General features: G+C 33.5%; 2 protein-coding genes and 1 long non-coding RNA gene across 3 annotated transcripts; 1 reads left to right on the top strand and 2 right to left on the bottom strand.

The window, feature by feature from the left end:
* The first annotated feature begins 30223 nt into the window (after positions 1–30223).
* MEF14 (Phosphoglycerate mutase family protein) lies at positions 30224–35672 on the top strand. The gene is made up of 2 exons (XM_028068975.2): positions 30224–31019; positions 34672–35672. The coding sequence occupies exons 1-2, from the start codon at positions 30444–30446 to the stop codon at positions 35380–35382; spliced, it is 1287 nt and encodes a 428-aa protein (XP_027924776.1). The 5' UTR covers positions 30224–30443; the 3' UTR covers positions 35383–35672.
* Positions 35673–39846: 4174 nt separating this feature from the next.
* Positions 39847–40995, bottom strand: LOC146887033 (uncharacterized). Its single transcript, XR_014994517.1, has 2 exons — positions 40716–40995; positions 39847–40314 (listed from the first exon to the last, which is right to left on the bottom strand). It is a non-coding gene; the product is annotated as an uncharacterized LOC146887033 (long non-coding RNA).
* A 3816-nt stretch (positions 40996–44811) lies between these two features.
* On the bottom strand, positions 44812–59169 carry LOC114180629 (uncharacterized). Its single transcript, XM_028066931.2, has 2 exons — positions 59006–59169; positions 44812–46762 (listed from the first exon to the last, which is right to left on the bottom strand). The coding sequence occupies exons 1-2, from the start codon at positions 59167–59169 to the stop codon at positions 45343–45345; spliced, it is 1584 nt and encodes a 527-aa protein (XP_027922732.2). The 3' UTR covers positions 44812–45342.
* Positions 59170–72089: the final 12920 nt, after the last annotated feature.

Here is a 72089-nt window from a genome sequence, read left to right as displayed (position 1 = left end):
CGGATATTACGGATTTTAAATAATAAAATAAAAAGATAATAAATATACCTCATTTATTTCAGTTTATTTCCCAAAAATGCGGGAAATTTAAAACCTTATTACATTGTAAATAACCGTAAATCCATGCTTGTAAAAATTCATATAAAATATCCATATGCGATAAAGGTTACAATTTATTCAAAAACATAGTAAAATCATTAAAACTCTTATAAATCTTTGTTCCAGACTAGCCCTGCTCTGGCTCTAGGCCTCACTAGATCCACCTGCAACATCATATGCTCCTGTGTATCACGTACACGATCATCGCCAAACACAAGCAGATAGGGTGAGCTAACAATTAAAACAATATATAAAAAAACATATATACATACAAACACACCAAAGGAATTACATTCTTTGATTCCATATCACATCGTTACCCCCATGTCATCCATGATCTACGTATTAAGATGAATATCTCAAGATGTCTTGCTGCCACACCTACAAGCCACAACTTGTAGAGCACGTGTGGGCAACCAGCTACAGATCATACTCCGTAATGCCAGGTGGAGTTTCCAATACGAACATAGTTCGTAATGTCCCAAGACTACCAAACTCGTCAGCCACCTACTGAGGAGGGCAATCTATTTGGACCCATCCGTACGCGCCATAACACGCACACTCACATTGACAACACTCTCCAAGCCGAGCCACAACTTAAGGGTTCCTCGTGTTCATCTGCCATCCCGAGCCACAACTCAAGAGATGTCATTTTGAGCCACAACTCAAGGAATGCCACGTGTTTAACCTCTATCTCGAGCCACAACTCAAGGGATACGTTCCGAGCCACAACTCAAGGGATACGTTCTGAGCCACAACTCAAGGAACACCAGCAAGCCGACCTTCGAGATTTCACCAAAGCCTTGTAGACCACACACATCTAAAGCAAGCAAAACACAACTTCTGCCTCTACACTATCACCTAACACTGCTATTGAGTCACCAGGCGAAATGTGCTTCCAGATCGCCTGGCAGGGGACACATGCCGCTAGGCGCCAAGCGCCTCTAATGCCATTATTCCTGTAGTTATCGCCTTGCGGAACAACCCTTGCCGCCAGACTCCACGCGTTTTAGGGCTCTTCTAATTTCATAGCTATCGCTTGGCGGTTCATACCTCACCGCCAAGCGGTACAACAGTACGAGATTACTTGTTTAAAAGAATGGTGCAACATCTTTTCCCACTTCCTAACCTTTTCCCCCTCAACTTAGCTCGCTAAGTTCAGTACTCCAATCATGCATTACAACCTATAATTCACCTTCACCTTGCCACGGCCTAGTTATGAACTATGACCTAATCTAAGATACCACAAAAGGTTCAATTAAATACAGTCCAAGCCGATTACAACCATTAAATCTAAATTACTAAGTATTAACTTGTTAGTTATTAATATCAGGTCATGTACTATGACCTTTGCCCCATATCCCTTAATCCCACTTTAAACTTAAGCAACATCTCCAAATGACTAATACCACATTAGGTTATGCAACATTTATTTCCAGTTCTGATTCAACCAACCTCTTATATACCTTCTTTGCATCCCTTTGTCTCCAAACCAAATCAACCCTAAGTTAAATTCCAAGACCTTAATTCATTCATTAGTTAGTTTTATCATTACCTATTCGAAGGTATCATCAAATCCCTTCTCCATGTTCTATTCTGGACTGAAACAGAACCCAATTCCTCACTGCACCCCACAATCAGGCAGTTCTCAAAATTTTGCGATGGCGTTGGCGGCACAAAGCCAGCCGCCAGCCCGTGCAACCAATTATGGAAAACCATAATTTCCCCCTGCACCTACGAAAGCTCTAACCTTTCCATTTCATACCAGTCTATCAATTTTTCACCCAATGCACTTCTATCATACGTCTATGAGTACTCTTAATATCTTATGCGTCCAATACACATAATTATACTACTTTTGCTCACGTAATTTCCCTTAAAACCAAAGATTTCCAAATTTCCAAACCCTAAAACTATGTTCATGCAATTTCATCCAATTTAACCTCTAATAACACGTAATTCAACAATGTAACACGTCTAATCATTCACAAATAGTTAGGACTTCCTTTTCCCCCGATCAGAATCATCCTAGAAACCCCAAAACACCAAAATCGAGTCACCTTAACTCGTATTGCCTAGCGGGAGTTCATCACCGCTAGGCACATCATTCAAAAACCTAGAAACTGGGTTGCAGGCATGCGTCGCCTGGCGACCATGGTCATGTTTCCAAGCGGTTCCTCTTCAGGAACCCAAAAAACACTCACTTTGCATGAATTGTTTGGCGGCTACAAATAGCTCGCTAGGCGGTTTCTGGAAAATTTCCAGAAACCCAGAATTTGCAAACATGACAGGAATGATTCATACATATACATGCTATTTATAAAGTAATTAAACTTAAAACACAAAGCTAACGAGTTCTAGCTCCCCTAACCTAGTTTTCTTTGCTAAACTTAAAAATTCCAAGGTTCTTCTTGATCACAATGGCCTTTCTTGCTCTCTCCCCATTCAGCTTCTTAGTTTCACTTAAGAACCATAGTTTCTCTCTGGAATTTCACTCATCACAATGCTCTCCAATGGCAGGCACTAAAAACTCTCTCTCTCTCACCCTTAACTCTCACTAAAAATTGCCTTAATTAGCAATGATGCAAGGAAAACGAAAATTAGCATTAAGCTAACTTAATTGTCATTCAAGGTCCATTAGTGGTTATTTTTCCAACACCTATTGGCTGCCTCTGACAGCTAGGGTTTCTCTGCCCTTTCACATTCATACCAAAACTAATTTTAGCAAAAAGAAATTTTAATTTGGATCTACGAAGATTCAAACCCATAACCATACCAATGTCAAATCAATACAAAACCATTTAACCAATTCATGTTTCGTGATAATTCCTATAAATATAGGATTATATTATCACTCCCACAATCAATTATATTATCAAAAATAATGCACAATTAAAATAACATACAATTTGGCATACACAAGACTCGAACTCAAGTCCCCTTCACACAATCAAGTACTCTTAACCACTTAAGCTAGTACTTTTCCACATCACATCAAACAACATTTAATGTCATAAAGGCTCTCACTACCCTCATTTATTAATTAATTATTTATTTAATTAATTAAATTTCGTGCGTCTTACAGTTGGTTATTGTCCTTCAATAACACATCAAAATTTGTATTTCCTTCATCACGCAACATATTAGCTCGCACACCATTATTTTCGGTAGCCCCGTCAAAATCACTGACATCATTCCCCACAAACCCAAACACATAACTCAACATGTCTTCCATTGGATTTTGAGATTCTAAAAAATCTTGAACCACATTTGCACTGCTACCGGCCATGGAATCACTTACACTTGATCCTTCACCATGCATATACCATGTTTTGTAGTTTTCAGGGAAAGGTATACATGTTAATTGTTATAAAAATGTATCCCTAGTTTTCCATTTATTGAAACCACATTTTGAACATGGACACTTGATAACACGACCATTATCATGTTCAAAAGCAAATCTAACAACAAAGTAACTATTCACACGACCTTAAAATCATAAAACTATCCTAATTATATCTTATCTGGTCAAGAAAACTAGAAATGCAAAATCACTATGTGACTCTAGAAAACTAGCCAAAACATAGTTAAAAAAGGACATAAAATTGGCTACCCCAATAACAATAATTAAAAACTAACTAACATAATTTCTACAAGTTACAAATTGCACAAGAGGACTAGACTTAAAAACAACTACTAAAATTTATACAAAATTCAAAATTCCACCTATGTACTAAATTTGTCTAACTAAAATAGCACCTAATAACTATTAAAAAATCATAAATGAGTACTAAACTAAGAGAAACACTATAGAAACTATTCTAACAAGTTATAAATCATAAAAATATATTCAAAAATATCAAAACAACTCAAGTTAACTACTACTTCTAAAATTCACTATAGAAACCTAAAAAGTGTTCTACTAACTAGCAACTATATAAAACTGAAATAAACCTAGCATTACTACAAGTAGTCAGAAACAACTAAGCAAATTCAAATTCATCTAACTAAATTATTTATGCAACTATTTGCAAAATTAAAATTGAAATGCTAAAATTAACTCAATGCTTAGAAGCATGCTATTAAAACAGATCAAAGATTGAGAATTAAATTTGATAGTAAAAGTAATTCTAAGAGAAAAGATTAAGAGAGAAAAATAGATAAAAAGATAGAAAGGTGAAACCAGGATGGAACATATTGTGACGATTGAAACATGTGCAACATATCTACAGCTATTACATACACCTAAGACTAGCTCTAACCAATTATGGTCTACATTAGATAAAGAGATAATTAGCAATTAAAGCAACATTAAAAGGAATATACTTGTTATTCAAATCTACTAGGCTCAATCAATTATTGAAAGATAACAAATTAGAATTGAGTCACTTAAAAAATAAAGAAACTCTAAAACTACCTAAGCCTATGCAAAGAAAATTAACTATGAATCAGTTGACATAACTAGGATAGTGCTAATAGTGATTATTTACAAATGCAAAGTTTCATCAAACCAACAAAACAGTGGAAACAACTTCCAAACCCCATTTCATGTCTTTCAGAGTTTATTTAATATAGAGGATGGAACTTATTTATGGTATACACAATGACTTTTTTTGGCTTCGAATAGGACAAATGAAAAATGTTTGAAAACATTGAAATACACATAAACTTCTCCCTTATTACAATGAGAATTTTCTAGATATATGATATACATAGTGGAAATTGTAACACCCGAGAAAAATTTGACTAAAGGGAAACACATGGGAAAAATTAATGGCTTGATTAATATTGTTGATTTGTTTAATTTAATTAGGTTATTAAATTATGAAATATGAAATAATTATTATTTGAGTGATTTAAGTTATTGTTGTATTTATAATAATTATTTAAGTGATGTAAGTTATTGTTTTATTTATTTTAAATTTTAATATTATATGTAATGTTGCGGATATGTGTATATAATTAAGTGGTGCATATTATAATATGAGAAAGTAATTGGCTTTTTGGTTGGAGAGTGAATTTGTGAGTGCAGGTACTTGGGTTTGAACCTGACCGTCTTCATGCAGTGGTTTTAATTATTTTGTTATTCAATTAAAGCATGTGGACCTTATGCGTTTATAATTTATTGGTGCATCATATATATTTTGTTAACATTGCTGCCATATTTATTTTTAACGTGCTTCATTATGTAATTTCTATTGTTTATTTTTTTCCTCTCTATCTTTTGAAATGGAGGATATCAACAGAAAAGATTTGGAGTGAGAGGGGTATATAGGTTAAAAGTTAGGGTTTTGGAAAAAGGGGAGAGGGAGAGAAATAAGAGTAGAGAAAAAGAGAGTTAGAGAGACGAGAGAAACATGGAGAGTGAAAGAGAAGGCTACGAGAGTGAAGAAACGCATAGCAAAGAGACCATTAGGTAGGGGAAGCCAACCTTGCTTTCTTCTCTTGTTATCTTGTTGTTTGTTTGATGGATGAAATGGGAAAAACATGCATGTGTAGGGAAAGTTAACTTTGCTTTTGTGTTGTTTGAAGCTTAAACTGTATACTCTTTTTCTCTTTTATGGTTGGATGTATGAATGATTCTTGTGGTTCTTCTATGATGTATGTACACGATGCTTGAATACTTTTGTTACTATGTTTCCTTGTCTAGTAGGTGTATAAACCTTTAAATGTTGGGTTCTTTCTGTTGGGTGGGGTGCATTTTTCGTCTTGCCATTAACATCCTTGCCACTCGTTTTGATATTTTTGGAATATCCATGGGTTACATATTTTTTTATATATGTATGGTGTGCGTGAATCATGAGATTTTGGAATATTGAAGGAATCCTTGGGGTTCATGGACGTTGATGGGTATTGCTTCGATCTGGTTTGATGCGTTTTAACCACGTTCAATTGGGTTGTTGGCTTGTGTGCGCTATGATAGTTTCACATTCTAGAGGTTGTCTTTTAGGCCGCCCTAATCTCTTTTAATGCATGGAGTGCAACCACAGAGAAGGACCCTAAATTCGTGTGTCTGTTCATTTGCTTGCATTGTTGGTTTTCTTTTTCTTTGCAGCCACCTATTATTTTGTTGGTTTGTGTGGTGTTTTCATTCTGAATCCGTGAACCCATCCTTGTTCTGGAATGTTTTCTAAAGCATGAGAGAATATTGTCACATGCATTTTGATGTTTTGATTATTCATGTTGCTACAGCTTGGTACCCTTTCTCTTTCCTATCACTTTGTGGTTTGAGTGGTAACCTTTAGGTGCAATTATGCGTTAGCATGTAGCCTCGTTTCTCTTCCTTTCGGTATTAAATGTGTAACCATAGAGTAAGAGGGTTTATCAAAGAGTGCATGGTAGTGGGCTTGGTTGTTGGAATTACGTGAGGAAGTGCATGGGTGTGAGTGGTTCTTTTGGGTTTCAAAACTAGTTTCTCTTTCTTCCTTTGTTCTATTCTCTTTCATGCAAAGACTTAAAAGCCAAATTTGAATAAGTGATTCACACATACACGTTCATTATTTTTTTCATGAAAGAATTCTCATGTTTTTAGAATGTGTGATAGATGCATTTTGATGGGACAGTCGTGTGTTTGAGATCTGTAGCATGCGTGTTGTTTACGTTGATATATAGGTGCAATGTTGATGGGGTTTCAGTGAGCTTTGTGTATTTAAGATCTAAAGCAAGTTCTATGTTTTATAGTAGGTTCTTTTGTGCATTAATTCACGTGTTTCATGGCCAAACTAGCTTCAATAAGAATCATGTTTTTTTTCTCTTCTTTGGTGCAGTATAATTTTCTTGTTCATTTGCCATATTTCTCTCTTTGGTTTTGGTGCAACACAGTCACGAAAATCCACTGGTTATTAAGGCTTGTTTTGTTTTCTCTTAGTTAACCACACATAATGCAAATGCTCTTTCATTATATGTTAGGTGCAGCTCTTGTTTCTTCCATATAAACCTATTTGTGTTCTTCACCGAAGCCATACAATTGTTTTCTTTACATATGGGTCCACACGTTTTGTCTTTTCCTTTAAAGGTTTGAGGTGTTTTCATGCCATATGTACAAAGTTTATTTCTTTTTCTTTTTTTATAACCATTACATATGATATTACTTCTTTTTCCTTTGAGTGAGGGTGCAGACGACCATACGTGAATATGGGTCCATGGAGTTATCCTTTTTCTTTTTTTGGAGAATCATGATTTAATGTGGGTGGCACACACACATATTTGCTTTTGGTTCCTTTATATTGAGCACGTAAGAGTGGGTTCTATTAATATGAAATTCATATTTACTTTTTCCTGTTACTTACGAAGAGTGCATACTTTCATCTAATTGCCATATATGTGGTGTTGGTGTTTTTGATGGATATTTCATTTACGATGCAGCATTTTTCTTTCAATGATTAGCTTTTCTCTTTCATCCTTTTTTCTTAGTTCTTTCATGTCAAGATGAATGCAGTGCATGTTTAACCATTGTTTATTTAGTGTAGCATGTGGGATGATGCATGGGTGGGATCCACATGTAAATACACTTCCTTTCTCCTAGTTTCTCTTTCTTTCAAGCATATAGTTATTGTAAGTTTTATTTTGGAATTTTTCGAAGACCACGGTGTAGTGCATGGGGTTTAACTTTAGAATAGGTGTTGTTGGAATATTTGGTTGATGTATGTGTGCGTGAGTGCAGCGTTTTGTTCCTTTTCTATTTTTCTTTCACGGAAATGCATGGATTACGTGAATTCAGGGGTACATGGTTTCTTGGCTATATTTCATGCATTGATGTGGTGGTGTGTATGTGTTATGGAACTATTGCTATGCATATTGTGGTGGTGTGTTTTTGGCAATATGTAATTCTCATGTGTTGCATGTTGAGAGTGTTTGGCTTTGCTTGAAAGCTCTTAGTGGAATTAAATGTTGTGTGAGGTTTTTCGTACCTAGGAACCCAGTGAACACTCTTTCGCCTGTGTGAAATAGTGGTAAGGATTGGTTCGAGTGTTGTACCCTCTCGCCTGTGTGAAGTAGTGGGAAGGGGAAAGATGTTTCACCTTATTTCGGCTCGTTGCGAGTATAATGCCCGGTGTGCGATGCATCGACGTTTTTACTCATAATTTCTTGAGGAATAAGGGAGGCAGTCTGGCTCAATAGTGGGATATATTGAACCATTTGTTCTAGGAAACTAGGTGTTGTTGTGGGGTGAGAGGCCGCGGAAAATCAAAGCTTAATTATGATCACTATGTTTGAAGATGTTAGATGAATGTGATGTTATATTTGGTTTGGTATGATTGTTTGGATTTTGGGGTTTGTATGTTCAAACCAAGGATTGATTGTGATCATAATGCTTGAGTGTTACTTGAATGTGATGTTGAGTGTTATTGGACATGTATTATTTTTGAATTTCTTTTATGAATATCATTGTTTTTTGTTAGCTTACCCCTATTTTTTGTTTGTGTGTGCGATGATCGTATAACGTGTGTGTTATACGGGAGCAAATGATATTGCAGATTATTTTGGCATGGAGTAAATTGACGAGAGGTTGGGATGTACTCGGGAGTTCTTATATTTATTTAGTTTTTTTAAATCAAATACTAAAGACTATGTAATGTCCTTTTGCTCACAATTATTATTGGAAGTTTTTTTTTACAAGCTAACATTTTGAACTACGTGATTTAAATAAAATTATAAGTTTTTTTATTAGTACATTTTCAATGATAATCCTTTTCCGCTAAACACGAAAATTTGCTAACGTTCCGTGACATCCCAAAATTAGGGTGTTACAGAAATAGAACTTAAATCTGCATCTTTAACTTCTTCCAAACTTGGGATTCAATAATGGTTGAGTTGGAATGGGACTCGATTTTTGTTGGACCAATTCATTAACAGTTGTAGCTAACTCTCCTATTTGAGTCTTCAAGTTTTGGATGGTTGGTTCTATGGATTGACCAACCTTGTTTTTCTGTTGTTAAACCAGTACAAAAAAACATGCATAAGTACCGACGATTATTTTTGTAATTTGTTTCCTTTTAAACTATCGTTATTTACTTAAGTGACAGTTATTATTCTTGCCATCACAAAGTATAATTTGGTGGTTTAAGACAAATGCACAAAAATCATCACTTTATACTACGTATACAGTGATGATTTAAAGATGTAAAAAACACCAGTTAAACCTAACATAATATTTTAACTAGATAAAATATACAATGGAAAAAACGACGAATAAAATTGAAACTATTATCATTATATTATGACATTTTTAACTTTCACCATTATACCTAATTCTTAGATAAATTATGTCATTATCAAGTGTCATAATTTTAATATTCAATTATTTATTATATTTTAATATTTATTATACTTTCATAAATACATAAAATTATTTTTATGATAATTTAAAATATATAAAATTTATAATACTATAAAAAAGAAATGAACAAACTAAATTGTTTCATTGTCAACATAACAAAATACATCAAAGTACCAAAGTAACAATTCAAGCATAAAAAAAATCATTAAAAGCGACAAAATACACAAACATCTAAAAAAAGACAACAAAAAAAGTCTTAAGTCTCAGTTCTGAAAAATTTTGTTGTCCTCTAATTTGAAATCTTCGTAATTATAAATATTTATTGAATGTTGATTATTTGTAAATGTTTTGAGAGTAAAAGTGTATTATTTTAGTAAAATCACAAAGACAACTTATTTTGTACCATATTCTTTTAAAGAGACCTAGTATGTCATTTCTAAGTATGGTTATTTGTACATTTGTTTTACTAAAAAAAACTAAAGTCACGTTTGAATAAGCTATTACAAAAAGATAAATAAATAATTTTACATTAAAACTTCAAATCTTTGTTTGGTATTTGTTCTGCCAAGTAAATGTAGAAATGTCCCATGGCCCCAGTACGAAACTTGTTTTCATATATCGATTCCAGTGTCAGAATTTCTCCATCTTTAATCTTGATAGAACCAGGCTTTGGATAGCAAACCGACATTCCAACTAGGTAACCATTTTTGTTTCCTACTTGATGTGACCCCACCAAGCCCAATTGCACCTTCATCTTCATCTATGCTTGATTCTAGATCATAATCAAGCTCCAAATCGAATTGATTTGTCTATTGAACATCTTCCCCTTTCACTCTGCTTTTGCTTCTGTTTTCAACTTTTTTCCACTGCACACCTTCTGTTTGAGAAGTGTCACGAGTGACTTAGTGCACCAAATTTTAAGCTGATTGTTGCTTCGAAAAACTTAGTCATAGACGAAAATTCTCCAACAAGAATCATTCAATTATGTTGAGAATTGAATTCTATACAAATTTTTGAAGTAGAGGCAACTTTCTGCGTTTTTTAGTGCCAGTTTGCTGCTGTTTTCACTTGTGTCCTGACACACACTTTTCTTGTGTGATTTAACTGTAACGATTCATAGCACCTAATCACCTTCTGATTTTTGCCTAATTTTCTTAACATCTGGACGAAAAAGTAGAAAAAATAATCAGTCAAATATATCCAGTACAAAAAATATGAAAAATCTTCAAAGTTAAGGCATCTGTCAGCGTTTTCTGGTGCTGTGTTTTCGGGAAAATCACTGTTTAGTGCGTTTTTGGTGTGTTTTGCTTCAGAATTTCAGTGCTCTTGGTCTATACATTTGCTTGTTTATGTGTGTATTCAATATTGCCATCAATTGCTTTCATTTGGAGTGGATTACTTCCCTCACATTGGCATACATGCAATGAATACCATAAGCATTTTATGAGCACTGTAGTTTCTGTTTTTGGTTTTTACTATATTCTAGTTCCATTCTAGGATTCCTTTTGTTGTGCTTTCCTTTCTTTCAAGCCTTAATTTCTTGCTTGTCCTTGTTTTTGGCTATTCAATTCAGTCTTGTCAAATCCTATTCAATGTGGTTTAGCTTTCTTAATTAGCTTTTCTTGTGTTATACATTTCAATTGGCAAGTAATGTTGGCTTCAATGCTCTTGATTGTGAATTAAGTGATTTTGTTTTCCAAATTGGTTGCTAGTCTAAGGTAGCATTTTAGGTGGTGGTTGAGAAGTAAAACTCTAGAGAGTGTGCTTGAATTCTTCCTCTCACCTTCACCATATTTTGGAAAGTTTTGAGCCATCAATTTCTTGCTTGAATGAGAGCTAACCAATGCCTTTGGCATAGTTTGTTTGTTGTGTTTGTTCATTATTTTGGCCAGTTTTTTGTTGCTGTTTGGTGTTGCATTTTGCATCCACAAGGGGTCCAAATTTTCCTCCAATTGGTGTATACTTCAAAGCCATCAACTAAGGTTTCATTTGGCACCAAAGTGCTCCTTGGAGTAGCTTCCAACACCAATTTCAAGCATTTTTGTTGGCCATTGTGGCTTGTAATTGTTGCATCTTTTAGTTTACTAGTTTTTCTACAATTTGGTCACTTCTTTTGGTCAATTTGGAGCATCCTTTGTGCCTTATTTTTTCTACTCAAAGTTCTCTAAAAGTTTGGTGCTCTTGGGTTGCTCCTCTTTGCCTAAATTTTGTGTACCAATTTTTAACTCTCTTTGAACTTGTATTTTTTGGCCTACTTAGGTGTATTGGGGAACCACAAGGTGTTCAATCCCATCTCCTAAGTAGAACCTTTCTCCTCCATTAGTAATTCGCTTTTAGTTGTAAGTGTGTTGAAAGTTCTAAGTGCTTTCTCACCTTACATTAGGCCGCATAGCTTATATTCAAGTTTTCACGTTGTTTAGTGGCTTAAAATTTTGAGACCAAAGTCTCTACACATTTTTGGCCAATTAGGGGTCCGTCTTTAGTGTTTTATAGATTTCTTTGTTCTTTGTTCTTTGTTGACAACTAGTGTCTAGTGATTGTCATCATTTAGCACTTAGCCATTGTGTGAAATTCTTTCAAACTTGCCCAAGTGTTCCTTGGCTAGGATTGGCTTTGGCTATTAAGTGGTCTTTTTAGACTCACCTCGCCTACCTGAAGGTTTACTTGTGTTCTTAAAACTTTTATTCACACTGTGTCTCAAGTGCTAGATCGTGTCAATCATGAGCACTAGAAGGGCTACACGTGCACGGGTGCAGACCCAACAAAATTCACCACAACCCACATAACATAACACTAGTGCGGATGATAGGGTGATGTTTCCCCTCGTATGCTTCACAAACTCACCAAAGAGGTGAGTGACATCAAGGCTCAAATGGCTGCCATGCAAGCCAATTTGCACTTCATATCTGAGCAATTAAGGAATCCTCCACACACTCACCGTGCTTCTCCTAGATCTTCTCGCCCCTCATCAAGACATCATCATGATCTTAGTGGCGAGGAGGAGGATTTACAACGCCCCTTTCCAAGGCAATCTCCTCACACTAGGAGACAAAGGCGTGTTCCTCCTCACCCCAAAGAAACAAGAATAGATTTGCCTCCTTTCCATGGAAAAGATAATGTTGAGGCATATCTAGATTGGGTGGCAAAAGTTGAACAACTGTTTGACAGCCACGTGGTTGAGGAAGAGAGACGTGTCTCTCTTGCTGTTCTCAGTTTCCAAGGTCATGCCTTAAATTGGTGGACAGCCCTTGTCCTCCAAAAGCGAAAAAAAGGCCTTCCCGAGATTGAATATTGGTTTGATCTCAAAGAGGCACTCCATGCTCGTCATGTTCCTTCATACTACAAAAGAGAGCTTATGGATAAACTCCAAAGGCTCCAACAAAGAACCATGTCTGTGGAGGAATATAGGCAAAAGATGGAGTTATACATCTTGAGGACTGGGATAGATGAGGAAGAAGATCTAACCATTGCTAGGTTCTTGAGTGGTCTAAATTACAACATAAGAGATAGAGTTGAGTTGCTCCCATATCAAAATTTAAATGAACTTGTTCAAATATGCATCAAAGTGGAGCAACAACTCTTGAGGAAACCTATTCGCAAGGATTCTTCACTCTCTTTTTCAAAATCTGATTTTTAAAAGAAAGATTTTTCTCATGTCAAGGAGACCGCTCATAGACACCCAGCAAAAGGTCAAGATAAGGGTGAGGCCTCCAAGCGAGGTAGTGAGATCAAGTGTTTTAAGTGTTTAGGTAGAGGTCATGTGGCATCACAGTGTCCTACCAAGCGCACCATTGTGCTAAAGGGCCAAGACCTCTACAGCAGTCAAGAGGAGTCTTCTGAGGAATCTTCCTCTTCTAGTGACTCCCACAGTGACAAGTCCTCCAAAGATAAACATCATTCTTACCCTCAAGAAGGGTCTCTCTTAATGATTAGGAGGCTTCTCAATAACCAACCAACCTTTCCTCTCAATGATCAAAGAGAAAACATTTTTCACACTCGCTGTGACGTTTTGAACAATACTTGTTCTTTGATCATTGATAGTGGGTCTTGTTGCAACTGTTGTAGCACAAGAATGGTTGAGAAGTTGAACTTGACTTTGTTACCCCATCCCAAACCTTACAAACTTCATTGGCTTAATGAAGATGGGGATCTCGAAGTCAAGCATCAAGTGTTGGTTAAGTTCTCTATTGGAAAGTACAAAGACAAAGTTTTATGAGATGTAATTCCAATGGAAGCTTACCATATTCTCTTAGGTAGGCCGTGGCAATTTGACCGCAAAACCACCCACCATGGCCATACCAATGAGATCACCCTCCAACATCATTCGAAAACTTTTGTGTTACATCCCCTCACTCCTACTCAAGTTGCTACTGACCAAGCTCAAATGAAAGCTAGGAGGGAGGAAGAGAGTTCCACCAACTCTACTAAATTATCCAAGGCTTCTAAGAAAAAGGTAGAGGAAGTCTCTCCTTCTAAGGATGTTCATCATGAAGTGCTTCTCACTCATAAAACTCTTTTACAAACTCTTCATGTTGAACACCCTTCCTACCTTTTGTTGTGTCATGTTGTCCTTACATGTCTCCAACATCCTTCACTTAAGGACCTACCTCCTTCTGTCCGTGCTCTTCTCCATGAATTTGCGGATCTTTTCCCTAAGGATGGTCCCCAAGGCCTCCCACCTTTTAGAGGAATAGATCACAAAATTGATTTTATCCCAGGGTCCAGTCTACCTAATAGACCAGCCTATAGGACAAATCCAATTGAGACTAAAGAGATAGAGACTCAAGTGATCGAGTTGTTAGAAAAAGGATGGGTCCAAAAGAGTCTTAGTCCTTGTGTTGTTCCCGTGTTGTTGGTGCCCAAAAAAGATGGCAAATGGCGCATGTGTTGTGATTGTAGGGCCATCAACAACATTACCATAAAGTATAGGCACCTCATCCCTAGACTAGATGATATGTTGGATGAATTGCATGGGGCCAAAATGTTTTCAAAAATAGACCTTAAAAGTGGTTATCACCAAATTCGAATTGCCAAAGGTGATGAGTGGAAAACCACTTTCAAAACTAAATTTGGTCTATATGAATGGTTAGTCATGCCTTTTGGCCTAACCAATGCTCCTAGCACATTCATGCGACTAATGAATCATGTCCTACGGGATTGTTTGGGGAAGTTTGTGGTTGTTTATTTTGATGACATTTTAATTTATAGCCACAGCTTCAAAGTTCATCTAGGACACCTTAGGGTAGTCCTGTCTCTCCTTCGAGACCATCAACTCTATGCCAACATAGACAAGTGCACTTTCTGTGTAGAGAGTGTCATCTTTCTTGGGTTTGTGGTCAATAAAACTGGGGTGCATGTTGACCCCGACAAAATCAAAGCCATCCAAGAATGGCCTGTGCCAAAGAATGTATGGGACATCCGTAGCTTTCATGGGCTAGCTAGCTTCTATAGACGGTTTGTACCCCTCAATGAACTTGTCAAGAAAGACACACCTTTTGTGTGGGGTGATAAGCAACAACAAGCCTTTGAGGATATTAAGGCTAAACTCACCCAAGCACCAGTTCTAGCTCTTCCAAACTTTGAGAAAACTTTTGAGCTAGAATGAGATGCTTCTGGGGTTGGAGTAGGTGCGGTTTTATTACAAGAAGGCCATCCAATTGCTTGTTTCAGTGAAAAACTCAATGGCCCTTCTCGTAATTACCCCACCTATGATAAAGAGTTGTATGCTCTTGTGCGAGCTCTTCATACTTGGGAACACTATCTTGTGTCTAAAGAGTTTATAATTCACACTGATCATGAAACTCTCAAGTATTTGAAAAGCCAGCACAAGCTCAACAAGAGGCATGCAAAGTGGGTTGAATTTCTAGAACAATTCCCTTATATCATCAAATACAAGAAAGGGAAATCCAATGTTGTGTTGATGCACTTTCTAGAAGATATACTCTTTTAGCCAAACTTGGATCTCAAATTCTTGGATTTGACAATATATGTGAATTGTATAGTCAAGATCCCTTCTTTGCCCCTATTTATTCTAATTGTTTAAATAAGTCCCAAGGCGGCTTCTATGTCTCAAATGGATATCTTTTCAAAGAAGCCTGCCTATGTGTTCCATGTGGTTCTCATCGTAAACTTTTAATCATTGAGATGCATAAGGGGGGACTTATGGGACATTTTGGGGTTGCCAAAACGTTGGCCATGCTTAAAGAAAAATTCTTTTGGCCCCACATGAAACGTGATATTCAAAAACATTGCGCTAGTTGTTTGACTTGTTTGCATGCTAAGTCTAGCGTAATGCCTGCTGGGATATATACTCCTTTACTTGTGGCTTCCACCCCTTGGGAGGATATTAGCATGGACTTTGTCTTAGGGCTTCCAAGGACTTCTAAGGGTGTTGATTCGATTTTTGTGGTTGTGGACCGGTTTTCGAAAATGGCACATTTTATTCCATGCCACAAAGTCGATGATGCAAGCCACATTGCAAAGTTGTTCTTTAGAGAAGTGGTTCGTCTTCATGGCTTACCCAAAACAATCGTGTCTGATAGGGATACTAAGTTTCTTAGCCACTTTTGGAGGACCTTGTGGTCTAGGCTTGGAACTAAACTTTCTTTTTCTACTTCCTGTCACCCTCAAACTGATGGGCAAACAGAAGTAGTCAATAGATCCCTCTCCACATTGCTTAAGGTTGTGCTTAAGGGGAACCATAAATCTTGGGATGAGTATCTTCCCCACATTGAGTTTGCCTACAATAGAGTGGTCCATAGCACCACCAAACTCTCACCTTTTGAGGTTGTCTATGGCTTTAACCCTCTCACTCCTCTCGACTTGCTACCTCTTCCATCTTCTTTTGACATTGTTCATAAAGAAGGGGTTTCTAAGTCTCAATTTATCAAAGATTTTCATGAGAAGGTTAAAAGTCAAATTCAAGCTCAAATGGAAAAGATTGCCAACTCTAAAAACAAGGGTAAGAGAGTTCGATCATTCAATGAGGGTGACTTAGTTTGGCTTCATCTAAGGAAGGAAAGATTTCCTCAATTACGAAAATCCAAACTTAGTCTTCGTGGTGATGGTCCATTCCAAATCATAAAGAAGATCAACAATAATGCTTATCAATTAGATCTTCCAGTTGAATATGGTGTGCATCCTACTTTTAATATCACTGACTTAGTTCCTTTTACAGGTTCTGTAGCTGATGAGGATGACAACCAAGATTTGAGGGCAAATCCTCTTCAAGGGGGAGGGGATGATGTGACCCCACCAAGCCCAATTGCACCTTCAAGCCCAAGCCTAAGCCCAAGCCCATTAAAAGGCCCAATTACAAGATCAATGATGAAAAAGATTCAAAAGGGCCTCCCATTAAATGATCACAAAATCAATGGGCTTCTCACATTCTTTACATGGGCCAAAGAGATCACAAAGACTTGAAGAAGTGCATGTAAATCTAGTAGTGTAGATTTAAATTGGGCCATTGTTTGGGCTTTGCTTTCCAATAATACATAAGACATGAAAGGAACATAGGATGGGTTAAAATTGGGCTCGGCCCAATTCTCTTCATACATGGCCGAGATTATCAAGACAATGGGGCTCCTTTGCTTCATGGTTTGACTAAGGTTAGTCATCACATCTAAAGGCTAAGAATCCTTCTTGTTCTTCAAGCCAAGATCCAAGGGGCGTGATCTTGTCTCCTTCTCCTAGCTTGATCTAAGGGCCAAGATCAAGGCCCACTCCATCCAATGGCTCTCCTTTCTCATGTGTAAATGGCTTCATATAAAAGCCAAAATTTCACTCATTTGTAGACACTCTTGAAATTTTATGCAATAGATGCAACTTGAGTTGAGAGCACTCCTCCCTCTATTGCCTTTGAGAGTCACCACTTTCTAGAGATTTCCTCTCTCTACCTCTAGCCACCTTCCTTAGGCTAGCATAGATTAGGAAATCCTATCACCTCTTTCACCTTCCATTGCTTGTAAGTGCCTTCCAACTTGCCTCCATTCCTTCATCCATTTTCGCTGCCCATGGAGCTCTTCAAGGGTATTATCTTCGTATGTAAGGCATAGTATATATTAAATAAATCATGTACCTGACAATCATGAATTAGTGTAGAACCATTTAATTTTACACGATCAGTTGAATCAAGTATGTAGAACTTAAGAGGCACTTGGTGTTCATCCCAATCAACCCACCTTATTTTGTATCTTAGGGAAAGCTTTCTCGTTGGGCCACAGAAACCATTTCTTAATTTGCATTGTAAGTTGTCTTGACAACAAAAGAGTCCTCCTTTATAATTTCTAGACAACAATTGACCATTAATGCCCGTTGTGACATTGTAAAAGTCCTTTGGGATATTTAAAAGCTTACACTTGCACTCTGTACAACCTTTTCTATCTTGTGTGCCACGTGTATCAATAACCATGATGCTAAACAGCCATTTTTCTTTAAACCCACTCTTTATTTTTGTAGCATTACCTACTTCAACTGCAAAAGGATCTAGAAGATTTGAGGATGTTCCTCGTGATTCTCCTCCCAAGCCCCAATAATGTGGAAGCAAAAAACCTTGGCATGCACCATCATTTCTCTTATATTCGATACCGTTGTGAAGGTCTTGAGTTTCTTTAATGTAGTGTGACATGGTAATATTTTCAATTCACTTTACAGCAAACCAATGATGAAGGTAAACTTCATACAGAGGTAGAGAATTACCATCTTCATCAACCACTTCAACATCAAAACTCTTGATCTCGATGTGACCCTTTGGAAAGTCAATATCTAATAATGTTTTCATTGCAACTTTTTCTTGGTCCCACTGCAATTTCTTTAGAAAAAAAGGTAGCTGACTTGATAAAACTTTCATCAGGCTCTAAAACAACTGAGTGTGTTGCACTAAAGAGTAACATCATTATTGATAATAAAAACATTGCTACTTTTGATATGGTTGCTATATTCACCTGCACATAAACCATTAACATTAGCCATGAAAATATTCCTCCAGGATCATTCATTTGATAATCTTGTAGATGATTTAACAAGAGTTATGAAATGTGAGTAAAGTAAAACTGGAATGAATGGGTAAAGTAATAGAACATTGACAATAAAATTAGCATACCATAAACAAAAAGATAATGGAGTCACGATGGTGATCATTTGATCTTAGCTGAAGATGTATGAAATTTCAAGGCAGGTAAATTTTTTGTGTATGTATGAAATTAGTTGTTGATTTTATACATGGTAGATGAGTCAATAATGGTGTATCTGGAGTAGTTAAAAATCCAATCGATTCTTGTTGTCTCTATTGGTTGGATGTAAAAAGTGTTTACCAATTTACTTTAAACTAAAATTAACATGTGTTGTTTTTTTCGTGAGAAATCTACAAAACCATTTAAAAACCTTTTTAGCTATTTGTAGGTATAAAAAAGACTTGATTAACAAGTTGTTCGAACAAGCCAGGTATGGTTTGTTGTGTGTAGGATTTGCCTTTACATAATCATAATATATATACACTATATGAATGTAAGTTTTAATAAATATAATGTTTAAAAGATGAAACAAAAAATACAAAATTATATAAATGTAATAAAATAGTTTATTCATATTAACATTTAGTTTAGATTTACGTGAAAATGTAGTAAGTTTTTAAAATATAGTTTACTTCAATTATAGCGGCGGGTCTTGTCACATATATTTCATTTTAAAGATAGAAAACGTTTGTACAACTTTTCTAATGAACTGTTTAGGTTAATTGGTGAATCTCGGAACAAATCGTTGTTGTATTGGGGGTTAAGTGTACCATAGACTCTTATCACAGAGGACTAGGTTAGATTGTTTAGTTAATAAGCAAAGCAAACAACACAACAAATTTTTTACCGCGTCACCCAAACTCATTGGTTACTTCTACTTCTCCTTTAAGTATTCAACTTAAGATGTTCCACTTAACAATCAATTGATTACAACTAAATCTAGTGACCACTCTTGGTAACAAAGAAGTACACAAACCACACTTTGTAGTACCTTCTTAATCTTATGCTGAGATAGAAAATAATCAAAATTAAAAAAAAATAGTGATAAAGACACCAATCCAACCTCACTCGGGATACTTCAAAATCTGAGGAATTACAAAACTCAACGCTAACCAACAAAGAACACTACAAGATCATGATAAGATAGAAGGCATTGTACATTGCAGTTGTGTTTTGCATCTTCAACTAGGTCGCTTTATATAGGAAATAATTGTTGTAGATTTAATTTTGTTAACGCTTGGTCACTTACGCTATTCAAAGAGTATCTTCATCTTCCTTGTCATATATGGAAAGTTCTTATTTGAATATTAAAAGCGTTTGTGCCTTAGTTATGCTTTTAGAAACAATAAAACAATATTTGCATAGATAATGGTTAACCAGAAGTAATCATGTACACATTAGTTTAGTTATTTCCTTAAAAATATCATTGCATGATCGTTTGAAGTTTTTCTAAACATAGATATTATAATTAGTGTAGATAATATTCCATACATTTGATTTTATATAGAAAGATTTTGTTATTATGGTTTATTTATAAGTTAATTTAATGCTAAGAATTCTATCGACTATCAGACTGACTATCGTAAGACTTGCTACAAGCATTGCATGGTCTAATGAAAACCTTATCTTCAACAAAACTCATGTTAGATCAGTCAGATAAAACAATTAGATTATTTATCATCATCAAAACTCATATTATCTACTATTACTATACAATTTTGTTGGACATATAGGATTAGACCATCTATGATCTCAATAGTTAACTTGTATATTTTCTTAATATCTTTACATATATATATATATATATATATATATATATATATATATATATATATATATATGTATGTATGCATATATATGCATATGCATATCATTTTATATTTACATGGATATTAACATTGTATACCTAACCAACAAGACGTTAGATGATTCTAATCTATATAAAGATTTTACATACTTAATGCAATTATTTATAATTTATATTATCATCAAAACATTAAACAATAGATAATGCATTGTGGTTATAACTATATTAGATGGTTCAAACGTTAACATAGACTTTTGCTAAGATTAAATGTTTTTAGTTATGAAAAATTTTGTTGTCCTCTAATTTGAAATCTTCGTAATTATAAATATTTATTGAATGCTAGTTCTGTGTAAATGTTTTGGGAGTAAAATTGTATTACTTTTAGTAAAATGATAAAGAAAACTTATTTTGTACCATATTCTTTTAAGGAGTCGTAGTATGTCATTTCTAAGTATTGTTATTTGTACATTTGCTTTACTACAATCATTTATTTTTTTTCAATATTTTCTGTTTTAGAAAAGGAAATAACACCAAATTTTCCTTAGAAGAACTCTTAAAAGCATAGGAATAATTTTTTTTAAAGAGTTAACAACATATATTGATCTGCATTATGTATCAATTAACAACATATATTTACAAAAGAAGATGGCACATGGTTATGTTATAGAAGACTTTGTCTCATTTATATGCAACATTTAAATAAGTAGAGTAGAAAATAACAAGCTGAAGGAATACCAAAACTTAAGTTTGAGAAAGATAAGGTGTGTGAAGCATGCCAAAAGGGAAAACAAACTAAGGTCTCTTCAAACATCAAAATTGTGTTTCAATTGAAAGACCTTTAGAATTGTTTCACATGGACCTGTTTGGACATTCATGAACCATGGGACTTGGTAGGAACTTCTATGCATTGGTCATAGTAGATGATTTCTCTAGGTTTACATGGACAATTTTTTTAGCATCCAAAAATGATACTTATTTTTTTCCAATGTCCTAGAAAATGAAAAGGTTCTTTTAGGCTGATGTAGTCAACACAACTAGTTATGTTTTAAATTGTGTGTTGATTAGTCTTCTTTGAAGAAAACCCCTAATGAGCTTTTCAAAGGTAGAAGGCTTGTTTTGACTCACCTAAAGGTGTTTGGTTCAAAATGCTTCATTCTAAATAATGATGAAGAAAAACTTTGTAAGTTTGATGAAAAAGTAGATGAAGGAATCTTTCTTAGCTATGCTACAAATAGTCATGCATATATGGTGTATAAAAAAAAGGTTATGATTGTTGAAAAATTTGTACATGTTGTATTTGATGAATCTAACTCAAATTTGCAAGATCAAGTATAATTGATGTAGATGAAGATGATGTCATTCTAGGAAAGCAAGTTAGAAAAAAAAATGAATCAACTGAAAAGGAAATTCAATCAACTGAAATTCCTGTTCACAACAATTTACCAAAGGATTGGACTACTCCTAAAGGGCTATCAAAGGACAACATCATTGGTGACATTTATAAGGGAGTATCTACTAGACATAAGCTTAGCAACTTTTGTGAACATTTTTCTTTTGTATCACCAGTCGTATCCTCACCTATTTCCTGGTAAGTCCAATTTTCGAGGACGAAAATTATATAAGGTGGAGGGAATGTAAGACCTGCTAAAGTTAATTCATTAAATAAATAATTAATTTATAAATGCAGACACTGGGAGCCTTTATGACATTAAATGTTGATTGATATGATGTGAAAAAGTACTAGCTCAAATGGTCAAGAGTACTTGATTATGTGAGAGGACTTAGGTTCGAGTCCCATGTATGTTAAATTGTGTGTTATTTTAATTATGCATTATTTTAATAATATAATTGATCATGATGAGTAATAATAAAATCCTAGAATTTTAGGAATTATTAAGAAACATGAATTGGTTGAATGGTTATGCATTAATTTACATTGGCATGGTTATGGGTTCAAACCTTGGTAGATTTAAATTAAACTTTCTTTTTTGCAAAAATTCTCTTTGGCATGAATGTGAAAGGGTAGAGAAACCCTAGCTGACAAGGGAGCAGCCAAGAGGGGCTGAAAAACAACTCATAATGGTCCTTGAATGGCAATTACAATCACCATTAAACCATATTTTCGTTTTTGGCCATTAACCACCATTAAGACCTAATTAAAAGGCCAACTAGAGGTGAGAAGTAGAGTTTTTCTAAGTCTGCCATTGTAGAGCACTATGAGGAGAGAAAATTAGAGTGTGCATTGTGCTAACTGAGTGAGAAGGAGAGCTGAATTGTATGTTTATGAAATAAATTGTGCATCATTTGTAGTTGGACATATCTCGAGTTCATGGGTTTCTGGAAAATTTCCAAAAACCGACTGGCGGGCATTCAAGGCTGCCAGGGGATGCATATGTCAAACCCAGGTTCTGGATTTCCACTTGAACTGCCTAGCAGCGAAGAATTGTCGCCAGCCAACGTATGCAGGGTTGTTGTGTTTTGGTTGTTATTTGGTTTCTGAGAATTTGAGGGACTCATGGGAGTCTCTGTAATATGGGATGTTCGGTAATTAGATAAAGTGTGTAGTGATAACCTGAATTTTTGTTTTTCAATGGAGATTAATATATGTAAGAATTAGGGTTGAATATTTGGGGAATTTATGTTATGAAACAGATTGTGTAATCAAGAGTAATACAATTATAGGTGTTGGAAATTCTAATATAATAAAGTAATTAATTGCATATGCATGAAGTGTATAGAGTGGAAAATAAGAGAAACTACTTGGAATAGGACTTTGGGGTTTCTCACAGGTACATGGTAGAATTCTAGGTTTCTTAGGACTAATGCACTACTTGGCGGTAGGCTAGGTGCCGCCAGGCACCAGTGTAGAAAAGGTGATTTTTGCATGGCTGTGAGGAGAAGTGATGGGTTTGTAATTCTGGGAAATTAGATTAATGTTGAAAGTGGAATTGAGAAATTGACTAGATAGAGGTTTAGGGTGATTATATACATAACATGTTAGCATACATTAATTTGAATGTTAATGGGGACGGGGAAACATCATTATCATAATAACAGTACATAGGGAGTTTTATTAAACAAAAGCATTCCTGGAATTGAAAGTTATAGTACAATTAGGATCTGGAAGCACTAAATGAAGATGCACTAGTGGGATATGCGATATAGATTTATTATATGATAAGGTTTTTACGTGGAAAAGATTCCTATTGGAAAGGGTCTAATTGCACTGTGCAAGACTAGACGGTAATATGGTGGTGGTGAATATGGATCCTATAGTGTAATGGAATACTTGACTTAGAGAGTTGATATATATAAAGATAAAGTGCATCTATTAATCAAGTGGAAAATGATGCATTTGTGGTATATGAGTCACATAGCATGATGGAAATACCTAAGTTAGAGATTAAGTATGTTTGCAATGATTGGGAAACAAATGGAAAAGGGGTCTGCAGTGCCTAACAAAAAAAAAACCAGTATTGTGCAAGTACTGGTGTAGCGCTTGGCAATGGTGTATTGCCGCTAGGCGATAACTACGATCACAATGGGCTTGGAAGTGAGTGGCGCTTGGCGATGGGGCTTGTCCTGCCAGGCGATACCTGTAGACAGAGGAAACCGAGACACTTGACGCTTGGTGGCACGTGTCCCCCACAGGCGGTCTGGAAGCGAGTTTCGCCTGGTAGCCTCAGAGCAGCGCCAAGCGATAATGCAGAGGCAAGGCTTGTGTTTTTCTTGCTTTGGATTGTGTGTGGTTTACGAGACTTTGGTGATATCTCGAAGGTCGGCTTGGTGGTGTTTCTTGAGTTGTGGCTCGGAACGTATCCCTTGAGTTGTGGCTTAGGATAGGGGTTAAGAACGTCGCATTCCTTGAGTTGTGGCTCGGAATGACATCTCATGAGTTGTGGCTCGGGATGGTGGATGAACACGAGGAACTCTTGAGTTGTGGCTTGGGTTGGCGACTGTTGCCGATGTGAGTGTGCGAGTGGTGGCTCATACGGATGGGTCCAGATATATTGCCTCCTTAGCATTAAGCTGACGAGTTTGGTAGTCTTGTGATGTTATGAACCATGTTCGTATTGGGAACTTCACCATGGCGTTACAGAGTATGGTCTGTAGCAGATTTCTCGCACGTGCTCTATGTAAGATCCGCTAAATTTAATTAATTAAATAATTAATAAATGCAGGTATTAGGAGCATTTATGAAATTAAATGTTGATTATTATGACGTGGAAAAGTACTAGCTCAAATGGTTGAGAGTACTTGATTGTGTGAGGGGACTTAGGTTCAAGTCTTATGTTTACCATTTATGTGTTATTAATTAATTATTATTTTAATAATATGTTTGATCATAATGAGTAATAATATAATCCTAGAATTATAGGAATTATCACGAAATATGAATTGGTTGAATGGTTGTGCATTGATTTGACATTGGCATGGTTATAGGTTCGCACCTTGGTAAATCCAAATTAAACTTTCTTTTTGCCAAAATTTTCTTTGGCATGAATGGGAAAGGGCAGAGGAACCCTAGCTAGCCAAGGAGCAGCCAAGAGGGGCTGAAAAATAGCTCATAATGATCCTTGGATGGCAATTACCATCAACATTAAACCAATTTTCGTTTTGAAACATTAACCTACCATTAAGACACCATTAAAAGACCAATTTTGGGCATAAGAAAGGTTTCTGAGTGTGTCATTGTTGAGCAAGGTGAGGAGAGGAAATTGATAGCTATCACTGTGTTCAGAGAGAGAGTAAGTGTGGTTCGTGAAAGAAAAAAAGGGTTGCCATTGTTGATCAAGGAATACCTCTAGACGTGTCAATTTTAAAGCAAGGAATCCAGGTCAGGGGAGTTGAACTCTGTGCATTTTAAATTGTATCGTTTAATTGTATGAATTGCATGTATTCTGGATGATTTAATATTGCTTAAGTTGTGAAAACTGTGAAATTCTGGAAAATTTCCAGAAACTGCTTGGTAGGCCTTCAAAGCTGCCAGGCAACTCATCTGAATTGGTGTGTATTCTAGGTTCCTGCGAGGAGCCGCCTGGCGGCAAGCAACATGCCGCTAGGCGACACATCCCTTATCACTTAGTTTGTGGGTTTTTGAATGAACGACCTGGCGGTGACGAACACCTGTCAGGCGACGCGAGCCAAAATTGACTCGATTTTGATGATTTGTGTGTTCTGGGTGGATTCTGAACGGGAAGGAAGGGAACCTTAACTTGAATTGATTATTGGACACTAGAAAATTGGAAATTTTTCTGTCAATTGGAGTTAATTTGATGAAATTGCCATGAACACTTACTTTAAGGTTGGAAATTGGGGTTGTTGATCTATGAGGTAATTAATATCTGAATTGCACTAGATATGGCTTATGTTGAGTATTCGTATAACTGTAAGTAAGATTAAGTGCAATGTTAATGAAATAGGCAGAGAAATGAAATTGGCATTTTTGGGGGGACTTCACGGGTGTAGAGAAATTTCTGGGTTTCACCCAGAAATGTATGCACCGCTTGACGGTAAGACCCGTGCCACCAAGCGCCAACACAGTACAGATTGGTACTGTGTGGTCGTTAGGTGCACTGTGAGTTTGGGGGTTCTGTCATGGTGGATTACTAATGAACGTGGAATAAGTGACCCTAAGCAAGGAAGGAAGGGGTGGATAAAGTATTTAGAAGTAAGAAGGAGAACTGAATTTAAAGTTCGGTTATTATTTTGAGCATTATGACTAGAAAATGGTTAATATCATGTGTAGGATACCAGACTATATATGAGTTACAAAAGAAATTAGTATGTTGAGGGTCTTAGAAAAAGGTTCAAATGGAATTGGTATGCAAGTATTCCTTAGTGGTTAGTAGTTGATATGTGAATTATAGAATCGTTATTGGTAGGACTGTTATTAGGAAATTAGCGATATACATATGGAATTTAGAATGAATCAAGGATCTTTGGTGGCTAGAGTAGGAACTCTAATGTGCCAACTTGAGAATTGGGGATTAGGGGTGAATAGGATCTATATGGAAGGGGTAGTAAGGTTTGTTCTTGATATGAAGTACTTGGAACCATGGGACTAAATAACGTGTATTAATGATCTAGTTGGCAATTCAGGGGAGCCTGGTGGAAGTATAGAGGGGGAAACTTGGTTCTGTAATCTGCGAAAAACCAGTAAAATAAGTTACTGATGTGGCGCCTGGCGGTAGGATTTGATCGCCAAGCGATATCTCTAAATCCAGAGAGCTACTAGTACGTCTAGCACCTGGTGGTGAGGGTAGTCCCACCAGGCGATACCTATAGTAGCAGTGGGATGAGAGGCGCTTGGCGCTTGGCAGTACGTGTCCCCCACCAGGCGGTTTGGAAATGTGTTTCGCCTGGCGACTTAGGAGCGGTGCCAGGCGATATTGCTGAGGCAGAATTGTGCAAAGAACTTGCCACTCCAATTGCTACAAAATGCTATATGAATTCAGATGAGGCTGAGCAACAAGTTGATTCCACCAAATACAAAGCACTAATTGGTTCTTTGCTCTATCTAATTGCAAGTAAGCCAGATATCTAATTTAGTGTGTGTATGTTTGCAAGATTTCAATCCAATCCAAAGGAATCACACTATAAAGCTACAAAGAGGATTCTCAAGTATCTGAAATAGACAATTAGTGTTGGAATGTGGTATCTAGGTAACTCTAAGATTAGTCTAAGTGGATATTTAGATTCTGACTTTGCAGGTTGCAAATTGGATAGGAAAAGCACAAGTGGAATTTTTCACCTACTTGGCTCGAGTTTGATATCATAGAACAACAAGAAGCAAGCATATGTGGCACTCTCTACAGTTGAGGTTGAATATATAGCAGTTGGATATTGGTGTGCATGAAATGTGATCTAACATAGTTAGCCTGTTGATTTTACAATTTTATGTGTTAATTTCAATTAAATAGCTATTTTTGTGCAGAAAGTATAATCTTACATATTTTGAGACCTGTTGATTTTACAATTTTATGTGTTAATTTCACTTAAAAAGTTACTGTGTGCAGGAAATAATCTTACACATTTTTAACCTGTTGATTTTATAACTGTGTTGATTTCACTTAAACAAATATTGTGTGCAGGAAGCTATGATCTAATAAACTCTTAACCTGTTGATTTTAAAAATCTATGTGTTTATTTCACATAAACAACAAATATTTGCTTAAAACAGATCCAATAGTACAGTCTGTTTGTAAGAGCTATTGCATCATTTATTTGTTACTTTTCAGATTGCATTGACCATAAAGCATATATGTTGCGTGATTCCAATGTGCATGCATACATGATCTGAATTGATTGATCCACTCATGAAAACTCATTGGAAGTATAATGCTTTAATTTTGATACAGATAATCTATTGCATTTAATTTGTTGTGATTACATAAACAAAATTAAATACACTAATACTGCACAATTTGACTAGTTGATTTTGCATTCAATGTGTTCCTCTATAAATACTGCATTTGCAAATCTGTATCTACATTCATCTCTCTTAGCAAACTCCAAACCTAAGGTGAGTATGCCTAGACGTCCACAACGTCGTATTTAGTTTGAAGAGGAACATTCCACTCCTCCTACCCCTAACTCTCCAAACAATGAACATTAGTTTAATGGCAATTAAGAAAAGATCCAAGTTTCCTTAATATAGATGACAAGAAAGCAGATTAACATCCTTAAGATGTTTCGTTTCTCCTAGCTTGGAACTGAGAACATTAAAGGCCTACACCAACAACTCAAGCATCAAAGACTCAAATCCTTCCTTGTGAGTTTTCACTAACCCACAATTCAACAATGGTGTTCTTATATCTTGCGTGAAGGGTATGAATATGGAGATATCCAAAAAGGCTTGGAAGAACACGATTGGTCTAAGACAAAGAAGAGTGCAAGTGAAAAAGGGGGTAATGGGTTCAGTGGAGGAGTTCAACAAAGTGTAGTACTATGGGTAGTGTCTAAGAAGGGTTGGTGGAGAAATCATAACTTTTCATGTTGGAGGACTCAAGGTGGAATGAGTGTCACTAAACTTATTGCACCTCATGGAAGCAATCATTCCACTTTGAATGAAAGAGATCTCATGTTGATGTACTGCATTCAAAATAATGTGCAAGTTGACTAGATATTTCATATTCAAGATCATATGATGAAAGCTAAAAGGCTCACTGACTTCAAGCTCCTATATGTGGTTTTGATCTCCAAGTTCATAGAGTACTTTGGAGCTAATGTGGAAGATGAGCTGGAGGAGTCTACTAGTATTTTGAAACATGTCTCATGCCTCAACCTACATAAGATGGTATTTGCTAAGGTTCGAAATGTTTGGATAGCATGAGGAATTGGTGGAGCAACAGTTGGTGGAGCAAAGGGTCATGAAGTTGGCCCAAGTGGGGCTAATCAAGAGGATGTTGATGAACCTACTACTAAACCAATGGAGATTGTTCCACACAATCCTCTAGAAGAGAGAGGCCCTACATATTTCCCCTTTGAGTCTGGTTCTTCACCAACTAGACGAGATCAACGTGTCTCAAGATGCACACCACAATTTCTGCAATGAAAGGTTCTATGAGTTGGATGATCAAATTCATGGAATTCATGATCAATTGACCTCATTCCACAATAGAGACAATAATCAGGATCCTTAATTGGGTTGGCTTTCAACATCATGCATTGCATCTTTGGTGTTGCATTTCTGTTTTATGAGTTTTTTCAATATTTCAGTTGGTTGTTTTTAATATTAGTGTGTTGATTGCAACAATTTTTTTTTTTCTTTTCTATTGTTGGTTGATTCCTTGTATCGTGGTTTTCATTAATGAAATTTAGCTATTATTCTCATTCTTGTCTACTTTAATACTATTTGATGAATCCAAATGGGGAGAAAAAGTAAGAAAAGTAAGGAATTGAAAAGCTAACATATGTCAAATTAAGGAATTAGAAGAGAAAATTAATAAACCAAATTCTGATATGACAAACCATATTAGTGATATGAGAAGTATGTGTATTTATGTATGTTTGTTATCTTATGTGGACTTTCTGTGCCATATTTCAGATTCACAAGTTTGATAAACAATAGGAGATATTTTCAGCAAGATGGATATATTGAGTTCTTACTACATTTCCAATAACATGTCCATCTCTATTGAAGCTTGGTCTCTCTCCTTAGCTCTAACCATCTTGCTCCTCATAGACACCATACAACCTTTCTTCACATAATATATGTTGTCCCCATAGTAGACAACTCTTCAAGTGTACTCCAACCTCCAACTTCATATCCCGACACTCAATTCAGTCGAGTGTGTTATATGGTAATAAATGTTGTTATAATGAAACATAATTAATTTACATGTACTATGTAATGTGTTTATGGACTTTTAGCTTGACGTAGGTCCACGTGGTTAATCACCTTAATTAACTTGCCTAATATCATATTAATGTGTTTTTAATCATCATCTTAATTTAATCATTTACCATGGATGTTATGCCCCTGACCAACATGATATCATGTTGTTCGAGTAGACCGACATCATCTCGAGTTGGATAATTAAGATGATATCATGTTTTCATAGTACAAAGTTATTTAACTAAACCCATTTATAATTTTGAAAGACAAAAAAGAATATTAAAAATTTATCCAGAACAAAAATATTAAAATTTTATCCTTAAAAAACAAATATCCATAATTTTATAAGGACGAAAATCATAGCTCACGTAAAATTTTTTTAATAACTTAAACATTTATAATTCATTATATCCATCTATAACAATTTACACATTTATAATGTTAAAGTAGTTACCTAAAATTTAATTAAATGCATTCTAATTTATTTTTCTTATGCAGTTAAAAAGGATAAATAAAGACAGAAATAATAAAATAATTTCTTTTAAAACATGTAATAAGTAAAAAGGATATAGGGTAGTAAAAAAATGGATAACTGGGTAAGACAAATACGTTGTTATTAGTGAATGCATTGGCTTCGTCTTCGTAGTATACATACATATATACTGTGTATATATATATATTTTCATCTGACACGGTAGATTAGATTTTAGCTACGAAGAACCACGAAGCCATGAAAACCCACATCCAATGAAGATCGAAAAACCACACTCAGCGAGATCTACTTCTTTTCATTTCCATTCATTCACCATTCTCGACCGATTTTCATTCATTTCCCCTCCTCACTGATGCGCTTCAAATCTGAGCGATAAAACCCCCATCTTGCGCGATCCGACGCACCCACTGAAAATGGGCGCGAGCCAGTCACTGCAAGTTGAGGAAGATAGCGAAGAAGAGGAGGAAGAAGAAGAGCAAGAGGAGGAAGAGGAAGAGGATGAGAGGAACCTCAACGGGCCTCTGTTGGGCCGGACCCAATTGGGGAACCACATGGTGAAGAAGGTTCTCGAACAGGAGCCGGAGATGCTGCCGTGCCACGCCTCCGCGTCGCCGCTCTCACCGCAGCTCTCGTCGCTCGGGACGCCGCGCCTCGGTCCCTCGATCAAGGTCTGGGATCCTTACAACGTCCTCGGGCCGCAACCGCCGCTGCTGTCGCCGCCTGCACTCTCGCGGAGCTTCTCCGCGAACGGGATGGTGCCGTATGACGAGGCTGTGACGGAGGTTTTCCTAATCAGCCACGGCGAGTGCGAGTTAAATTTGGCTCCGGACTTGGTCGGCGGTCGCTGCCCTGCCGCCGCGCTTACCGCCAATGGAATGCGCCAGGCCAGGGCTCTGGCCGTGTTCCTCAAGTCGCAGGGGGTTCGGTTCAGCGCTGTGTATTCGTCGCCGCTTGATCGGGCGCGGTCCACGGCGGTTTCAGTGTCAAAGGTACTTTACTCGGTGTGAATTCGCTCAATTTTGTGGAAGTGCAACGATCACTTACATTTTGAATGTTCCACGTGCGTTCTTGCCGTGTATTTTTAATGTTCTAACTGCATTTTATGTTTTCTAAGCTTCTGTAGATGGCTATTAGTGAGAATACTTAGTTTGAATGTGTTTGGTTGTTTTTGCAAGTTCAAGGATAACTTACATTTTGAAATAGTAGTAGTGTTTATGTGTGTCAAACATGTGTTCTTGCCATATATTTTGAATACTTCTAATTGCATTTTATATTTTGTAAGCATTTGTTAAAGGGTAAATTAGAATACTTGGTATGAATGTGCTCGATTGCTTACAAGTGCAAGGATGTGTTCCGCATGTGCTCTTTCCATGTATTCTGAATACTTCTAACTGCATTTTATGTTGCTGAAGCTTTTGTAGAAAGATAAACGAGAATATTTAGTTTGAATGGGTATGATAGTTTGCCAGTGCAAGGATCATTTACATTTCAAAATATTTGTTTTTATGTATGTTTGTTCTAGATGTCCTCTTGCCATGTATTCTGAATGCTTCTAAATGCATTTTATGTTTTTTAAGCTTTTGTAAGATGGATGAGAATATTCTAGTAATTAGACAAACTATAGCATTTTACTATGTCTACAAGAATACTGACTCATGTTTGCTTTTAGAGCATTGTTTCTTTTGATATGGAATTGTGTTTAATGTTGATTTTGTACTAGTTGTATACATTGTATCATAACGGAGCCTGCTTGTATGGTGCATTCATGTGGCTGACCTTGCTAGACACAAGGCTTTATTAATGCTTTTTGTATGTACATTGTGTTGTTTGTGTGGTGTGTCATTTCATGTCTGTGCAGTGTTTGTAAGAAAAAGAGAGAATGACATTGTTAAACCAAGAGGGAGTGAATTGGTTTTAAAACTTTTTTTTTCAAAAGATTCTCTATCTTTAAATATTTTAAGACACTTTGAGTTCAGAAAACCAGAATGCAATTACATTTGAGAATCAAGATTGATAGCTATACAATTAAAGAACATAGAGTAGGAACAGGAAAACACAAAAAGATTGATACTGGTTCAGATCTACAAATCTTACATCTAGTCTTAGTTTTTCAAGCTTAAAAAGTTGGTTCCACTATAAAAAAACTGTACAAATAACTTGCACTACAAACTTACAACATCTAGGAAATCTTGATCACTATATCAAACTCCAATGGGATATTAGACTCTATCAACTCCAATATGAATCCGACCCGAGGCAATTAAGTTGGGCGAAACAACGGGCCCAAACCAAACATTAGAACAAAATATTGACCTAGTTCAGCCTAGCCACATTAAACCAACGGTCTCCTTTCTTATCGTGTTATCTTTGTCGTTGCCGCTACTAGTGACACCGCCTGCTGGTGACAAGGTTGCTAGCGCTGCTTCTGCTGACACTGCCATTCATGCTGCCATTTCCGCTTACGTTGTTGCTGATACCGCCATTTCGGTTGATGCTCACCCTACCTACATTGAACCAACAAACTGCTACATCTTGTTTTAACCAGCTCCTACATTATGTTTTGTTGTATTTTAAGTTTTGAACTTGAAATTTTGGTATTTTGATTCGATTTTATTGTTATTTTTAATTTCTTAGACATGATATTATTATTAGTTATTTATATTTCTAGATGTTTTAAATTATATATATATATATATATATATATATTATTTTATTTTTGTACACAATGATTTCACCATAACCTGTTATGACTTTTGATATATTCTCATAAAGGATTTTATGGTCTTCGATATTTTCTGTTATTCGATATAGATAACACTTCCCTTAATGGTTGAGGGTAAATGTGAAAGCTGAACATATGGATATGGGGTTGGATTTATAAACCTTATTTTAGTTAAATTGGAAATGTGCGATCTGATTCTTTTGTATATATGTCGTAGCTTGTGTTTGCTTATTATTTTAGTAAAATAATATGTGGGACCGTTTTAGGACATCTTATACCGAATTGATGTCTCTGATGGATGGGTTACATATCAATATACCATGTGTTATTTAGATTGTTGTTATGGTTACTATGCTATGAGGGGCCATGCCACTCTTAAGATTACAGGAGAGGTGGATGTATATTATCTGATCACAGCTTAAGTTGGTTTTCTCTTCTAATATTTTAGAGAATTATATTAACTTCAAATCATTTCCCTTCTAAATTAAATTTGGCATAAAAGTCAATTCTTTAAATTTAGAGTAGAAAACTTACTTAAGCTGTTATCAGGAGGATACATCCACTTCTATTGTAATCTTAAATTAGCAGGGCATAAAACAGTAGACAACTAAAATTGCAAGAGATCTATTTCTTTCCAATTCTTTCTGTTCAAAAAATATCTTGATCTAATATTTTGTTCAATTATGAAATTAGTGGATGATGTCATACATTAAATCTGAGATAAAATACATGGAAGAAAGTCGGGTAACTTGTGTTATTTTCCAGATCTTAGCTGACTGTATATCTTGCAACATTGATAACTAGTTTTAAATGATATCAAAGAAAAACACCTATGCATATAAAACAAATTACAGGTCAAGGTTAAGTGTAGTTTACTTCATAATTACTTCAAAACTGATTCTAATATTGAATTTCTATATAGAGTTGTAAAATTTTGTGGTTGTCAGCTTATATCAAGTCTTGGGTGGATAAGGTGGTTGCTGTCAATTTTTCTCATCCTTTAACAGCCTTTAAACCTAGCCGAAGAAGGAGAGGCACTGGAAAGGAAAGAGTCGGCATAAATTTAGATTGGAAAAGTCAATTATGAACTAGACTTTTTAATAAACAATTTTATTTTAAATTTAGTTCAGGTTATAACAAGCTTTTGAAAAATATGCTATAGCCAGACACTTCTTACTAAGATGTAAGGTTTTTTAAGATTCTACACACACTGTATCCTGCTAGCTCATTTTTAAACCAGTAAATATCTGTTTTGATCCTTCAAGGATACATGTGACGTAATTTTGGTCCTCTATTCATATATGCACCAAATTAGTCTTTCGACTTGTGTAACATTAAATTGGTCCTGTCATTTTCTTGCCATCAACTTTGACGTTAAAGAATAAAATTTATTTCATTTGCATAACTGTAAAGAACCAATGCTGAATATTTTCACTTGCAATTTACTGAAAACATGGATGTTAGGTGAATAAATGTGAGATTACATAACATATCTATGAAATTGTGAAGGAGATGGGGCAAAAGCCAAAGCTACCAGAACTGACTATTGCTCTGCTTGTTGTATGCTGATTTGTATGACTAAAAGTTATAGAAAATTCTCAGTTTAGCAAAGCAAGATGGAAAAGCTGTAAACTGTAAAAGCTTCATAATACTATGGATTTTGATGCTAGACACTGAATAATGTTGTTCAGAAAGACGTGGTTGAGTGTATTCAATGTTTTGAAAGCATGTACAAAATAAACACCAGAAACTAGTTTACTCTAAAGTCTGCAGTAATGGCATGATTATTTTACATTGAACTTCATGTGTCTTTAGAAATTTCATTTCTCTAATTGCTGATCACTGCAAATGAGAAAAGGACTTGCTGCATTCCAGAATATTGTGCTTCAAATCTTAATCTTTAAAATTCCAATGAACAGGAAGTCAGTTTTTCAGAGGAACAAATTCAATCCTCGGATGCACTTACAGAGATTAGTCAAGGGAATTGGGAAGGTTGCCTTCGATCAGAAATATACACCCCTGAAATTCAGGCCTTAATTGACAGGTCCCAGCCGGATTTTACTGCACCTTCTGGTGAATCACTTAGGCAAGTAGAATTCCGGATGATTAACTTCTTAAATGGAACTGTCCTGGGATTACATGAAAAATTAAGGTTAGATTTATCATCACATCAAAATGACAACCATGCATTTGCACAGCACAACTCCCACGCTCTTCTCACAAACTCAATTCACGACCAAGATGGACCTTCTCTCGCTCCTAACCAATGGGATTTGCTCAGCAGGCATCGGCCTGCGTTCTCCAGGAAAAAGTCTGGTAAGAGCAGGCTACAATTTGTCACAAACACTGGTGATGTAATTGAAGAAGAAATTTCTTCTGGTAATGCAAACCACCAAAGTTCTCTGCATAATTCTGGCTTCAGCAGCTTTTCACCTACTGTGGCTTGTATAGGACTATTTACTCATTCTGTGCCAATTAAGTGTCTCCTGACTGGTCTTCTTGGATGTAGCCCTCTGATGTCACATAAGTTTTGCATAGAAGACTCATCGGTGACTGTCTTGCAGCATTCTCTGAGAACTGGTTGGCAGATAAAAAGGCTGAATGATACGGCACATCTTAGGCTTCTCTAGTTAGAGAAGCTGTACTTAAAGGATCTGATTTTGGCATTGGCTTGGATATAAATGTAGCTTGGTTGTCGATATCTACTGATTCACAAGAATTGAGGCCTTTTATTGTAACAACCTTTATTTATTTCTGCACTGATCTATTCCAAAAGCGGAATTGGATTGTTGTAGTAATTCTTTTTGGTTTGTAGCATTACTGAAGTTGTTACACATCTACGTGTCATGTATTTCCCTGTACTTAAAAGATATATTTATTTCGGATCAATGGCTTTAAAGATTTAGTTTTTAATTGTTAATTCTGAAGATATGACGGTTACATTTTGGTCCATAATTATACTTGGACGATCTTTGTGTGCGAATTGGACCACAATGGGTTGGTGTTGTGCTTGACTATGATTAATTACATAGCAGTAGGAAAACAGGAGTAGGGAAGCAACACACTACAAGAAAAATCAAAAAGTAGTCACCAAACTATTACTCAGTAATGTTTGTGACATTGATTCAATGGCTAATTTTGTAACCTATTGTGAGTGAATCTGTGACTGATTATGTGATTGCTAATTTTGTAACTTATTGTGAGTGAATCTGTGACTGATTATGTGATTAATTTAATGATTGATTTAGTGATTAATTATGTGATCGATTTGATAATTGATTGATTTGATGATTGATTGTATGATTAAATTTGTGATTGATTCATATGTCTAATTTTGTAACCTATTGTGATTGAATCTGAGACTGATTTAATGATTGATTTAATGATTAATTATGTGATCGATTTGATGATTGATTGTATAATCAAATTTGTGATTGATTCATTAATCGATTATTGTGGCTAAATTTGAAACAAATCTAGTGATTGATATATCAGTTACGAAATTGGTAGTTTCTTAAATTATATTTCTTTTTTTTTATTTTTGAGAAAAGATAATATATCTTGTATGTATTTATACATATTTGTAACTTTGAAGTATTTTATAATTTTAGAAAGTTAGTCAAAATAATATTAACTGACGATAACCATTAAAATATATGCTTAATATATCTAGGTTAAAATTGTTAGACGAAGATACTGTTAAAAGTGTTATAAACTATAAAGTTCAAATGTAAATATCTACAAAATAAATTGTACTTCGTATTCAAGGTTGAATTCCATCTTGTTCATCAACATTTGCAACATTTTGTTGTTTTATTGAACTTCTCTCTCATTAAATAAAATTCTCTAATCAATATCATCTTTCTCAGTTTCAACTACCTTTACCTTGTTTTTTAATTGTTCAATGTCTTCTCTTATAGCATGGACTAATGATAAAGAAGATTTTTGATATGAGTGATTTCCAACCTCCTTGACGGACTCAAATCCAAGCTCATATATATTGTCTTTATTAATTTTAGCAACTTTACACCAAAGTTGTAATTCATCAAGTGGAGACACTCTTGTTATAGATGTAGATTGATAGTCTTTTTCACATGCACAAGTAAATTTTTATTATTATAATTAAAACAAAATGATAGTTAAATATTAAAAGTATTAAAGAGACACCACTCTTTTGATAGTCTAACATATTATATTTGTGACTTACATCAATATATGTTGTTGATACACCTATGTGTTCTCCATCTTCCTTTAGTGTGTGTGATGAAACAACTATAATGGAGTAAAAAGTTTTCCATTCAACTTTATCTAAGGTGAATAAAAATATAATTTTATAAATGATAACATTCAATAGGAATGCAAACAAGTTTGTGAACTTGAAGCTTAAATAATATGGAACATTAAATCATAATTAGAAATGCATGCCCCAAATGATTCCAAATGTTTTTCTAGGTAACTTGAAAAGTTTGCTATAAATATATAATCATTGAATGCTATGTGCTCACACTTTTGAGTGATCAATAGCTTTTGTTTATCAAAAGCAACCATTATAGAAAAAATCTTTGACAAACTATGTGCTTAAATGTCACTAATAAAATTTTGAGTACTCCTTATGTTTGTCAAAAAAAAGGCAATTTTTTCTTTTTGCTTAATCCTTTAAGCTACAATGTATTACTAACCACTATTCGTTGTAAAGCATTAAGGGAGATGTGGACATACATATCTTGCATCTTGCCTATGTTGCTATTTGTTATTACTTGTTCTTTTTTACAAAATTAAAACACAAAAGCACTGAAAGATCATGTATAATTTGGTTGATGTTGCATATCAAAATTGAAAGAAAATAATTGATTAAAACTAAAGAGTTTATGATAAAACAAGAACTATACATGACTCTAGACACAACATATAGATCATAAAAATTAAAATAACTCAATTAAAACAATTGAACCAATTGAAATGAACAAATACTCAAAGAAAAATAAAAGCACACTCAGTTTACTTAATAGAAATCCTAATGCACACAAATGTTTAGGAGGAAGCAAATGACATTTAACCAATGTTTAAAGATACACTACACCATTTTTCACTTTAAGCAACGAGTAAAATGTGTTGGCTAAAGTTAAAAAAGTGTGGCCTAAACTTTAGGCAACACTTTGGCAACAATTTTGTAGGTGTGGAGGATATGGCTGTGGGCTTAGGTTATAGGCAACAATTTTTGTACTAAAGGCCACAAAAATTTACAAAACTGTTGCCTTATAGTGTTAGAATAGGCCACACATTTTAAATGTTGCCTATTCTTTTTAGACAACACATTTTGAATGTTGTTTGTTGTTTATAGGCAACACATTTTAAATGTTGCTTATTGTTTTTAGACAACACATTTAAAATGTTGCTTCATGTTTAGACAACATGTTTTTAAATGTTGTCATATGTAAATGTCATACCTCTTATCTATCCTTTAGAGAACACTTTTCTAATGTGGCTTGTTGTGTATAGACAATACATTTTAAATGTTGCTTATTGTTTTTAGACAACAAACTGAAATTATAATTATTCATTTAAGCAATTCTTATATTATTTTGTGTTAATGATTTATGTAACAATAATAATTTTACAAAACATGTAATATACGTAATAACGGATAAGAGTTCATAAGCATTAAAACTAAGAGTTAAAAGTAACATATGTTTAGTCCAATGTATGCTAAAACTAAAAGTGTTGTAAGTATTAAAACTAAAAGAGTTAAAAGATAACAAAAGAATTATAACATTTGCTATGTAAAATCTAGAGGTTCTTCAATCAATCATTCTTCCATTTGCTCTGCGGTATTTTCTTGAGGTCCTTGATCAACCTAAAACAAATAAACAAAAGTTGATCAAGCTTTTTAAAATATGATCTAATATGTAAATGAAATAAGATAAACACAAAGTACCTAAATTATAACATTGAATGCAAATTGTTAGCATGCTGTTATACCTGGTCAAAACAAGGAACATGAGTGGAAGCAGATGAACGTGGAGCAATGGCACTATTTTCTTTCCCAAAAGCTAATGACATCATATGTTCTATATCATCCTCATTCAAATCAGGGTTTTGTTGCTTAAGTATGAGTGTCATCATTGTTTCCAAACCTTCAATCCTTTTTGCCACCCCATCTTTTTTCATATCATATCCTTTTTTAATTGCAGCAATTTCTTGATTTCTTTTAAATAATGATGGGGTCACAGTCCTTCCATAACAACGAACCCGACCAGGCTTTTCTTTTCCAAACATTGATTCAAAAGTTTTTTCCACATTTTCAGTTGATGAGTTTTGCATAGATCCTTCAAGCTTAGACTGAAACATATGTATATGTATATACATCAAAGTTCATGATTAAAAAAATGAACTACTCAAACATATATCATAAATTAAAATAAACTTACACTACAAGAAAAAGTATCTATAGTGATACTAATATTCATCACTAAAAATTATAAATATGTCACTAATATCATCTTGTGACAATAATTAAGATGTCACTAATAACTTTGTCACTATTGTACTTGTGACAATATTTTTATATATCACTAAAATTAAAGTATATTGTGACAAAAATAATTATCACTAATAATTTTTTATAATAGTGACAAAAGTACACTATCACTAAAATTAAAGTATATTGTGACAAAAATCATTATCACTAATAATTTTTTATAATAGTGACAAAAATACACTATCACTAAAATTAAATTATATTGTGGTAAAAATAATTGTCATTATAGTAATTTAATGTAATAGTGACAAAAAGACACTATCACACATATACAATCAATCAGTAGTCACTAATATATATTTTATATATAATAAAAATATCAATTAATTGTCACTCTTAATACTCTAATTACTATTATATTTGTGACAATATTTTAAAATTATGTTATTAATTCAAATATTTTAGGATAATTATGAATTATTTTTATAATTATGAATTATTTTTTATAATTATCATTAGAAATTATGTTAATATTTAATTGTCACATTCCTTCCATATCATAATAAATAGACAAATAATTGAAAAGTGTTAAAATAAATAACAAAGAAAATAAATGTACATCAAATATAAATATTAAAATATAAATTATTAATTACATTTTAAATGATAAAAAAACACTATAAATATATACTAATGAATCCAAATATAATACATATGATCATTTATAACTCTATTTCTAAATTAAGTGTTCTTTTTTGTGCATCTTCATCTTGACTTCGAACAAATTGTTTCGCCACACCCTTTGAATGATTCAATTGTATTCTAACACAGAATCAAAGTGTTTTCCTCAAAGGACAAGTTATTTTTCAATTTCTTCTCTGTGCACCTCAATCTCCTTCATCAAATTGTCCTGTAAAATATTGAAATAGAATAATTAACATCATGAATATATCTACAATGCCAAACAATAGCAAAACAATTTTAATCAATTGTATTCTAACACAGAATTAAAGTGTTTTCCTCAAAGGACAAGTTATTTTTCAATTTCTTCTTCGTGCACCTCAATCCCCTTTATCAAATTGTCCTGTAAAATATTGAAATAGAATAATTAACATCATGAATATATCTACAATGTCAAACAATAGCAAAACAATTTTAATCAACTTTAAACTCACCTACAAGGTAATACGACATAAAGATTCAAGATTGGTGTACTTGTAAGTAAATATGAAAACAATGAATTAGGATGACATTAAAGCAAAATATTAACATCTAATGGAAAGAAAATGAAACTGCATATTTAACTTGTTTTATCAATTACCATGAAAAAGAAACAAATAGATTCTATAGTCTCACCATGAGAAAGGAACAATTAGATTCTTGAGTCTCACGTGAAACAGGAACAATAGGTATTTCATAGACATGACATAAACAATTATATAGCGTTACAAATAATTGAAAAAAGAGAAAGAGAAAAGTTAATACCGTAGATAGACAAATTAGGTTCTTCCCTCATGGACATTTGATTAAGAATTTGAGTTGGAACTTCAATATATTTCTCTGTGTGTTGTGGCGTAAGCGTATGAATTAAAAACTGATGCTTTTAAAAGAGGTGAGAACTATGGAAAGAGAAACTGCATACAGTTATACCACAAAAATCTCACAATTTTTGAAAACTAACTCCCTAAATATCTGACTAAAAATCTAATATTACATTAATATTTCAAATTTTAATAAAACTACCTGTCAATTTTCTAATAGCGCCAAATAAAAATTTCTAATAGCGCCAAATAAGAGCGCTTATAATTTTTGTTTAGTAACCGAACTTTCATAATAAAATCCTCATATATTAAACAAACAATTTTATATTTAATTTTTTTTAAACTGTTTGATTTTATATAATAAAAAGTTTAATATTTAATCAAACAAAATTTATAATTATATATCTTTATATTAATATAACTTAATAATGATCATGTAATAATATATCCTAATAACGCTAGCAAACAAATTTTATAATCTTTTTAAAACAAATCAATTATAATATATATATATATATATATATATATATATATATATATATATATATATATATATATATATATATATATATATATATATATATATATATATATATCATAAATAAGAATCAATTTTATTTTTAGAGATATAAAATTAAAGATAAGGTTTAATAAAATATATATAAAAATAAATTTAGTTCATACTTTATAATTAATTTATTAATTTAATTTTTAATTTATTAAAATATTATTTGGTATATTTAATTAAATTTAATAATTTAGTATATTCAAGTATGTAAAATATTGGGTATCTATTGATATTTGAGATATATGCAAATCATAAATTATATGATTTTGAAAATTATTTTAATGTTAAAGACTAAGCTTTTTATTCCTTGAGTAGCAAGAAAAATAAAAGAACAAATTCTTTATCATGCATTCAACTTAGGGTTTTGACACCTAATTCAAACAAAAAGGTTTCTATATATTGTGTTGGTAGAAGAAAATAGAAAACAAATTTTTATCCATTCATTTATGTGTTGACATAATCATGCATAATGTACATATTATTCATCAAATTCAAAAAGGAAAAGAAAAAAATAATTTCTACCTTTCGTATTGAAACTCTGTTCAGTCATACCAATGATTATCAAATCCTTTCTTCAGAAAATGAAAAAAAAAAATGTTTAGTTGGCTCTTTAGGTTAATGATCCTCTTCATTCATATGAAATGACCTATATACCAACCTCAAATTCTTTAAAAAAATATGGTTTCTTTACATACGACCCTCTTTATATGAATTGTCACTAATTTCATTTTGTTCCATTTACATTGAGAACACCCTCTGTGTGGGAATGGTAATCGATTTGCTTGTATCAGGACCCTCTCCAAAGAAATAGTAATTGATCTCTTTATGTTTCATTTAATTCGAGGTCTCTTCTGTTGGAATGGTCGTTTGCACCTAGACTATGTCCATGAGATTTGCCAAATATATTTTTTCAAATCGAGACATTTACTTGGTATTTGTTAGAGCTGTCAAAACGGGTAACCCAGCCCGATCTGGCTCGATTGACCACGGATTAATCACTTAGTAAGTCAACCCAACCTGGCTCACTCATTAGCGAGCCAAAAAAAAATCCAACCCAACCTGGCCCACCACGGGTTGGTGGGTTAAATGGATTGGCTCACAGGCTCACTTAATTAAAAAATACAATTTTTTTATTTCTTGTTTAAGTCAAAACTAGATTATAATTCTAATTAAAATCTAAATAAACTTTAATACAATCCAAATACAAATCAAAATCACAAAAATACAAATTATCTATGTGTTAGCTAAAAAAAATCTAACATGACCCAAAAACAAAGCCCAACTTAACACAAAATACTTATATGACCCTTTATTTACAAGTTGATAAGCCAACTCGGTCTACCACGGGTTCAACCCGGGTGAGCAGGGTTCTAGGTGACCCAGGTAAAAAATCAACCTGTATTGAAATTTGTAAAAAAATTTCAACCCAACCCAGCCTGAACCCATGGTGAGTCGGGTTGGCTCGCGGGTTCCAACTCATTTTGATAACTCTAGTATTTGTCACCAAATCTTCGTAAATAAAGATCATCTCCTTGGAAATGATCTAAGATTATCTAATCCATATTTCAAATGATAAAAAAAAAAAAATTGGGACCCGTTACATGATAATGTACTATCTTTTCGATAAAAAAATCTTATACCTATCAATAGTTGAATATGTAAACTTCAAATTTTAAAAAAATTAAAATTAGAAAAATATGTTAAATATAGACCTACTATATAATTTAGATATTTCAAATTTAATATGTTGAATTTAAATTTAAAATAAATATATTATTTATTAATATCATAGTATAAAAGTATGTACAAATAGATAATTTAATGTATTAGTGAAATTAATTTTATAAATATGAAGTGGCGTAGTGGAAATAGAACTAATTTTTAAATAAAAGAACTAGAGTTTAAATTTAAAATAAAACAAATTTATTATTATTTTTAACCATTACCGATAATATAATGAAAGTTAATATTATATTTTTATACAAAAAATAATTTTGTCATAATAACTATGATATTTTGTTGTTTTAAATAAAATTTAAAAAAAACGGTTACATATATAAATAATGACAAATTTTTATCTCTATCACTATTAATTATATTGTAAAAAAACAGTTATTTGTGACATATATATTTTGTCATTTTTAATAAATTTTTTGTTTCAAATTAAAAGATAATTATAAATTATGAATAAATGGTGACAAAATTTATATTTATTATTGTATTAACCACGTTGTGACAAAATGAAAATAATATCTACTTATAAAATAAAAATATGTTACTCATATCTGAACAAATAAGAATTTAATATTTTTTAATATATATATATATATATATATATATATATATATATATATTTATTTAATATTTTTTAATATATATTATTTTAAACATAGGAAATAAATTTGTTATACATTATTATTATTATTATTATTATTATTATTATTATTATTATTATTATTATTAATGAAACAAATATTTTAGTATTGTAATAATTAATAGTTTATTACTAATAAAAATAAAAACTAAATTATTAATATTTAATAATTTATATATTAATAATAATTTTATTTAATAAATTTTTTAATATAGTTTTTGTGACATTTTTTTTATTTTATCACTATTATAATTAATAATTGTGACAAATAAAAATTTAGTCACAACTAATATATAAAAAATGACAAAATTTGTATTTGTCACTAAATTTTTGTCACTAAAATTCATTTTTGTTGTAGTGTTACAATAGTATCCAATGTTTCTTTGTCCACTGCTTTTCCTTTCCTACAAGGATGACCTTAGCGAGTTTTTATAAACATTTCAACTCTACTGACTTCTTCTCCATCCTTTTTCCCAGTACTCTATATGAATTGAAAATTAAGCCTTCAACTAATGAGAATCTCATTCTAACAAGTAATATAACAAAATTCTCAAAGTCTCATTATAAATGACAATGCATGCTTTCTCATACTTAATATAACAAATTAAGTGGTAACAGAGTTTTTTGGTTTCAATCTTTGGAGTTGACATAGGATTTTATGTGCTTTACCTCACTTTTATAATACTTCTCTTGGATTATCCTTTACCGACCAAGTTACCTAACACATAATTTCTGTTAACATTTAAGAACAATCATGTGTGCTCGCAACAAACTAAATTTCACGTAAAGACTTCTATCATTTTTCCCATTGGTGATTCCAAAACCATTTTTCCTATTCAAGTATAAAACTATAATCATGGTTTGTGTTGTTGTGTTGTAATTAATAAATCATCCTAAGATCAAACAGAAGAGGAGGACTGTGTTAGTCAATTGAGATGATGACAATTGATGACCTTATTTTTGAGGATTTGGAATTTGCCAAAGTTGAATGACATGGTGTGATTCATAAAATGCACTATGCATTGGAGTATCTCTTTACAAAAACGTCAATAACATATTGTTAGGTAAGTGAACCATTATATCAAAAAAACTAGGTGGAAAAATCATCTCCAACTGACAAAGTATTTGTACTACTTCTGCTTCTAAGTAATCCATATCTTGCAAATGTATAACCTTTTGACATATAGAGTGAAAGAATGACCCAAATCGAATTAGAGGTTCAGCCACTATATCAGGCATAGTGCTTTTTATTGCCACTGGCAATAAGTAATGCAACATGAAATGTGCATCATGACTCTTATAACCAGAGATTTTCCTATTATTAACATGCACACATTTTGAAATATTTGATGCACTCCCATCTGGTAATTTGGCAGTCTTAAAAACACCACAAAAGCTAGATTTCTCATGAGCATTCATTGTAAAACAAGCTGGTGAGTACTCTACCCGACCTTTACCAATCTCTCTTGGATGAAGATCATTTCTTATTCCCATGTTTTGCAAATCATAACGTGCATTAACATGATCCTTTGTCTTCCCTTGAATATCCAAAAGAGTACCTAGAATGTTATCACATATGTTTTTCTCAATGTGCATCACATCAAAATTATGACGTAATTTATTTGTCGCCTAGAAAGGCAACTCAAAAAAGATTGATCTCTTTTTCCATGGACCATTACTTAACTTTTTTCCATTCTTTCCAAATTCATTGGCAAAATCTTTTAATATCTCTAGAATTTTTGTCCCTTCTAGCATGTGTGGTGTAGACTTCAGCTCTTTTTTTCCATTAAAAGACTTCTTATTAAATCTCCAACGATGGTTCACTGGTAAAAAGACGCGATGATCCATATAACACATCTTATGGCTGTGTTTTAGGTAGGATGAATTAGTGTTGTAATTGCAATATGCACAAGCTAATCTTCCTTTTGTGCTCCAACCAGACAACATAGCATACCCAGGGTAGTCACTAATTGTCCATAGAAGAGCTGCATGCATTTGAAATGTCTCATTTTTTGAAGCATCATAGGTTTGTACTCCCAACTCCCATAACTCTTTCAACTCCTGGATCAGAGGTTGAAGGTACACATCAATATCATTTTCTATTGATTGTGGTCCAGGAATCAACAACGATAACATTGTATATTCAGGTTTTATGCACAACCAAGGCGAAAGGTTGTACACAACCATCATGACAGGCCATGTGCTATGAGATATGCTCATGGTTCTAAATGGATTAAAGCCATCACTAGCCAGACCAAGTCTTACATTACGCGAGTCAACAGAAAAATTTTCATGAAGGCCATCAAAGCTCTTCCAAGCTTCACCATCAGCAGGATGTCTCATTTTTCCATCCTTTACTCGTTCTTCTTCATGCCACCTCATTAACTCAGCAGTCTTCGAACACATAAACAGTCTTTGAAGTCTAGGAATCAATGGAAAGTGTCGCAATACTTTGGCAGGAACTTTATACTGATATTTTGGGCCATCAACCTCAGAATTGGCTTCAGGAAATTCTTTACATCGTGAAGATTTACAGATACTACAAACATTTAAATTCTCATTGTCTTTCCAAAATAACATGCAATCTTTTGGACATGCATGAATCTTTTTATAATCAAGACCTAAATCAGTAATCATGCTCTTCGTTTTGTTGAAAGATTCAGGAATATTCAAGTTAGGCATGGCCTCTTTTAGTAGTTGTAAGAGGTCAGTGAATGAAGAATTGCTCCAACCATGAAGACACTTTAATAAATATAGCCGAATGATAAAAGATAAAGTGGAGAAGCTTTCACATCCAAGGTAGAGTTCTTGATTTACATCATTAATCAATTGGTAGAACTTTTTAGCTTCATCGTGATGACCCTCTTTGCCTTCTTTTTCTTCTACCACATTTCTAAATGTATCATACAATAAGGCATTAATATCATCATGTGAATCTTCATTATATATCATGTCTTCATCTTTACTAGTGGGAAAAGGTATTTCTTCTCCATGATGGACCCAAAGATCATACCCTTCAAGAAATCCTGTGATAATTAGATGTTCGTAGTGTTGACATGAGAAGCCAAGGTGGTTTACTTCTTGAAGATTTGATGAAGATTGAATGAAGCTCTTTTGAACTATCTTGAAGCCATAAACATTGGAATGAAGCCTACATTGATGAAGGAAAGGAGATTTGATGATATCCATGGTCATCAAGGCTGAAACATGTGCTCTCCATGTAATTACATCATTAAGAAAGTGTATTTGTTGTTTGTAATTCATATTGTAGACCTTAAAGCATTAATAAGATGTAGTTTGGTCTTTGGTGTGTTTTTAATCTGTTGAATGGTTTTTCAACAGGTTAAAATGTCTCTTTTAATTTGTTGAATGACTTTTTAACAGGTTAAAAGGTTGGCTGCAGTAGTCTTAAACTGCAACAAATTCAATCAGTTGATTTAGTTTTTAATCGATTGATTTCACTTAAGTTAAGTAAAATCAAACGATGGATTTGAAAATCAACCTGTTGAATTTCGTAACAGTTTGACTATAAAAGCTGTGACTTTCGAAGGAGAGGTCTGTTGATCATTTTAGAGCACGATTTGATTTTGGAAACTTGTGGAAACTCTCTCCTTCGTGATCATAGGTGTTGCAGCTGTTGAAGATTGATCTTGGATCAATTCTTGAAGCTTTTGGCTTGGTTTGAAGCTTGGAAAAAGTGGTTTGTGGTAGGCAAGGCTGTGCTACCACTAAGGTTTGATCTTTCTCAAGCTTTGTGTGTGTGCCTGGTGGTTTTCCAGGTCTGCAAGAGGGTTCTTGCTGTGCTGGTGTGATTCTTGTGTGATTCAAGAGTCTTTTGTGGTGTTTTTGCATATTTTGGAAGTGTAAGGGTGGATTCTTTGTAAAACTTTTGAAATAGTGCAAAGTCAAGCTCAGGTTGTCTTGACAAATTGGATGTAGCTTAGGTTTGAGTGGACCAGTATAAAAATTCGTGGTGTCCTCTCTTCTCTAACCTTTCTCTCTTGCATTTTCATTTTAAAGTTTCAAGAACTTGTGCTTTAATCATCTTTTTCATGTTTTTGCATGTTTTTATAGCATCTGAAGCATTGAGCATGTTTGTATAATCATTTGGAACTGATCTTGATCATTCTTGAGCATTGTTTCTGGTTTAAAATTCAAATTCACATTTCTGCATTTTTCCCAGTATTTCAGTCGACTATTTTTCAGTTTCAATCGATTGATTATACCAGAACAGAATCTGTTTAGTAAAATCAATCTGTTAACTCTGTTTTTGATCGACTGAAAGTGTATAATCCAATATTGTTTGCATCCTAACTTGGTGATCTATTTGATTCAATTAAAAGAGGTTTTTAGCCTGCAAAAATAGCCTAAAGTTTTTAACTAGCCAATTCAACCCCCCCTTGTTGGCTTTTCAACCATTTCAAAACTAACAATTGGTATCTAGAGCAAGGTACTTGAAATTTGATCAAGTAAGGTCCTAGATCTGTTTTGAACTACTTTAAATGACTGAAAACAAGTTACCCTTTGGTGAAGGTGCCTCAATTCATAGAACCCCTATGTTTAGCGGCATTAATTACCAATTTTGGAAAATTAGGATGAAAATCTTTATTGAGTCAATAGATCAAGGGATATGGGATGCAATCATAAATGGACCATATACTCCTAAACATATTGTTGATGATGTGCAGGTTAATAAGCCATGGACTCAATGGAATGAGGAAGAAAGGAGGAGAGTCCAATATGATTGCAATGCAAAGAATATCCTCACTTCATCTCTCAACATGGATGAGTTTTTTCGTGTTTCACAATGCAAGAGTGCCAAGGAAATGTGGGAGGTTCTTGAAGTGACTCATGAAGGAACCAATGATGTTAAGAGAGCTAGAAAGCATGCCTTGATTCAAGAATATGAGTTATTCAAGATGAAACAAGGAGAATCCATAGCGGATGTGCAAAAGAGATTCACTTACATAGTCAACCATCTCATAGGCTTGGGTTAGGAAGTTAAACATCAAGGTGCTAAAGTGTCTTGATAGATCTTGGCAACCAAAGGTCACGGCTATCTCAAAAACAAGAGATCTATCCACTTTGACTACAGCTGCATTGTTTGGTAAGCTTAGGGAGCATAAGATTGAGATGCAAAGGCTTAATGAGCTTGAGTCAAGTGAGAAAAAGGTCAAGAACATAGCCTTGAAGACTAACACCAAGAAAAATGAGGAAATTGAGGATGAGGTGGCTGAATCAAGTGAAAGTGAGAACTTGAATCTCCTTGTCAAGAGGTTTGGTAAGTATCTCAAAAGGAAAGGTATCAAAGGTAATCCCAAGAGGTATACTTCCAAACACAATGAATCAAACTCTTCTAATTTTACATGTTATAACTGTGGAAAACAAGGACATATCAAGATTGAATGTCCAAATGCTAACAAAGACAAAGAGAAGAGTGTTGATAGGAAAAAGGAGAAGAAGCCAAAGGAGAAACATGCATACATTGCATGAGAGGACAATGATGATTCAACAACAAGTAGCTCCTCACAAGATGAGAGTGAAGAAGCCAACTTGTGTCTCATAGCTGGTTATGAGTCATCTTCCTCAAGCCAAGTAAGTTCTATAGACTTAAATGACTATAATCAATTGTTGCATGATTTTGAAGAGTTGCATAATGAAGGAAACAAGATTTCTGCATTAAACAATCGGTTGAAAGGCTTAAACAATTGGCTGGAAAACAAAGTTATTCAACTGGAAAAAGAAACAGCTGATTTAAAAACTGATTTTGAACATTTGGAAATTATTTATAGTAATTCAACCGACTGTTTTAGAAATCAATCAGCTGAAAGATCCTGTGAAAACTGCACAGTTTTGAAAAATCAAGTGAAATACCTTATAAAAACCTGTGCAAGGTTCACAAGAGGAGAAGCAAACTTAGAGGTTGTTCTTGGTTCACAAAATTGTGTGTTTGGCAAAGCTGGACTTGGTTTCAATCCTTCTTTTCAAAAGAAAACCAAGAAGTTCTCTAGTTTCTTTTCTAAAAGCATGCCAAGTGACATGCCATTCATTTCATGCAACTATTGTATGCAAAAAGGTCATGTTATTAAGAGTTGTCATGCTAGAAAATATGATGTTCCTAAAGGGATTATGAAATGGATCCCAAAAGGATCTAGAAAGGCATAACCATGATGGACCCAACCTATCAAAGGGTACCAAATAATCCAAATATGTTTTGCAGGTCATGAAAGGTGATAAGAAAGATTTGTGGTACCCTGATAGTGGTTGTTCAAGACATATGACAGGAGATAAAACCAAATTTGCAAAGTTGGAGTTGAAGGAGGAAGGGTTTGTAACCTATGGAGACAACAACAAAGGAAGAATCCTTGGAAATGGAGTCATAGGCAATGGATCCTCTTTCAACATCAAGAATGTGCTGCTGTTTGAAAGACTCAAACACAATTTGATAAGTATAAGTCAACTATGTGATAAAGGCTTTAAATTCATGTTTGAACCAAATAGTTGTTTGATATATGATGCACATGGTAGTATTGTTTTGATAGGCAAGAGAGTCAATAATATATATCTACTTGACTTGCATCATGCATCATTTAGCATCCATTGTTTGCTTACAAAAGAGGATGATACTTGGTTATGGCATAGAAGACTTTGTCACATACACATGCAACATTTCAATCGGCTGAATAGAAAACAGTTGGTTGAAGGACTATCAAAACTCAAGTTTGAGAAGGATAGAGTATGTGAAGCATGTCAAAAAGGAAAACAAACTAAGGTCTCTTTTAAACCCAAAAATGTTGTTTCAACTGAAAGACCTTTAGTGATGCTTCACATGGATCTATTTGGTCCATCTCGAACCATGAGTCTTGGTGGCAATCTTTATGCATTAGTCATTGTTGATGATTTCTCTAGGTACACATGGACTTTGTTCTTAGCTGCCAAAAATGACACTTTTCATGCTTTCAAAAGACTTGCCAAGATGCTTGAAAATGAAAAGAGTTCCAAGATAGTGTCTATTCGAAGTGATCATGGTGGGGAATTTCAAAATGAAAAGTTTGAACACTTTTGTGAAAAGCATGGTATCAACCATAATTTTTCTGCACCAAGAACACCACAACAAAATGGTGTTGTTGAGAGGAAAAATATATCACTTGAGGAGCTAGCTAGAACTTTGTTGAATGAAAACTCACTACCTAAGTACTTTTGGGCTGATGCAGTCAACACTGCTTGCTATGTCTTAAATAGAGTGTTGATTAGGCCAATTTTGAAGAAAACCCCTTATGAGCTTTTCAAAGGGAGAAGGCCTGTTTTAAGTCACCTAAAAATATTTGGATGTAAGTGCTTCATCTTAAATAATGGCAAAGAAAGTCTTGGCAAATTTGATGCAAAAGCGGATGAAGGTGTTTTTCTAGGCTATGCTACACAAAGTCATGCATATAGAGTCTATAATAAGAGATTTATGACTGTTGAAGAGTCTATGCATGTTGTATTTGATGAAACTAACCCAAAATTGCAAGATCAAGTGTCAAAGAATGTAGATGAGGAAGATATACTGCAGGAGCAGATTTCTGCTGCAAAAAAGTCCACTGCTACAGGAAATCAGTTGGCTGAAAAGGAAAAATAGTCGACTGAAAAAGCTGCAGACAGCAAATTGCCCAAGGATTGGATCCAGCCTAGAGATTTATCAAAGGACAACATCATAGGTGATATCAAACAGGGAGTATCTACTAGACGTAGGATTGTATTTTGTGAACATGTTGCATTTGTATCTCAAATTGAACCTAAGAATGTGAATGATGCTTTGAATGATAGTAATTGGATTGTGGCTATGCAAGATGAACTCAATCAATTCACAAGAAATGATGTGTGGTTTCTAGTGCCTAAAACTAATGATATGAATATAATTGGAACCAAATGGGTTTTTAGAAACAAAATGGATGAAGATGGTAATATAGTAAGAAACAAAGCTAGACTAGTTGCTAAAGGTTATAATCAAGAAGAAGGCATTGATTTTGATGAAACTTATGCACTTGTAGCTAGGCTAGAAGATGAGATTACTCTTAGCATATGCTTGCATGTGTAACTTTAAATTGCATCAAATGGATGTGAAAAGTGCATTCTTGAATGGTCTTCTAAATGAAGAAGTGTATGTATCACAACCTCCTAGATTTGAGGATCATATCTATCCTAACCATGTTTTCAAATTGAAAAAGGCCTTATATGGTTTAAAACAAGCACCAAGGCAATGGTATGAAAGGCTAAGCAATTTTCTTTTATCAAAAGGTTATGCTAGAGGTGCAGTGGATAAAACACTCTTCATTAGAAAACATGGTAATGATGTTATACTTGTTCAAGTGTATGTTGATGATATCATCTTTGGTTCAAATAATAACACATTGTGTGAAGAGTTTGTTGCAGCAATGCAGGGAGAGTTTGAGATGCCCATGATGGGTGAGCTTGCCTACTTTCTAGGGTTGCAACTCAAGGATGGAACATTTTTAAATCAATCAAAATACTGTTTTGACTTGTTGAAAAAGTTTAAAATGGAGGATTGCAAAGAAGCCGCCACTCCAATTGCAACAAATTGCCTTATGGATGCAGATGAGGCTGGCCAACCAGTAGATTCAACCAAATATAGAGGGTTGATTGGGTCTTTGCTCTATCTTACAGCAAGTAGGCCAGACATTCAATTTGGAGTATGCTTATGTGCTAGATTTCAAGCAAATCCTAAGGAATCACACTTTAAGGCTGCAAAAAGGATTCTAAAGTACCTCAAAGGAACAACCGATGTTGGTTTATGGTATCCATGTGATTCTAACATATCTCTTAGTGGTTTTTCAGATTCAGACTATGCAAGGTGCAAATTGGATAGGAAAAGCACAAGTGGTACTTGTCATTTGCTTGGATCAAGTCTAATCTCATGGAATAACAAAAAGCAAGCTTGTGTGGCACTTTCCACAGCTGAAGCTGAATATATTGCTGCTGGACATGGTTGTGCACAAATCATATGGTTGAAACATCAACTTTTGGACTATGGTGTAAGCCTAAGTAAGGTACCTTTGTATGGTGATAATACTAGTGCAATCAACTTAACCAAGAATCCAATACAACATTCTAAACCAAGCATATAGAGATTAGGCATCATTTCATTCGTGATCATGTTCAAAAGGGAGATTGTGAAATCAAATTTGTTAAAACTGAAAATCAATTGGCGGATTTGTTTACAAAACCATTGGCTAGAGATAGGTTTAACAAGCTAAGAACTGAACTAGGTATTTTAGACATCAAGAATGTGGTCTGATGTGTTTGTAGTAGGGATGGCAACGGGGCGGGGCGGGGACGGGTTTCACTATCCCATACCCATCCCCGTAAAAAAAGTTCATCCCCATCCCCATACCCAAACCCAACGGGTATCAAACTTTTATCCCATCCCCATCCCCACCGGGTAACGGGTATAATCTTGTACCCATACCCATACCCGTTTTCTTACTACTTTAATATTAATTTTAATTAATTTTTATAAAATAATAAAAAATTACGGTAAAGGAAACATAATATTATCAAATATTCAATATTAGGAGTATGGTTATATTAGAATACCAAATAAAATTTAATGAGAACCAGAATATTTATTAAATTTGCAAACATTAATGAAACCTAGTTGATAAATTTTAAAAATATTTTTAAAAAAAATATAAAAGGAAAAAAAAATTCTTAAAAAAATATAAAAGGAAAAAAATATTTAAATTAAAATATATTTTAAATGTTTGTTTACTTCAGTTTTTTAAATTATAATGAATCTATTTTTTATACACTAATAAAAGTTATAATACATCACTTGATTAAAATAACGCAAAGAACAAATAATAAATATAATAATAAAATTTTAACATAAATCTTGTATCTTTTAAACCACAATATATGTTGGATGGTGGTAAAAAAATATTCATAGCAATTACATTAAATTTTTATATTGTAATAAATAAAAATTATTTATACAATTATAGTGAAAAAATTAAAGTATGATTGTAATGAGTTAGAAAATAAAAAATAATTAGATAAAATTTATCGAAATAGTATTCTATATGATGAAAATAAACAAAAAATAAAAATATAAAAAAATTAACAAATGTGTGTCTTATAAACAATTTGGAGACTATTGGAAGAAATCACACAAATGAAAACAAATATATAATTAAAGGTATGATAAGATGAAAAATATCTTAGAGATCTAAGAAAACTTTTCAAATATCAACATATATACTCAATGTTTGATAAAAAAATGACGCAAAGAACAAATAATAAACATAATAAAATTTTATCATAGATATGGTATTTTTTAAACTCCAATATATGTTGGATGGTGATAAAAAAATATTCATGACAATTACATTAAATTTTTATATTGTAGTAAATAAAAATTATTTATACAATTATACTGAAAATATTAAAGTATGATTGTAATGAGTTAGAAAATAAAAAATAATTAGATAAAATTTATCGAAATAATATTCTATATGATGAAAATAAACAAAAATAAAAATATTAAAAAATTAACAAATGTGTGTCTTATAAATAATTTGGAGATTATTGGAAGGAATTGCACAAAAAAAACAAATGTATAATTAAGGGTATGATAAGACGAAAAACATCTTAGAGATCTAAGAAAACTTTTCAAATATCAACATATATACTCAATGGTTGAGAAATAACAAAAATTGTTTTAGTGAAACAAAAGAGTTCTTCTAATGAAACAAAAATTAATAATAATAAGTAAAGAATTTTTTTTATATTACCTAGTAAATGAAATGTTTATGCTATTAAACACTTAAATTGAGAGTATTAAATATTCTCATGTGAAAGGAAAATATACAATAAAAAAATATTAAAAAATAATAGAAATATTCAAATGTTAGACATAAATTTTTTTTAATTGACATACATCATTTTAACATAATTACATAAAGGTTGTGATAAAATAAAAAATATATTGGAGATGTGAAATGAGTTTCATGACAAACCAAATATTTAGAAGAAATAAAAAATAATATATATATATATATATATATATATATATATATATATATATATAGGGTTACTTAATTAATTGTAAATATTGTAATAATTTAAATGAGGATGAGGATATGGCGGGGACGGGTATTATGGCAGGGATATATTCATCCCCATCCCCATCCCCATACCCAATTGAAAAAATCGGGGATTCCCCATACCCATACCCATACCCAGTCAATGCGGGGATTCCCCGTCAAAACGGGGACGGGTTCGGACAATACCCACGGGGACGGGTTTGTTTGCCATCTCTAGTTTGTAGTATGTTAATCTTATGTACTCATGCATTGGTTTCATAAAAATCTGTTGCAGTATGCAAAAATTAAAAACTGTCATAGTCAACCGGTTGATTATGCATTTCAACGTGTTAATTTCACTTAAATCTGCCTCTGTTTGCAAAATTCATAATCTGTCAATCTGTTGTTTCTGTATTTCAACATGTTTATTTCACTTAAACTGCCACTGGATGATGAAAAATTGATCTGCTATAATTTTTGATCTTTTGTTTTCATAATTCAGTATGTTGATTTCATTAAAACTGAATCTGGAAAAATGAAGTTCAATTTCACGATTTTCAATCGATTGATTTTCAAAATCAGTCAGCTGATTTCACTTAACCAGATTCTGTTTTTAATCTCTGATGCACTGATGCTGGTTTAGTCGACTGATTTTATTTTCAACGTGTTGATTTTACTTAAACTGTACTTTTACTCACGAATTGAATTGTTAAGCTGACTCTGTCAAAGCAAGCATCTTTTTGTCAGGTACTATCTGCTCTTAATTGCCCATTTCATCAGCCATGTGTTACTTTTACTGAATTGTTTGACCAAAAAGCATTCTTGTGTACAATTCCAATGTGCATGCAGCTCACATGATCTGAACTGATTGATTCTCTCATAAAAACACATTGAAAACATCATGAATGCACGAGATACTGTTTTGGACTGCATTAAATTGATTTGGGTAACATAAAACGAATTAATTAGAAAAATCTGCACCATTTAATCAACTGTTTCTGAAAATCAGTTTGTTGAATTATAAATACTGCACTTGTGTTGCTGCATTTGCATCATACATCTCTTAGAAACAGCCATACCAACACTCCACTCCTGATGAGCTACCCAATCATACATCATGCCTCGTCGTTCTCAAAGAGCTACCCAATCTGATGATGAGCACTCCACTCCTCCTACTCCAAGGTCTCCAAATCATGAAAGTCATGGGAGAATTGAAGCATGGTTTGAGGATCATAAGGACAACATTCAAGTGTTTCTCATTGAGATGAACAAGAAGCAGATCAGTATTCCTAAGGTGCTGAGGTTCTCATGGCTAAGGACTGAAGGCTTTGAGAGCCTATTCCAACAACTAAAGCATCAAAAGTTGAAGTCCTTCCTTGAACTTTCAGGGAAAATATATCCAGACTTGGTGAAGGTGTTTTTCACCAACTTAGAGTTCAAAAATGATGTCCTACTGTCCAGCATCAAGGGTGTTCAAATGGAGATCAACAAGAGGGCTTGGAAAGATGTGGTTGAACTCAAACCAAGGGGTGTGCAAGTGAGAAAAGGTGAAACTAGGGTTGTTCTAGAATTCAACAAGATGCAATACTATGGCCAATGCTTGAGGAATCCTATTGCTGAAATCAAACACTTCCATGTTGGTGGTCTCAAGGTGGATCAAAGGTTACTTGGTATGATTGTCACAAAAATCCTTGTTTCACGTGGTAGCAACCATTCAACATTGAATGAGGGAGATTTGATACTCATGTACTGCATTCAACACAACATTCAAGTGGATTGGATCTATGTGTTTCGTGATCACATGCTCAAGGCCAAGAGGCTCACGGATTTTAGACTTCCATATGTGGTTTTGGTGTCTAAATTCATTGAATACTTTGGTATTGATGTAGAAGATGAGCTAGAGGAGTCAACTGGACTATTGAACCATACCTCCAACCAAAATCTACACAAAATGAGCTTTATCAAGGTGGGAAATGGATGGACAGCTGCTGGAGCTGTTGTTGGTGGTGCACATGACCATGAAGACGGTCCAAGTGGTGCAAATCAAGAGGAAGAACCAACTACTGGACCCATGGACTTGATTCCCTGCAATCCTCCAGAAGATAGAGGCCCTATGTACTCACATTTTGAGAGGATGGTGTTGAACTAGCTGCATGAGCTCAATGTGTCTCAACATGAACATCACAACTATTGCAATGAGAGGTTCAATGCATTGGATGGCCAAATCCATGATATCCATGATATGCTCCACTCATTCCAGACCAGAAATGACCCTCAGGATGACTGAGTGTGGTGGTTGTTTAGGATCATGCATTGCATTCTTGTGTTTGTGATTTTTCAGTTTGAGTTCTGTCAGTTTCAGTTGGTTGTTTTTCATTTCAGTCGGCTGATTGCATCAGCTTTATGCATCTGTTTTTTGATTTCAGTTTCTGTTGGTTGTATTTAATTCCATTATTAATCAAATGATATGTAATGCTTGTCATCTTTATGCATTTGTTATGTTTGATGAATCCAAAGGGGGAGAAAAATTGGAAAATTGGAAAGTGGATAATTGATCACATTAAACTAAGCATTAAAAATTGGAATCAATAATCAAATATGAATTTGAACCCATATTATTGATAGGGGGAGCATGATCACAGTTGTATACTTCCTAGCTTGTGTGTATTGCTGTTGTAAAATGTGTTTCAGGTTCACAAGCTTCAAGCTAAGGCGTTACTTCATCAATTGGTTTCCAAAAAAATGGAAGAAGCATTTTGCAATGGAAGATAGAAGAGGATAGATGGAATAGAGGTTGGCTTCATCAAATCAGGGGGAGATTGTTGACATGAGAAGCCAAGGTGGTTTGCTTCTTGAAGATTTGATGAAGATTGAATGAAGCTCTTTTGAACTATCTTGAAGCCATAAACATTGGAATGAAGCCTACATTGATGAAGGAAAGGAGATTTGATGATATCCATGGTGATCAAGGCTGAAACATGTGCTCTCCATGTAATTACATCATTAAGAAAGTGTATTTGTTGTTTGTAATTCATATTGTAGACCTTAAAGCATTAATAAGATATAGTTTGGTCTTTGGTGTGTTTTTAATCTGTTGAATGGTTTTTCAACAGGTTAAAATGTCTCTTTTAATCTGTTGAATGACTTTTTAACAGGTTAAAAGGTTGGCTGCAGTAGTCTTAAACTGCAACAAATTCAATCAGTTGATTTAGTTTTTAATCGATTGATTTCACTTAAGTTAAGTAAAATCAACCGATTGATTTGAAAATCAACCTGTTGAATTTCGTAACAGTTTGACTATAAAAGCTGTGATTTTCGAAAGAGATGTTTGTTGATCATTTTAGAGCACGATTTGATTCTGGAAACTTGTGGAAACTCTCTCCTTCGTGATCATAGGTGTTGCAGCTGTTGAAGATTGATCTTGGATCAATTCTTGAAGCTTTTGGCTTTGTTTGAAGCTTGGAGAAAGTGGTTTGTGGTAGGCAAGGTTGTGCTACCACTAAGGTTTGATCTTTCTCAAGCTTTGTGTGTGTGCCTGGTGGTTTTCCAGGTCTGCAAGAGGGTTCTTGCTGTGCTGGTGTGATTCTTGTGTGATTCAAGAGTCTTTTGTGGTGTTTTTGCATATTTTGGAAGTGTAAGGGTGAATTCTTTGTAAAACTTTTGAAATAGTGCAAAGTCAAGCTCAGGTTGTCTTGACAAATTGGATGTAGCTTAGGTTTGAGTGGACCAGTATAAAAATTCGTGGTGTCCTCTCTTCTCTAACCTTTCTCTCTTGCATTTTCATTTTAAAGTTTCAAGAACTTGTGCTTTAATCATCTTTTTCATGTTCTTGCATGTTTTTATAGCATCTGAAGCATTGAGGATGTTTGTATAATCATTTGGAACTGATCTTGATCATTCTTGAGCATTGTTTCTGGCTTAAAATTCAAATTCACATTTCTGCATTTTTTCCAATATTTTAGTCGACTGTTTTTCAGTTTCAATCGATTGATTATACCAGAACAGAATCTGTTTAGTAAAATCAATCTGTTAACTCTGTTGATCGACTGAAAGTGTATAATCCAATATTGTTTGCATCCTAACTTGGTGATCTATTTGATTCAATTAAAGGAGGTTTTTAGCTTGCAAAAATAGCCTAAAGTTTTTAAGTAGCCAATTCAACCCCCCCCCCTTCTTGGCTTTTCAACCATTTCAAAACTAACACGTAGGTCACATGTCGTCTAGCCCAAATACAATTTTTCCATTTAGCACATGGGCATAAAATCTCACGTCCTTGAGGTCTTCCTCTTGTGTAAGCAAATTCAAGAAATGATTCAACACCCTTTATATACTCATTACTAATCCTTGGAAATTTTGTCCACTCCTTATCCATCACCTTTAATGTAATACATAAGAAATTATAGTTTCATTAAGCAATTAATAATTGAAAATAGTATTACATGAATTAAAATTATAGTTTTATTAAGTGGCAAATAATCTATAAAATAAAGTTAAACAATGGTTCACTTATGACTTAAAACAAAATTAAGCAAAAACGTTTCTAGCCCATAAACATTCACTAAAACTGCAAAAAAAAAAAAAATACTAAATTGGAAAAGCATAAACTAAATCAAAGTTTTGGTTCCTTTTCTTATCCAAGAGATAATAAGGCTCAAGGAAATATATTTATACACATAATTTTTTTTGTAAAAAAAGTTTTATTAGTAAGATTCAATTTAATCACTTCTAAGGTACGAGTTTTCTTGATTTATATATATATATATATATATATATATATATATATATATATATATATATAAATGAACAATTTAATTGACAGAGTGTTTAATCAACAAAGACAAGTTAAGCTATGTTATGTATGCATTCAAATATTGGAGGAATGAGAACATCACCTGTAGCTAAAGAAGTATTATCTTGGATACAATTTAAGGAACTTTATTGTGAAATGGAGACAAGCCAAACATAATGCAACATCTTGGATACAGGCTGCAATTGAGATAAAGAATCATAGTGCTTTTTGCCAAAAGAAACTGTCACCACTTTGACAAATCTTGAAGTTGTTCAATCAAAACCTACCATGGTTGAGGAACTTAACATCTCATTGGAACAGACATTGAGAAAGAAAAGCAAGAATAAATATTTATAATATATATATATATATATATATATATATATATATATATATATATATATATATATATATATATATATTCATAAGGATTTGTTGTTGTTAGCATTTTTACTTTATTTTTTATATTAAGTTAGTTAGATTAGACTGAATCTGTAATTCATTTTGCATGTAATAGTCAAAATTTAGGTTCATTTTATAGGTAAGAGGTACAGTTTAGAGTAGATTAAATTCATGCTGCATATGTAAGAATCAATTGTTTAGTTATATTGAATTCTTGTTATCATCATCAAATTCTTAAGTCTCTTATCGGCATAAATTTCATCGTTTATTGCACATTTTTATTTAAATCAAATAATAATAGAAACATATAATAAAAAACTTACCATAGGATTGGACGAAGGATGGTGGGATGAAAATGGTGTTGTGTGTAAAAAATAAAAAGAGAAATCATTAAAGAAAAACAATTTACAGATATCATTTCTACATATAATAATAAAAAAAAGTAATTAATACAAAACTAAGAATACATTATTTTATTCATTTTGAGCACTTTTAGTCTTTTGAATAACATACCTCTTTAAGTAAAGTTTATCTCAATAAACCTCGCATTTGTTATACATTTTTATTTAAGTAACAATAATAGAAACAGAAAAATCTAACAACCCAAATTAGTAGATAATATTTTACTAGTTACATTATTCATACATATTAACACACATTTTATTTATAATACATACCAAAATCTTCACACAAGATTCCCTTGGTACAATCAAGCTAGTCTTACATTATATTAAGTTACCCATATTAATTTATGAAAGTTACTATCTGTTATATATACATGCAGATATAGTCTTTCAAACAAAGGTCAACTGTGAACAGAGAAATTTTTAATCCAAAGCTTTTTGCTTTGATAATCCTAATTGCCAGACAATTAGGATTTCTCTCAATTAGAATTTATCTGATTTCTGTACCATTTATTTTACAGCATACCTACAGCAGTAGTCGCAGACGTTGCCCTTTATGCCACAGAAATATACCAGAAAGAGTCTTCTTGAGCAGTGCAAAGACTTCTCTTCAGTAAGTTTGATGCTGCAGAACTTGGTTCCTTGTTCATGCCTGGGACATTTGTTGATGCCTTCTTCTCTTTGCAATCGATTACTCTGCTCTAATGACTCAAGGTATGGATTTTTGTTTTTTTGTTTTTTGTTTTTGTGAAATTAGTAATGGATAATGCATATTAACAAAGAACTTGAATAGAGAAGGATAAAAGAGAAGAAAGGAATAATAAATACGAAGGCTACAAATGTATCCTGTGTAAATTATGAGATACAATTTGTCAATTAAAAAATACAGAGAATTGACCCTATTTATACTGGAATTGTAGTCATCTATCCTTGATAGGAATATCAGTAGCTGATCCCATAAATGTTATCATAAGATAATAACTGATGGCAGGATGACTGTTTTACTGAAGATTATAGATACAAGATAAATACTTTATTTACACATAATATAAAGGCTTAAGAATAGCAAAGATACCCAAAATTAAAATATGTTCATATATCAGAAACTGTGAGATGTAAAGAACACACTACAGATGGCAATGAGATTCAGAACACGAGAATGGAATTATTTGTTGATGAAATCTATTATTTATTTTACCTTTTGACAAAAAAATAACTTTTATTGGAGTGAAAATAGCAGAAGTCCAATTAGTGGGAGGATAGAATATCATTTGATAGACTTAGAAAGCATTTGACAAAGGACCATGATTAACTAAATAATGCATGACCGAAGTGAATCCATAAATATAATCCTTATCTCATGGAAGTTTACAGGCTATGGGATGCTCTTGATGAAAGTTTTTGTCTTTTTCTTTTGTAATCTATTCCAAATAATGTAAAGTATTGAGCTTGAAATTGAATCTTGCAACTGGACTCGCAAGGCTACATATCATGTTTGGTATACTGGGCTTTCTAAAATTAAACTTTTAATTCTCATTGACAATAGAAGCAACTGACAAATAATTAAATAAAGAATTCTTGAATAACCTCTACATTTTCAAATTTTTATTTTGATATTCTTTTTAAAATTAGAATTATAATTCCCAATTAACAGTGACAATTGGAAGCAATTGAAAACTAATGAAACAAAGCATTCACTCTGCAATCAAGACCCATATAATTCTAACTCCAGACTTAATACGCATTATATATTTTCGAGGTATTGTGCAATCTGTGTTATATATCTATGTTTTGCTTATAAATGCTAAAAGCAATTTGGTATTTAAATTCCTATTTTCTTCACATATACCAGGCATAAGATAACTATGACGTGTGATAAATGAGTTGTAAAATTTTAGTTACGATCTTGTCACATGCTCATATACAATGTACTTTATGACTATCAGCAATTTGTCAGTCTTATCGACATGTTTCACCAAAAGCAACAACTAAGGAGCTTTTTGAATCTAGAAATGCAATTTAAACAGAAATGACTTACAAACGTAAAGACCCACAATTGTGAATTTAAGCACTTTAAGCAGCAACTCCTTTGCTCTAAATTACAGATTTCCATTAATATTAAATTCCACTGATGTTAAATTCCACTGAAAAAAAAAACGCAATCAAAAGGGGAATCAAGCAACGAAAAATTCCTTAACCAACAATGAAAAGTAAAGAAATCAAATAAATTAACTTAACCTAAACCCTAAGTTGCTCACCATACAAGATTATTCAGCGGTGAGAAAATTGAAGACGAAGCAGCGGTGAGAAAGGGGAAGGTGAAGACGAAGCAGCTGCAAGAAAGAGAAGAAGAAGACGAAGCAGTGATGAGAAAGAGGAAGACGAAGATGAAACAGCGGAGAAAAAGAGAAGACGAAGCAACGGTGGCAACGATTGAAGTGAAAAGGAAGGCGACACAGTGATGGTTTAGAATTGAACGAATGCCCTTCTCACTCTCGAGGGCAGATTTTTTTCATTCTCATGAGCAGATTTTTTTCATTCTCATGAGGGAGGGTTGTCTCAAGAGGGAAACATTTCTTTTTTAGTTTCGAAGGAGGGAACGAAAAAGATTTCGTGCCAATTGTTTTTTCTTTTAACTTAATAATATAGCTCACATTTTTATCTTTAAAATTATATTTTTAAATTTTACATTTTTTAAAATTTATTTTAGGCCACATTTTAAACCTTTAGGCTATGTTTTTTAAAATTCGTCCACACTTTTTAAAGATAACATTGAAATAAATGTGACTTAAAATATCTATGATTTTAAAACTGTGGTCTTTAACCATCTTTAAACCATGTTTATAAAAATGTGGTCTTTTCTATGTTTAAGCTACAATTTTTTACATGTGGACAAGTTTAGTGTGGCCTAAAGCCAAAAATGTTGTAGTGATACTTTAAAACAATTTAATCGGTGAAGAACTTTTAAAAGCAAGCAAGGAGTGATTGAACAATACGGATAACACCAAAAAGAGATTAGAACTAATCACTTAATGACCGAGCTCTTGATACAACATGATGACACCATCTTTGAGCTTGCTTGCATGCGAAGGATGAAATGGAATGGAAATGTACGAAAGCTTGATGGAACTAGCAGTTTCAGTGAAGCTAAAAGTGGAAGGTAGAATATTTCTTAAGAGATTGGATGACTTGGAATACCTGGGATAAGGGGAAGTCTATTCTAGGGAGACTCATAAATGTTTATAGGAAATCTTAGCAAAGTTTCTTTATCATCCATGAATGAGTTTACAAGGGGTTGAAAACCTAAATTTATAGGCTCAAATTGTTGACATCAGAAGCCAAGGTGGTTTGCTTCTTGAAGATTTGATGAAGATTGAATAAAGCTCTTTTGAACTATCTTGAAGCCATAACCATTAGAATGAAGCCTACATTGATGAAGGAAAGGAGATTTGATGATATCCATGGTGATCAAGGCTGAAATGTGTGCTCTCCATGTACTTACATCATTAAGAAAGTGTACTTGTAGTTTGTAATTCATGTTGTAGACCTTAAAGCATTAATTAGATGTAGTTTGATCTTTGTTGTGTTTTTAATCTGTTGAATGGTTTTTCAACAGGTTAAAATGTCTCTTTTAATCTGTTGAATGACTTTTTAACAGGTTAAAAGGTTGGCTGCAGTAGTCTTAAACTGCAACAAATTCAATCAGTTGATTTAGTTTTTAATCGACTGATTTCAGTTAAGTCAAGTGAAATCAACCGATTGATTTGAAAATCAACCTGTTGAATTTCGTAACAGTTTGACTATAAAAGCTGTGAGTTTCAAAAGAGAGGTTTATTGATCATTTTAGAGCACGATTTGGTTATGGAAACTTGTGGAAACTCTCTCCTTCGTAATCATAGGTGTTGCAACTGTTAAAGATTGATCTTGGATCAATTCTTGGAGCTTTTGGCTTGGTTTGAAGCTTGGAGAAAGTGGTTTGTGGTAGGCAAGGTTGTGCTACCACTAAGGTTTGATCTTTCTCAAGCTTTGTGTGTGTGCCTAGTGGTTTTCCAAGTCTGTAAGAGGGTTCTTGCTGTGCTGGTGTGATTCTTGTGTGATTCAAGAGTCTTTTGTGGTGTTTTTGCATATTTTGGATGTGTACGGGTGGATACTTTGTAAAACTTTTGAAATAGGGCAAAGTCAAGCTAAGGTTGCCTTGACAAACTGGATGTAGCTCAGGTTTGAGTGAACCAGTATAAAAATTCGTTGTGTCCTCTCTTCTCTAACCTTTCTCTCTTGCATTTTCATTTTAAAGTTTCAAGAACTTGTACTTTAATAATCTTTTTCATGTTCTTGCATGCTTTCATAACATCTGAAGCATTGAACATGTTTGTATAATCATTTGGAACTGGTCTTGATAATTCTTGAGCATTGTTTCTGGTTTAAAATTCATATTCGCATTTCTGCATTTTTCCCAGTATTTCAGTCGACTGTTTTTCAGTTTCAATCGATTGATTATACCATAACAGAATCTGTTTAGTAAAATCAATTTGTTAATTCTATTTTTGATCGATTGAAAGTGTATAGTTCAGTATTCTTTTCACCCTAACTTGGTGATCTATTTGATTCAATTAAAGGTGGTTTTTAGCTTGCAAAGATAGCCTAAATTTTTAACTAGCCAATTCAATCCCCCCTTCTTGGCTTTTCAACCATTTCAAAACTAACAATTGGTATCTAGAGCAAGGTACTTGAAATTTGATCAAGTAAGGTCCTAAATCTGTTTTGAACTACTTTAAATGGCTGAAAACAAGTTACCCGTTGGTGAAGGTGTCTCAATACATAGACCCCCTATGTTTAGTGGCATTAGTTACCAATTTTGGAAAATTAGGATGAAAATCTTTATTGAGTCAATAGATCAAGGGATATGGGATGCAATCATAAATGGATCATATACTCCTAAGCATATTGTTGATGATGTGCAGGTTAATAAGCCATGGACTCAATGGAATGAGGAAGAAAGGAGGAGAGCTCAATATGATTGCAATTCAAAGAATATCCTCACTTCATCTCTCAACATGGATAAGTTTTTTCGTGTTTCACAATGCAAGAGTGCCGAGGAAATGTGGGAGGTTCTTGAAGTGACTCATGAAGGAACGAATGATGTTAAGAGAGCAAGAAAGCATGCCTTGATTCAAGAATATGAGCTATTGAAGATGAAACAAGGAGAATCCATAACAGATGTGCAAAAGAGATTTACTCACATAGTCAACCATCTCATAGGCTTGGTTAAGGAATTTGACAAGGAAGAGTTAAACATCAAGGTGCTAAAGTGTCTTGAGAGATCTTGGCAACCAAAAGTCACGGCTATCTCAGAAACAAGAGATCTATCCACTTTGACTACAGCTGCATTGTTTGGTAAGCTTAGGGAGCATGAGATTGAGATGCAAAGGCTTAATGAGCTTGAGTCAAGTGATAAAAAGCTCAAGAACATAGCCTTGAAGACTAGCACCAAGAAAAAAGAGGAACTTGAGGATGAGGTGGCTGAATCAAGTGAAAGTGAGAACTTGAATCTCCTTGTCAAGAGGTTTCGTAAGTATCTCAAAAGGAAAGGTATCAAAGGTAATCCCAAGAGGTATACTTCCAAACACAATGAATTAAACTCTTCTAATTTTACATGTTATAACTGTGGAAAACAAGGACATAACAAAATTGAATGTCCAAATGCTAACAAAGAAAAGGAGAACAGTGTTGATAGGAAAAAGGAGAAGAAGCCAAAGGAGAAACGTGCATACATTGCATGTGAGGACAATGATGATTCAACAACAAGCAACTCCTCACAAGACGAGAGTGAAGAAGCCAACTTGTGTCTCATGGCTGGCTATGAGTCATCTTCCCCAAGCCAAGTAAGTTCTCTAGACTTAAATGACTATAATCAATTGTTGCATGATTTTGAAGAGTTGCATAATGAAGCAAACAAGATTTCTGCATTAAATAATCGGTTGAAAGGCTTAAACAATTGGCTGGAAAAAAAAGGTTTGGTTGAACTACTAAGTATTACATTTTTTTATGTTTTATTTGGTCGGGTACAACCTCGATCAATATCCAAAGGTTTGGACTCATTCATCTTAAAGTTATTAATTTTCGCATGTCAATTTATGACCTTGATATGTAATTATTTTCGTTATCATGTTTAGTGTAACAAGTAGGAAGATTCATGTGAATGTGGTTATAATGTCATGTCTTAGATAAAAATCATTATTAGAGCTGCAATTAGAGATGATTATATAAAGGTAAGAATATATTTACCTTTCATATGTTATAAATCATATCAAACTTTAAACATTATAACCATACATAATGAAATTGTATTATTTTTTCAACAATTCAAGAATTCATCACCTCTAACGGATGACACTATCCTGAAACTAAGACAAGAGGGGGTGGCGTATCTATTGGAACGACGGGATTAGGACCCACAACAACATTAGGACTTTGCTTGAAAACTTTCTAGGAATGGATTTTGATTATGAAACTTTTAGTTTTTTCTTAATTGTAATAGTTTTAGTGTTAATAGTTACACACTACAAGAAAAAGTCTTATATCGACGATCTTTTCTCGATGGATTTTCTTCTATCGGTAATAATCACTTTCCGACGAATTTACCGACAGATCATACTCTTGATTTTACTGACGGCTTAAATCCATCGGTAAAGGCGTGAATGATATTGGTGACTTACTTTATCAGCAGATTTACCGACAGAATTTGGTTTCGAATGTGCCTACAGAAGTATCCGTTGGTAAAGTATGCAAAGAAATTGTTAACCAACAGATTAACCGATGGATCTTGGTCGTCGGTAATGTTGTCAATTAAATTAGAATTTCAATTGACATTTCCTCCCATAATTTCACTTTCGTTTGCTTTCTCTCCGCCATTTTCCATTTTCCCTCTACCACAATCATTCATCTAAGCCCCAATTTTTGTCCGCCACTTTCCCTTTCATTTGCCCCAATTTCACTCTGCCACAATCATTCATCTAAGCCCTACCAAACTGTTGCCTTGCCACTTCGTTCGTCGGCGAGCCACCATAAGAAAGCAAAATGCACGTGTACACTCTAGCTCGTGGAAGAGGGGTTTCATTTCTCCTTGGCCAGTTACTGCCCCTCGAGCTCGCTGTAGCCACTACCTCTCTCGTTAGCGTCAAACATGTGCGTTTTGGGCGAGTGTTATTTTTCAGGGGATGTTCAATCCAGTTGGATGGTTTTAATTGAGAATCAGTGTTCAATTTGTTAAATTTGTTTAATTTTGTTTCCAATTGGTTTGAATTTGAAGCTAGAGTTGAAGAATTATTTTTCTGTGAAGTTGGTTGATGGTTGCTACCACACTAGTCTGGGGCCAGAGACAAAGTGGTGGAGCAAATGTTGATAGTGTAAGGTGAACGCATATTGGAGGAGAAATAACCAGGTAAGGGGCAGCATGGGTAGTGTGTACTTTTATGCTAGAGAATGGGTCATGTAGTATTGAATTGATGTAGTTTGTTTCTTGTTTGTTCTTCTGTGATTGATTTGCATTTCACGATTCTTGGCTACCATTTTTTTTCTATTGCCATGTGCATTATTTAAGTGCAAGCCAATGGTTCTTTTTGCCTTCAACACTTCACATGATATCTTTTTTAAAGGTCTCCAACATGTACAACTTGCATTTAAGCTTCAAGATAAAAAGTCAACTATATAGTCAAACTTAAACTCTTTAATGATTCTTTTCTGCAGTAGTTTGATTTGCTGCAGAAAATTCCCCTTAATTCTCCTTCAATCAACTATGCACAAGTGTATTTAATTGTCTTTAGAGGTTTCCAACAACTTGTGCATGGTTTTGAACCTACAAAGTGAAAGTCAACCCTAAGGTCAAATGTTTAAATTTAAGAGTATGAGCATTTTCATGAGTGTATCACACAAAGAAGAATTTCAATTATAGCTCAAGTCTAAACAAGGTAAAATGTAAAAAGTTATCAACACTAATCCTCTTAATGAAAACCTATTCAAACTATGTATGCATGGCTGAATTAGCACAAGTATAAAGACTCTTTCAACCTAAAATGTGGTAATCTAGCTAGATGCAAACCACAAAACTAGAACTATACCTATTCAATCTTAAACAACAATTTAAAACAAATTCTATCCTAAAAACAACAAAGACAAACTATATCTAAGTAATGAAACATGTTAGTAAACCTAAAATTCTTAAAACACCAAACAAAATTAATTTTGGACCAAAACAAAATTAAAAACTAAACTAAAATAGTATCAAGAAAATTCATTGATGTAGCAACCAATCCCTGAAGCTGCCAATGATAGGCAGCAAAGGCCATCACCACCCTCACTAAATCCCAAAACGCAAAACTCATTCTATAAAGCTAAAAACTCATCCTATCAGCTTTTATGCACTAGGATGCTATTATGTTGTATTTAGCTCTTTCTCAAGCTCCATTGAACTCTTCCTGACTCCTCTTTTGATTCAATTTTACTCCATCAATAAAAATTACAAAAATTACCCACTCTAATTCAATGAAAACATAAACCAAGCTTTTTTAGCTTAGTTTAGCATATTTCTAGGTTGATATAGTCATATTATGCATCTTTAGTTTTCTTTAGTATATAAGTGTAGTTTTAACTTAGTTTTAGCATTTACAACTTGTTTGCATGATTAGGTTTCTGTTTGATTGTGATAAAGCATAAAAATCAATTTAGGTGGTAGAGTTCAATTTTGGTCTTTTTGCTTAAATATAAGTAGTGCACATGTTACAATATCATTCCTTTATATTTTGTAGTGATTAACCTTGGTTTTAATTGTAGTTTACTGCTTAAAACTTGTAGGAGATATTTTAGATAAATTTTAGTTGTTGTTTTAGGTTAGGTTGTTTTCATGCACATTTTTGCTGTCAAATACATAAATTTTGAGTCTCCACACATCAGTTTTCGTGCAACCTATTATTCCTAACTTTTACCTTAGTTTTCATCATTCATATACTAATTAAATTGTGTTTGCATCATTGCTTAACATTTCCTTAGTTGATTTGGGTTGTCTTAGCTCATGTTAACCCATTTCTAGTTCATTTTAGAGGTTTTCACTAGACAGATTTTAATTCCCATGTTCATTATGATTTGTGATCTGTTTTCCAATTTTATTTTTCTCATTAGAAGTTTTCCAACTAGTTTTATAAGAGTTTTGTGTAGTAGTTATCCCCAATTCTAAATTTACATAGTTTTAACATAATATAGTGCTTCTTTTTGGTCTTAAGTACCTAGATTTTGAGTTGTAGTTACTTTTAGAAGTGTGAGTTGTTTTCTAGTCATATTTTGGCAATAGAAACCTGTTAGGATAGTTAGATTACAGTTCCACAGGTTAGCTTACTACATGCATATGCATTTGGGTTAATTTTGTAGACTAGTCTTGGTTTTAGGTAGTGATTTTAGGTAAATCTTGTAGTTGATAGTTTATGATTTAGGAGTAAGTTTTCTTAAGTCATTTAAACCTTTTTTAGGTAGTTTCTTTCTAGTTTTACTCAAGCTTTAGCATAACCTTAGTTTTAGCCCTATTTTAGAGTGTTTTTAGAGGTTTTAGGTAGTGATATTTTGAGTTTTATGTAGTATTTCAGTTTTGAGTTGTTTCTTAGGTTCCTTTAATCATTTTATGTTTGTTGAGTACGTCCTTGTTGTTGTTTTTACCAATTTTAGTTTACTGCTTGTTTTCATGCACATTTTTGTTGTGAAATAGTTATCTCAACTCAATTTTTTAAATTTTAAATGACAATTTTCAAAGAATTGAGCGTGTGAGCTTTATAAGGGCCTACACAATATGCAAAATTGTTTTGAAACATGCCATGAATGTTTTCTAGGTACTAGGTTGTCATAATTTTATGCCTAAATGTAAAATCAGAAACTATTTGACAAAATGCCTCAATGAAGAATATGGTTTCACCAAGTGCTTGATGAAATTCTTGAATAAAGTAACATAAGAATTATGTCATGCAAATGAACTAAAATTTTCTTATATATGATAAACTTGACTAAGTGAATGTTGAAACTAAATTAAAAACTTAAAAATCACAAAACCACCTTTTAAACCCAACTTGGCTACAAACTAGTTAAGGGTTTAGGAGGAGGCATGCGTGAATCACTAACACCCTGCCCTCCACCAACCCTTACTACTTATCTTGTCTCTTTTTTCTCTTCATTCCTTTCTTTCTTTCTTCTCTTCAAACTCAAAAAATGTTCTCCCATTAATTGCTTTAACTCTTCATTAGTTTTAGCCTATTTTCTAGTTGCATGTACTCAAATTTATCATTTTCAGTTTTCTTAAGAAATTTTTAGTGTAGTTAGACTAGTTTGATGGTTTTAAGGTTGTGTGAATGTTTACTTCTCTTTTAGATAATGTTTGAAGTAGATAATAACCTTGGTTGTGGTTTCTAGTTCAATTTTACTAATAATAGTGTTCTAAATTTTAGTCATATAGGCTTATTTTAATTCCCTAGTGAATTTGAGATGGTAGCTCAGTTTTTTATAGTCCTTTATCATTTAAAATCTACTTAGATACTTGCATTATAGTTTTATTCTCATATTTATAATATTAGCACTAATTTTAGTTTTAGGTGCTAGTTTTAGGTTCTAAGTAGTGAAATTATAATTTTCTTGTCAATTTCGAATTTTGATTTAATTTTTATCTTTCTTTTACAATTCAAAAGTTGTCTACATAGTGGTTAAGTAAATAAAATAAGTAGAATAGTGCAGTTTTCATATTTTATAGTTTTGGCCTATTTTTGTCACTAGTTTTAGGTTCTAGGTTGCCATATTTTGACTCTTTGTTTTTTTTTTTTTGTGAGTTGAGGTTTTTCTTAGTTAGAGTTTCTCATTTCAAACTGTTTGGGATAGATTCTTTACAGTTTCTTAGGTTAGTTTAGTATAGTTGCAAATTGTAGGTCATTCTAGTGGACTTTGTAAGGTTTGAGTAGTGATTTTTAGCATTTTTATTTGGGATCAGTTTTTGAGTTATACTTTGGTTATTTTTAGTCAAGTAGGACTTGTATAGATACTTAATTGTTGTCTAGGTTATCTATTAAAGATTTTTAATTTTTATCCCCTCATTATGTTTATTTTAGAATGACTATAGTCTCATGGTCATGTTCCTTTTAGTACTATAGTCTCATAGTCAAGAGATAAAAGGGAAAGAATGGTAAATTAGGTGGGAAAAATTAGTATAGTTTCATGTTCCTTTTAGATGAGCATTCAAGTAAGCCTTCAAGGAATGTTTGAACTAGATAATACCCTTGCTTGTAGTTCAGTTTTGTATAGTCCTTTATCACTTAAAACCTACTTAGATACTTGCACTACAACTTTATTCTCATATTTATAATATTAGCACTAATTTTAGTTTTATGTGCTAGATTTAGGTTCTAAGTAGTGAAATTATAATTTTCTTGTTAATTTTAAAATTTTGACTTCATTTTTATCTTTCTTTTATAATTCAAAAGTTGTCTACATAGTGGTTAAGTAAATAAAATAAGTAGAATAGTGCAGTTTTCATATTTTACAGTTTTGGCCTATTTTAGTCATTAGTTTTAGGTTCTAGGTTGCCATATTTTGAGTCTTTGTTTTTCTTTTTTTGTAAGTTGAGGTTTTTCTTAGTTAGATTTTATCATTTTAAACTGTTTGGGATATATTCTT

Source organism: Vigna unguiculata, chromosome 4 (assembly GCF_037176805.1).
Source record: "Vigna unguiculata cultivar grain cowpea cultivar isolate G323 ecotype 2 chromosome 4, ASM3717680v1, whole genome shotgun sequence".
NCBI lineage: Eukaryota > Viridiplantae > Streptophyta > Magnoliopsida > Fabales > Fabaceae > Vigna > Vigna unguiculata.
This window is presented reverse-complemented; position numbering and strand designations above follow the sequence as displayed.

What these genes read in the sequence shown, in the direction of transcription:
- LOC114180629 (XM_028066931.2), bottom strand. Translation starts at nt 59,169, where the DNA reads ATGGATAAGGAGTGGACAAAATTTCCAAGGATTAGTAATGAGTATATA. An exon ending in TGGGCTAGACGACATGTGAC is followed by an intron (nt 46,763 to 59,005) that starts CTACGTGTTAGT and finishes CTCATGTCAACA; the next exon opens with CTACGAACATCTAATTATCA.
- MEF14 (XM_028068975.2), top strand. Translation starts at nt 30,444, where the DNA reads ATGGGCGCGAGCCAGTCACTGCAAGTTGAGGAAGATAGCGAAGAAGAG. An exon ending in CGGCGGTTTCAGTGTCAAAG is followed by an intron (nt 31,020 to 34,671) that starts GTACTTTACTCG and finishes TCCAATGAACAG; the next exon opens with GAAGTCAGTTTTTCAGAGGA.